The following is a 69,973-nucleotide window of genomic DNA, read 5'->3' on the forward strand; positions in this document are numbered from 1 at the left end:
TGGGAGGTCACTGAATCATGGCGTGGATACCCCCATACTGTTCTTGTGATAGTGAGTTTCCACGAGATCTGATGGTTTTACAAGGGGCTTTTTCCCCTTTGCTCTGCACTTCTCCTTCCTGCTGCCATACGAAGAAGGACAGGTTTGCTTCCCCTTCTGCCATGATTGTAAGTTTCCTGAGGCCTCCCCAGCCATGTGGAACTGGGAGTCAATTAAACCTCTTTCCTTTATAAATTATCAGTCTCGGGTATTTCTTCATAGCAGCATGAGAACAGAAGACTAATACACAGCCCAGCATATGTTAGACCCTCCCTGAGTCAATTCTCTTTTCCCCGTCTCTGATTTCCATAATGCTCTGTGGTACCTATTTACTGGTTTATAGCCCCATTGCTTCCTCCTTCAAACTCTATACCATGGTTCACAAAATCCTGCATTCCATTATTCCCAAATTAATCCATATTATTCTTTGCCTCTTCAAAGAACATTCCTTTACCAACTCTTAACAGCTGAAACTAGATTTTCCCCAAGCCCTGGGCTTTCCTGTAGCCTTGTCGGTGATGGTTCCTTACAGCACTCACCCACTGCCTGGGGCAGATACTGCGTTCTTCAGGACTGCATTTTTGCCAGAGAGGAGTGAAAAAAGAAAAAAAGAGCTTAGGGTTTTGACAAGGACATCACTGCAACAATACATGATGTACTCTGAGTGATGAAGTATGGAGGTGAAGAGCAGGAGAGCAATAGGTGAAAGTAGCTGGTAAAGTGAATGGAGATCCCAGCGTGTTAGTGACTACAGTGAAAGTGTCACCTGGAGGATGGGATGTGGCCAGAAAATAAGAGGGCTGATATTGGAAAGCAATTTATCATATTAAAAACTCTGATTGTCAAATAAAATGTATCTGTGGATGACATCCTGCGAGCTACGTGCTTCTGGGGCCTCAGATCAATTCTTGTTTTAACACCTGTGAAGCATTTACTATGTGCCAGTTACCTACAATTCCTCAAAAGCCTTTCACGACCCCTCAGTGGGGCAGATGCCATTATTAAAATTAGTCTCGTCTTATCAATGAGGCACAGAGATATTAAGTAGGCCAGGTCTGAGACAATAACAAGCCCCAAGTCACTCTTGGGAGTGAATGGCCAAGCAGGGTGGAGGAGCTCCTTGGATATGAGGGCCCAGGTGTGGGGCTTGTGGCTGTGTGAGCATGGAATTCGCTCAGGACGATGGTAGGGCTTGGGGTGGAGGGGAAGGCCAGGAGCCAGGTGCCCAAGTTTGCAGTGAATGACGGGACTCCAATGGGGTGAAAAGAGATTGGAGGATGACAGAGGTGAGAAGAGGGAGAGGGCAGTCAGATGACCAGGGAGTGCTCCCAAGGAGCACCATTTTGGACAAGAGGGAGGAGAAGTAGAGTGTGGACATGGCCTGGGAGAACACTGCCCCCAAATTCTGATTGACACACGAGGGACATATAGAAATGAGTGGCTTTTCCCTCACAGGCCTGAGGATGAAATAGCACTATTCTCAGGGGTAAGGTCGGGGGAGGGCAGAGCTCCTCCAAGACGTCAGGCACATGCTGGAGGCCCAGGAACAGGTTTGGGGGTGAAGAGGAGTGGAGAACATCACTGGAAACTTGTCCTAGGCTGAGTTCTCCTTGGTTCATCAATGGGAGAAACAGCAGTGACAGGCTAGTAAGTTTAGTCCTGAATTTAGTCTCTTTGAGGGAGGACAGGCATGGCCTTAGTGTGATCGCTATGGAGGCAAAGATGTGGCAGTTGGAGACTGTCACTCAACTGTGCTTCCTGCGTAGCTTCTATGAATGAGCTTGGAGAGGCACCACTGCTGGTCATTTGGGGCCTCACAGGAAAGGGGTTCTGCATCCCAAACCCAAAGAGTTACGGGAGATGGCTCCAAAAGAAGCCATCTTACAGGGAAATGAGACTGAGGCCCCAGACCTTTCTCAAGCATCTTCAGTAAAGGTCCTTCCTCAGAAAGTGAGTGCCAGTCACGTGGGCAAACACCAGCTGATGACTGTCACCTTCCTGTCAAGGCCACTGGCTCCACAGGGACACCACTGGGAAAGCAGGGGAAGGACAGAGTGCAGTGAGGAAAATGCCGGCATCTTCACAAGATTTGGGCTGTGGCTGCCTGCACATTGGGGCTGGCTGACAGCAAACAGGCAGGAAGCATCTGAGCGGGTCTTGTTTGTGGTGTTTTTTTTTTTTTTTGAGATGGAGTCTCGCATTGTCGCCCAGGCTGGAGTGCAGTGGCATGATCTCGGCTCACTGCAAGCTCTGCCTCCTGGGTTCACACCGTTCTCCTGCCTCAGCCTCCCGAGTAGCTGGGACTACAGGCAGCCGCCACCACGCCCAGCTAATTTTTTGTATTTTTAGTAGAGAAGGGGTTTCACCATGTTAGCCAAGATGGTCTTGATCTCCTGACCTCGTGATCCGCCTGCCTCGGCCTCCCAAAGTGCTGGGATTACAGGCGTGAACCACCACGCCCAGCCCCCTTGTTTGTCTTTTTATTTCTTGTTTTCCTTTTGTTTTTTTGAGACATGGGGTCTTGCTTTGCCCAGGCTGGAGTGCAGTGGTCTGATCACAGCTCACTGCAGCCTTAACCACCCAGGCTCAAGCGATCCTCCTGCCTCAGCCTCTCCAGTAGCTGGGACCACAGGCATGTACCACCTCACCTGGCTAATTTTTTTATTTTTATTTTTTAGAGAGATACAGTTTCCCTACGTTGCCCAGGCTGGTCTCAGACTTCTGGGCTCAAGCAATCCTCCTGCCTCAGTCTCCCAAAGTCATCCAAAGGTTTTGAAGGAAATATATGGCCAAAGAAATTCCAAGGTGAGTCTGCTAAAACTTGGGGTTGTTCAGCCCCTGAAGGAAGTGCTGAGCCCCAGCACCTGCACCAGCATGAAGAAGGCTTCAGAAACTGCAAAGCCCCTGGAGGGGGCAACCTCTGAGGCACATTTCATAAAAGGCCTGAGAAGATAATAGATAATAAAGTCTCCCTGAGGCAAAAGCCAGGGACCTAGAGGGAAGGAGGCAAAATAGTTTCTGCTAGAGAGCAAGACCTTTGATGATCCCCAAAGGCCAAAGGCACCATGTATTTCCCGTTCCTCCCTTTTCCTCCCTATTCTGTGTGTTAGAAGCAAGCCAGCCCATACTCCAGGAGAGAAGAATTATGCTCCACCTACTGAAGAGATGAGTAGCAAGAAGACTGTGGACATATTTTTTTAATCTTTTCAAATTCCTTTTTATCATGTGGACGTATTTTTAAAACCACCACAACTACTGTCGTTATGAGGTAGGGGGTGGGACTCGACTCTAGAGGCGGGGTTTAGACTCCAGACCAGACTGAGACTAGCTGAAACAAGGAAGAGTTGGAAGCACCTCTCCATGAGACACGCCCACCAGTGCCATCAGTTTACCATTGCCATGGCAACCCCCAGAAGTTACAGCCCCTTTCCATGGCGATGACCCAATGACACAGAAGTTACCACCCCTTTTCTAGAACTTTCTGCATAATCTACCCCTTAGTTTTTTTATTGTATTAATTTATTTATTTTTTCTTTTTATTGAGACAGAGTCTTGCACTGTCGCCCAGGCTAGCGTGCAGTGACGCGATCTCGGCTCACTGCAACCTCCGCCAACCAGGTTCGAGCAATTCTCCTGCCTCAGCCTCCCGAGTAACTAGGATTATAGGCGCCTGCCACCATGTCCAGCTAATTTTTTTGTATTTTTAGTAGAAACGGGGTTTCACTATGTTGGCCAGGCTGGTCTCGAACTCTGACCTCATGATCTGCCCACCTCAGCCTCCCAAAGCGCTGGGATTTCAGGAGTGAGCCACCGCACCCAGACTTTTTTTTTATTTTTTGAGACAGAGTCTCCCTCTGTCACCCAAGCTGGAGTGCAGTGGCACGATCTCAGTTCACTGCAACCTCCACTTCCTGGGTTCAAGCAATTCTCCTGCCTCAGCCTCCCTAGTAGCTGGGATTATAGGCATGAGCCACCTCACACCCAGCTAATTTTTGTATTTCAGTAGAGACAGGGTTTCACCATGTTGGCCAGGATGGTCTCAAACTCCTGATCTCAAGCAATCCACCCACCTCAGCCTCCCAAAATGCTGGGATTACAAGCATGAGCCACCACACCTGGCATCTACCCCTTAATTTGCATGTAATTAAAAGTGGGCATAAATATGACTGCAGAACTGCCCTGAGCAGCTCCTCTGGGCTCACTGCCTATGAGCACACCACCTGTGCTGCTACTGTGCACTGCTGCATCAATAACTCTTGCTGTCTACCACCACTGGCTCACCCTTGAATTCCTTCCTGGAGGAAGCCAAGAACCCTCCCAGGCTAAGCCCCAATTTGTCCTGCATCAGTTATATTCCAATGATATGATGTCTCTGAGACATCATAGATTCAAAAGAATCTAAACTGCCAACATTAATAATAGTTTCTAGAGTTTCAAGGTTTCTAGACACAAAAATCAATAAAAATCAGTAGTGTTTCTCTTTACCGGGAACAAAGAGGAAATATATTTTCTGAAAGGTACCACTGATAATAGAACCCAAAAACTTTTTTTTAATGGTGTGTTTCCTAGGGATACCATAACAAACTGCCACAAATTAAGTGGCTTAAAACAGAAATTTGTTTTTTCATAGTTCTGGAGTCTAAAATTAAGGTGTTGGCAGGGCCATGGGCTCTCTGAACCATCTGGGCAAGAATCTTTCCTTGCTTCTCTCTGGCTTCTGGTAATTGTCAGCAATTCTTGGCATTCCTTGGCTTGTGGCTGCGTCAGTCCAATCTGCCTCCATTATCCCATGGCCTTCTTCCCTTTGTCTTCACGTAAGGACACCAGTCATTGCATTTAGAGCCCACTCTCATCCAGTCTAACCTCATCTTAACTAGGTCTGCAAAGAACGTATTTTCAATAAAGTCACATTCTAAGGTTCTGGGCAGAAAAATTTTGCAGGGACATTATTCAACCCAGTACAAATGGTTGGAAAATATATATTCGTATATATTAAATTTTTAATATGTGAAAAACCATTATGCATAAAATTATGTTGAAATACATTAAATAATGACAAAATAGATTAAGAAAATTAGTATCATAATTATTCTCCAAACTGCTCCCACGAATCAAGGCAGTCCCAATAAAAATCTCTTCAGATGGGTCTGTTTTGATTGTTTGGGTTGAATTTACAAAAAAATTAATTCGAGGGCTGAGTACAGTGGCTCATGCCTGTAATCCCAGCATGTTGGGAGGCCAAGGCAGGAAGATCACTTGAGGCCAAAAATTCAAACCCAGCCTAGGCTACATAGTAAGACCCCATCTCTACCAAAAAAAAAAAAAAATTAGCTGTGTGTGGTGGTGCATGCCTGTAGTCCCAACTACTCAGGAGGCTGAGGCAGGAGGATTGCTTAAGCCTGGGAGTTCCAGGCTGGAGTGAGCTATGATTGCACTACCGCACTCCAGCCTGGGCAACAGAGCAAGGCCCTGTCTCTAAAACTAAAATAAAAATAAAAACCATGAATTTGGCTGGGCATAATGGCTCACACTTGTAATCCCAGCACTTTGGGAGGTGGAGGCAGGCATATCACTTGAGCCCAGGAGTTCAAGATCAGCCTGGGCAACATGGCAAAACCTAGTCTCTACAAAAAATTTAAAAATTAGCTGCATGTGGTGGCAAATACCTGTAATTCCAGCTACTCTGGAGGCTGAGGCAGGAGATCTCTTGAGTCTGGTGGGTGTGGGGAGGAGCGCAGGGAACTCACAAATTTGAAATTTAGATGGACAAGCAGAAAGCCAGGATATTCCTGCAGTAGCACCAGATGGGAGGCCTTGCTATACTTTACCAAATATTAATATTTATTATAAAGCTAACAGTAATTAAGTCAATGGAGTAATGGCCCAGAGATAGGTAAAGACCAGTGGAACGGAGTATACAGCCCAGATACAGATATGAGCAAATATGGACATACGATACCCGACACACGTTACACAGCAACCCAGAAAGAATGGATAAAGCAGTTAGCATGGGCCCACCGCGGTAGCTCACGCCTGTAATCCCAGCACTTTGGGAGGCCGAGGCGGGCGGATCACGAGGTCAGGAGATCAAGACCATCCTGGCCAACGTGGTGAAACTCCGTCTCTACTAAGATACAAAAAATTAGCTGGGCATGGTGGCACATGCCTGTAGTCCCAGCTACTTGGGAGGCTGAGGCAGGGGAATCGCTTGAACCCGGGAGGTGGAAATTGCAGTGAGCCAAGATCTCACCAGGCTGGTGACACAGCAAGACTAAAAAAAAAAAAAAAAAAAAAACCACCAACAACAAAAACAGTCACCATGTAGGGCTAGGACAAATGGCTATACATGTGGGGGAAACTGCAATTAGATCCCTGCCACAAACATCACAAAAAAATTATTTTCAGATGGAGTAACCCACAGATATAAAAAACTAATTATCTAACTAAATACTTTAGAGAACTTAAAGGAAAATTTGTATGGCTTCAGAGCATGAAAGGCTTTCTTTACAAGACAAAAAGCAAAAAGCAGAAAAGACTGATATTTTGTCTTCACCAAAACTAAAATCTTAACTTATACATGAATGCTGATGGCAGCATATACTAGTCAAAAGGCAGAAACAACCCAAATGGCCACCAACAGAATCAACTGATGAATGAATAAACATTCATTCATAAACTGCGGAATAGCCATACAAAGAAATATTATTCAGCCATAAAAATTAACAAAGTATAGCCAGGCACAGTGGCTCACGCCTGTAATCCCAGCACTTTGGGAGGCTGAGGCAGCGGATCACCTGATGTCAGGAGTTCAAGACCATCCTGGCCAACATGGTGAAACCCCGTCTCTACTTAAAATACAAAAATTAGCTGGTGTGGTGGGGCATGCCTGTAGTCCCAGGTACTCAGGAGGCTGAGGCACGAGAATCGCTTGAACCTGGGAGGCGGAGGTTGCAGTGAGCCAAGATCATACCACTGCACTCCAGCCTGGGTGACACAGTCAGACTTTGTCTAAAAAAAAAAAAAAAAAAGAAACAAAGAAAGAAAAAGAAAAGGCCATCTTCAAGCCAGGGAGAGAGGCCTCAGGAGAAGCCAACCTTGCTGGCACCATGATCTTGAACTTTCAGGCTCCAGAATCATGAGAAAGTAGATTTTTGTTGTTTTAAACACCCAGTCTGTGGTATTCTGTTACGGCAGCCCTAGCAGACTAACACATATGATATGTACAGACAGGTAAATCCACAGAGACAGAAAGGAGATGAGTACTGGCCATTGGGTAAGGGGAGGCAGGATGTGGAGTGATTATTATATGAGTACTGGGTTTTGTTTTGTTTTGTTTTTTTGAGACGGAGTCTCACTCTGTCGCGCAGGCTGGAGTGCAATGATGCAATCTTGGCTCCCTGCAACCTCCGCCTCCCAGGTTCAAGCGATTCTCCTGCCTCAGCCTCCCAAGCAGCCGGAATTATAGGCGCCCGCCACCATGCCTGGCTGATTTTTGTATTTTAAGTAGAGACGGGGTTTCACCACGTTGGCCAGTTTGGTCCTGAACTCCTGACCTTGTGATCGGCCCACCTCGGCCTCTAAAAGTGCTGGGATTACAGGCGTGAGCCACCGCACCTGGCCTTGAGTACTGGGTATTTTTATAGAAAGATGAGAAAATTTTGAAACTAGAGAGAGCTAGTGGTTACACAATATTGTGAATACACTAAATACCACTTAATTGTACACTTTAAAGTGGGTAATTATGTTACATTAATTTCACCTCAATTTTTAAAGAAGCCAGAACAGTCCAATTCATGGGACAGAAAGTAGAATGGTGGATGCCAGGGGCTGGGGGAGGGAGGATTGGGGAATTAATGTTTAATGGGGACAAAGTTTCAGTTTGGGAGGATGAAAAAGTTCTTGAGGCAGATGGTGGTGATGGTTGCACAATTTGAATGGACTTACTGCCACTGAACTGTACCCTTAAATGGTTAAATGGTAAATCTACTATGCATATTTTACTATAATAAATTTATTTTACTTTTTTGCAGTCAATTTTTAAGCTAAAATATGGTGCTAATCAAAGGAACCATCATCAAAGTGAAAAGTTGAGCTGCATTCTGTGCTATCTTCTTGATTTTTCTATAAACCTAAAACTGTTCTAAAAAATAAAGTCCACTTAAAAGAAAATAGTCAAGCTTCAATTGGGAGAAGATATTTGCAACACACACTCTAAAGGAAATATTAAAGAGAATCCACCAAAATGTATAAAAAGATAGGGTTAGAAAAAAAGCCCACATTGCCAAGTCAATCCTAAGCCAAAAGAACAAAGCTGGAGGCATCACGCTACCTGACTTCAAACTATACTACAAAGCTACAGTAACCAAAACAGCATGGTACTGGTACCAAAACAGAGATACAGACCAATGGAACAGAACAGAGCCCTCAGAAATAACACCACACATCTACAACCATCTGATCTTTGACAAACCTGACAAAAACAAGAAATGGGGAAAGGATTCCCTATTTAATAAATGGTGCTGGGAAAACTGGCTAGCCATATGGAGAAAGCTGAAACTGGATCCCTCCCTTACACCTTATACAAAAATTAATTCAAGATGTATTAAAGACTTAAATGTTAGACCTAAAACCATAAAAACCCTAGAAGAAAACCTAGGCAATACCATTCAGGACATAGGCATAGGCAAGGGCTTCATGTCTAAAACACCAAAAGCAATGGCAACAAAAGCCAAAATTGACAAATGGGATCAATTAAACTAAAGAGCTTCTGCACAGCAAAAGAAACTACCATCAGAGTGGACAGGCAACCTACAGGATGGGAAAAAATTTTTGCGATCTACTCATCTGACAAAGAGCTAATATCCAGAATCTACAAAGAAATCAAACAAATTTACAAGAAAAAAACAAACAACCCCATAAAAAAGTGGGAGAAGGATATGAACAGACACTTCTCAAAAGAAGACATTTATGCAGCCAACAGACACATGAAAAAATGCTCATCATCACTGGCCATCAGATAAATGCAAATCAAAACCACAATGAGATACCATCTTCACACCGGTTAGAATGGCGATCATTAAAAAGTCAGGAAACAACAGGTGCTGGAGAGGATGTGGAGAAATAGGAACACTTTTACACTGTTGGTGGGTCTATAAACTAGTTCAACCACTGTGGAAGACAGTGTGGCTATTTCTCAAGGATCTAGAACTAGAAATATCATTTGACCCAGCAATCCCATTACTGGGTATACAGCCAAAGGATTATAAATCATGCTGCTATAAAGACATATGCACACATACGTTTATTGCAGCACTATTCACAATAGCAAAGACTTGGAATCAACCCAAATGTCCATCAATGATAGACTGGATTAAGAAAATGTGGCACATAGACACCACGGAATACTATGCAGCCATAAAAAAGGATGAGTTCAAGTCCTTTGTAGGGACATGGATGAAACTGGAAACCATCATTCTCAACAAACTATCACAAGGACAAAAAACCAAACACCACATGTTCTCACTCATAGGTGGGAATTGAACAATGAGAACACTTGGACACAGGAAGGGGAATATCACACACTGGGGCCTATTGTGGGGTTGGTGGGGGGAGGGGGGAGGGATAGCATTAGGAGATATACCTAATGTAAATGACGAGTTAATGGGTGCAGCACACCAACATCGCACATGTATACATATGTAACAAACCTGCAAGTTGTGATCACATACCCTAGAACTTAAAGTATAAAAAAAAAAAAAGAAGATAGGGTTAGAATTAGGGTTAGGAGAACCCAGAGGAGAATAATAAGGTGGGGGCACGGCTTTGAGGGTCTTCATTCATTTTTATCCATCCTTAGACTTTCTGCAGACTAAGCTTCAAGTTTTCAACTGCTGCTACAACAAATTATCACAAATTAACAGCTCAAAATAACACACATTTATCATCATAGTCCTGAAGGTCAGAAGTCACGAATGGCTTAGAAGGTTTCTCTGCTGTAGGTCTCACAAGGCCAAAATCAAGGTGTTGGCTGGCTGGGCTCCTATCAGGAGGCTCCAGAGAGAAACCGCTTCTAAGTGCATTCAGGTTGCTGGCAGAATCCAGTTCCTTGTGGTTGCGGGCTGGGCTTCAGCTGGGGGCCACATTTAGCTCCTGGAGGCCTCCCTCTTGACCTTTCATGTGGCCACCTGTGTCTCAAAACCAGCAGTGGTTTGTCAAATCCTCCTCATTGTCCAACCCCCCCGCCCCGCCCTGCCCCAGCCACAAAGCTGTGAAGCTAGGGTCCAAACCCCCCACATCTCAGAGTCAGCACAGGCAGGACCAGTCATCTCCTGCTTGGAATAGCACGGATTTCTTCTGCCAAATCTCTCTTCCGCCTTCGTTTTCTCTCTCTGACGCCAGCCTAGGAGCGTTTTTCACTTTAAGGGCTCAGGATTAGGCTGGGCCTACCTGGATAATCCAGGCTATTCATTCTCCTTAAGACCCTTAACTTTAATTACATGAGCAAAATCCATTTTGCCATGTAATATGATATATTCGTAATTACAAAATATGTCATATAATTTATAACACAATCACAGGTTCCAGGGATTAGGATGTGGACTTCTATGGGGGTCACTCTGCCTGCCACACCTCCCTAGAGGTGATGGTACCCAACTCCACTAAGTTCAGGTGGTGGCACAGGCCAAGAGAGCTACCCTCAGGCTGATTGGTCCTCAGTCCCCCAGCCAGCAGGTTGTGAAGCCAGGGCCCGAATATTGGATGTAGTTCCCACACGACTCTGAATGCACTGTGTAGTCTAATGACTGTCATAGTAGCGATGCCACCTGCCTCTGCCTGGTGTTTTGGCAACTGTACAATGCACTGTCATGCCTTTTTTTCTCACTTCTCTCACAGTCACAGGGGCCTACCAGCTCCATTTCACCCCTAGAGAACTGAGTTTCCAATCTGGGGCACTTGTGCAAGCAGGGTCTCCCCAGTCTTTACCATTAGCCCGTTTGTGGGCCACAGACCAGGAATATAAACGTATCTTTTTTTTTTTTTCCAGACAAAGTCTCAGGCTAGTCACCCAGGCTGGAGTGCAATGGCTGGATCTCAGCTCACTGCAACCTCCGCCTCCCGGGTTCAAGCGATTCTCCTGCCTCAGCCTCCCGAGTAGCTGGGACTACAGGCATGCGCCACCACCCCCAGCTAATTTTTGTACGTTTAGTAGAGACGGGGTTTCACCATGCTGGCCAGGCTAGTCTCAAACTCCTGACTTCAGGTGATCCGCCCACCTCGGCGTCCCAAAGTGCTGGGATTACAGGCCTGAGCCACCGTGCCTGGCCTTAACATATCTTCTAACCCCCCTCCAGACAGCATTCTTTAGGGTAAACAAAATGTACCGAGCCCCTGCTGGGCAGCCAACCCTGGCGGAGACGTGCGGACGGATTCTACCCTCAAAGAGCTGTCCTGGGAAATGCCACTGTTTGGTAACAATTTTGTTTCCAAAAACCTCGCCTGGCCTGTGTCGGGCCGGCGGAGACAAGCCAGCGGTTCCCTGGCGAGGCGGGGACGGTTTGAGGTGCAGCCGTGGGTTTCGTGGCCCTGGGTCACGGTATTCGGTGCAACCTTCCGTTTCTGGTGCAAAAATCACTCGCAACTGAGTGTTAAAACCCCAACCCTGGAATCCCTCTCAGACTCCACCCCAGAGCACGCGCAGGCGAGGGCGCGTGGGGGAAGGGGGACGAGAGCGCGCCATGGCGCCTGCACGATACGGGACCCCGCCCGAGACCCCCGTGGGCGCGTGGCAACCTGGAGCTGCCGTGAAAGGAGCTTCGAGGAGGCCCCGCGGCGGCTGGCAGCGGGAAGGCCATTTGGGTGTGGCCTTCGCTGTTTTAGGGCTGAAAGTTTTAGAGTAAATTTTATTAAAACTAAAAAGGAACTTCAAGAACTTGTCGCGGATGACAGCGAGGTGTCCGCGCACGGCTGGTGGGTGCCGGGCTGGCCCGGGGCGGGAAGGGGCGGCGGCGCTGTGGCCTTGCGTTACCGTGAGGAGGGCCTTGAGTGGGTTGTCCTGGTCCTTGGCCTTTTGAACAAAGCATTGAACAAAACGCACAAACAAAGTAACAAAGGAATGAAACGCAGGAACAGAAGCAGGGAAAGCAGCAATTTCTTAAAGCGAGAAAGCACCCACAGGGTGGGAGCGGGCCCGAGCAAGCAGCTCAAGGGCCAGTTAGAAAGTTTTCTGGGCTTTAAGTGCTTCATTTGAGGTTCTTATCAGCTACCTCTTATGTGGATGAAGGTTTTGGTTTGTGGCTAAAGGCTGGGGTGAACTGGCGCCCTATGCGGATGAAGGGACGGTCCGTGCATGGCTCTTGGCCACTCCAAGGCACGCTCCCTTTCCATCTGGGAGGAGGCTTGTAGGGAGAGTAGCCTTTGATGCTTTACTACTCGCAATGGGGAGATGGTGCTTTTCCTTTTGGTTTGGGAAGTTTGAGTTAATCAGCCTCAGATTCTCTGCCCCAGACCTTGGTGTTTTCCCTTGATTCAGCTTTAGGAAGTCAGCAGGAATCGGCCTTAAGTTCCCTACCTCCAGACCCTATTCTCCTGCCTGACGTGGACACGGACCAGGCGAGAGCCCCGCAAAGACCCAGGTGGCCCCGCGCCCCGCGTGGGCGGCGAGGACCTGGCCTCCCTGGAGTGCGAGCGTGCCCGGGCGCACTAGCGGGCCCACAGGGAGCTGCTGGAGATCCAGAGCCTGCTCGACGCCATCAAGAGCGAGATGGAGGCGGAGGAGCAGGGCGCCCGGGCCCCAGCACCCAGCCCGCGCGCGGAGGCGGAGGATCTGGTGGCCAGGCTGTGCGCCGAGGCGGAGAGGAAGGCCGCGGAGGCAGCGCGGATGGGCAGGCGGATAGTGGAGCTGCACCAACGGATCGCCGGCTGCGAGTGCTGCCAAGCTGGCGGGGCAGCGCGGGGTGGAGCTGAGACCGGCGGGGAGTTTCCCACGTGGAAGGCGCTGGGCAGGCAGGGAGGGGTGCGTAGAGCCGTGCCACGCTCTCCGCCAAGGTTTACTCTTTTTACGTAGGTAAAAGAAAATAATTTCATTTCTTAAAAAGAAAAAAAAAAGGAGAAACAGAAACCCAAAGACCTTTAGCAGTAGAACAATAAAGGGCATAGAGCTGCCATGTCGTAAGGGGGTTAAACCATTTCTTCTATGCCGTAAAGCTAAATATCAGGCGGAGAACAAAATTTAAAAGTGTGTGAGTCGGGCGCTGTGTCTCATGCCTGTAATCCCAGCACTTTGGGAGGCTGAGGCAGGAGGATCACTTGAGCTCAGGAGTTCGACATCAGCCTTGACAACATAGTGAGACCTCTCTCTACCAAATATAAAAAACAATTAGCCAGATGTGGTGGCACACACCTGTGGTCCCAGCTCCTTGGGAGGCTGAGGCAGGAGAATTGCTTGAACCCGGGAAGTCAAGGCTTCAGTGAGCTGTGTTCAGGTCACCGCACTCCAGCCTGGGCAGATTGAGTCACCGTCTGTAATTTAAAAAAAACAAAATACAGGCCGGGCAGGGTGGCTCATGCCTGTAATCCCAACACTTTGGAAGGCTGAGGCTGGTGGATCATCTGAGGCGAGGAGTTCGAGACCAGCTTGGCCAACATGGCGAAACCCCATCTCTACTAAAAATATAAAAATTAGCTGGGTGCGGTGGCGGGCGCCTGTAATCCCAACTACTTAGGAGGCTGAGGCAGGAGAATCACTTGAACCCGGGAGACGGAGGTTGCAGTGAGCTGAGATCGTACCCGTGCACTCTGGCCTAGGTGACAGAGTGAGACTCTATCTCAAAAAAAAAAAAAAAAAAAAAAAATGTGTGAAACGTAAGGCCATTATTGAACATTTCTAAATTTTGCTGGGAATTTGGAGTGTTTTGCTTGCCCTTTTCTGCCAGAGGTGGCATTCTGCTGGCAGAATTGCAGTTTTCACCCCAGGACAGTGAATTCTGACTCACAGCGTCAAAGATAAGGAAAGTCAGGAGACTAGTCAAAATGGTAAGGACAGATTTTATTCAGTAATGACTTGCAACAGGGAAGAGAGTCCAGCGTGAACTAAACTGAGCTTTGCCAAAGCAAAAGGCAGGAGACTTTTTCAAGGTTGGAGTGTGCTAGGGGAAAAGCACTGAAGGGTGAAAAAACAGGTTTGATCCACCTCTCTAGGCCATCTGGGTTTGCTAGTTAGTGCTTATCCAGAGGAGAAACCAAGTTCTCCTTTCTTTACGATGGGAAAAGTGGTGTGTTGGAGCAAAGCTTCCACTGAAGATAGGTCCTCATCCTCCCACTGGGACTGGGAGGAAGAAGGAGGTTATCTCCTTACATGTTTGAGTTTCAAGGAGCCAAGGGAGAAAAGAAGAAGGAGGAGGCGGAGGAGGAGGAGGAGAAAGAAGAAGGAGGAGGAGAAAGAAGAAGAAGGAGGAGGAGGTGGAGGAGGTGGAGGAGGAGGAGGAGGAGGAGGAGAAGGAGGAGGCGGAGGAGGAGTAGGCAGAGGAGGAGGCAGAGGAGGAGGAGGAGAAGGAGGAGGCGGAGGAGGAGTAGGCAGAGGAGGAGGAGCAGAAAGAAGAAGAAGGAGGAGAAGGAGGAGGAGAAAGAAGAAGGAGGAGGAGGAGAAGGAAGAGAAGGAGAAGGAGGAGAAGGAGGAGGAGGAGAAGGAAGAGAAGGAGAAGGAGGAGGAGGAGAAGGAAGAGAAGGAGAAGGAAGAGAAGGAGAAGGAGGAGAAGGAGGAGGAGGAGAAGGAGGAGGAGGAGATAGAAGAAGAAGGAGGAGGAGGAGGAGAAAGAATTTTTTTTTTTTTGAGACGGAGTCTCACTCTGTCGCTAGGCTAGAGTGCAGTGGCGCAATCTCTGCTCATTGCAACCTCCTCCTCCCGGGTTCAAGCGATTCTCCTGCCTCAGTCTCCCGAGTAGGTGGCACCACAGGCATGCACCATCACGCCCAGCTAATTTTTGCCTTTTTTCACCATGTTAGCCAGCATGGTCTTGATCTCTTGACCTCATGATCCACCCACCTCGGCCTCCCAAAGTGCTGGGACTACAGGTGTGAGCCACCGCACCCAGCCGAAGAAGAAGAAATTTTCATCACGATTGTCTATTGATGAGATGGTTGGTCTTATTTTTTGTTTTTGGAATTTCTCAATAGTTTTAATTTTTCCTGCTTCTGTGCATTTTGCTATGTCACATGGGACCTAATCACTGTTGGACACTTTGGGACAAGCAGGAAACTTGTGTCAGTCCTCAAACCACAGAGTTGTTGAAGGAGCTCCACCTGTTCCATTGGAAGATGCCCCTGGGAAATGAGGTGGAAGACAGTTTTGTATGCAGCTTAGAACTTTCTCTGTGAGAACAGATGAGATTTTTCCTCTTAAGTTAAATCATGTCATTTGGTGCACATTGTGTGACTTCGCAGGTCAGTTTGGACAACTAGCTACGTCTAATTTGACTTGAAACCTACACATGATGGAGTGCTTTCTTGTGTTTTGTCTGTGGTTTGATTTAGGGTCAGCTTCCTTGACGGATCTCCCTAGTGCATTTCAGGCCCTGTGGGGCATAGAAGAAGAGAAGTCTGAAAAGGGCCTTGAAGATCTCTGGGAAGCAATCGTGGTGCTGGCGCTTTGGTCTTCCTTCACGGGGTCATAACCTACCTGGTTAGGCCCATTTGAATAGACCCCACAGGGATTTGAGGTTAAAATACCATATGTGGCTGGGTGTGGTGGCTCATGCCTGTAATCCCAGCACTTTGGGAGACCAAGGTGGGAGAATTCCTTGAGTCTAGGAGTTTGAGACCAGCTGGGGAAACATGGTGAGACCCCCCGCTCTACAAAAAAAAAAAAAAAATTAGCCAGGCATGGTGGCACTCACCTGTATCCCAGCTACTCAGGAGGCTGAGGCAGGAGGATCGCTTGCGCCTGGGAGGCTGAAGCTGCCATGAGCTGAGATCATGTCACTGCACTCCAGCCTGTGGGTGACAGAGCAAGACCTTGTCTCAGAAAACAAAACAACAAAACAAAAACAGCACACCCACATGTAATAATGGTTGTTGCTTGTAAAAATGTAAAACCTAAAAACCTATTTTTATCCAAATGAACCAAAGCCCTTAAACTTCACCAGGAAAAAGAAAATAAAACATGTTTCTGAAGATCACAGTGTCTGTCTCATTGTCCTCAAATGCAGTAAACTGCGGGTTATAATGCATTCAGTGAAGCTGCAATTGGAAGAACAGATAATCCCCAGGCATGGAAATGAGGTTGGAGTAAGAGAGAAACCAGCACACTTCAGGCCCTAGGTACCTGTGTTCAAAAGCACTGGCTACACGATGCGCCCCAGACCCTGGAGGAGGAATACAGACATGAGACCTGGTGGTAAAGACAACAAAATAATTCAAAGACAGCGTGCCAGGTGTCACACATGCAGGCAGTAACTCTATTGAGGGGCATCTTATATGCCAGCTATTGTTCTAAAATAGAACAGTGTTACCGCCCTGATGAAGCTTACATTTTAGAGCAGGGAACCTTCAGAAAACATATAAATATGTCCTGTGGTGACATGTTTGGTGGGTAACAAAAGGCACTGTACTGCTGGTAGACATGTAAGATGTAGGAGGAAGGTGGAGTAAGGATGAGGTGGCCCAGACTGCAGCTGAATCTCCGGTCCACTGCCGACTGACTCACTTTGTAATGTTTCGCAAGTCTCTTCACCTCACTTTACCCCTTCTATAAAATGGATATACTCAAGAGTAGCTACCTCATGGGGATATCAGGAAAATTAAATGAGTTGATATTATGTCAGTGGGCCACAGTTGGCTGATCCCTGGGGAGATTTCTGTTGCAGCAAAGCATTCTCTGAAATGTCATTTAGTTAGGAAGGTTATTAGTGAGTGCTCTTAGGATCCACCCCTGTGGGAGGGAAGGAAAATAACCAGGATGGGGCGAAGGAGAAGTCTAGCTATGATGAAGGTTCAGCAGACGCCTCAGCCAACTCTCTAGGGAGTTCTGAAGATGGTGTGACAGGCAGCCTCTAAGATGGGCCTCAGCAATCCCTGCCACCTGGCATTCAGGTCTTTGTAGAATCTCTGTTTTGAGAGTGGGCCAGAGTTATTGACTTGCTTCTAGTGGACAGAATTCTGCAGAAGCGGTGGTATGTCCTGGCTTCCACTGTGTACGCCCTCTCTCCCTCTCAGCATTGCTCAGCCCGGGTATAGCAGACACCGTGCTGTGAAGCAACCCACTGTAAAGGCTGTACGGTTTGGGACCGAGGACTGGCAACAATCACAAGCTTGATTTTCGAAAAGGTCGCCCCTCACCATCCCAGTTGAGCTTTCAAACTACAGTAGCCCAGCCAACATCTTGACTGCAACCTCCAGAGACCTTGAGCCAGAGGCACCCAGCTAAGCCCTGCGCAGCTCCCTGACCCATGGAAACTGTAAGGTAATAAATGTTTGTTTTAAGCTTTTAAGTTTTGCGAAAATGTGTTATGCAGCAATGGGTAACTAGGACGGTTTGATGGCTCTTCAGAGCCCTCCCCACGTTGGGGTGAGAGGACTGGGCTTTCTACCTCTGCAGAGATCAATCATCCAATGCAGCTGCCCCAGGAAGGATGGGGTGACAATCTCTGAAGATGGCTGCTGGCTTGGGGCTGTCTCAGCAGCTGGAATAAGACCTTCATTCCTAAAGGGCAATCTGAGCCATGTGTCCTCCATAGCTGCCAACGTTCTGAGGCTCTAGACTGTCCCCTGATCAAGTTCACCAAGGTTTGTAGACACCGTTAGAGCCAAGGCTGGCTTGAACGCTCCTATGCTTGGGTTACCTGCTTATTCTTTTTCCTGTTTGGCCTCTAAGGAGTCCGTATTTTTTTCTTCCAGCTCAAGTCCCGGAAAGCAGCCGCGCGTGGGACAGTCGCCCTGGCCGCTGGCCGCCGGGCCCCACGGCACCGTCCGTCCCCGGCCCCACGCCTCCCTGAGCCTGCGGCCGGGGTTCCCTCCTGGCCGACCCTGGGCCTGGAGCGAGGGGGCGCGGACATGCGGAAGGGGACCGCGAGGCGGGTGCGCCCGGGACCCTGGGTTCCGGGTCCTGCATGCCGTGCTTGTCCAGAGCCGGGAATGTTCGCCTCCAGGTGGGGGCCCTGAAGCCATAGCGGGGGTCGCCCCCCTGTCACCTCCTGAGGGCGCGCGCCTCGTGACAGGGGCCTTGACCTGGTAAAGCCAGAGCTCGGGGAGCTTCGCCGTCTCCTGGCACCCAGGTCTCCTCGCCAAGCCTCCGCGGGCCTCCTCCCTGCCCTTCTCCCGGGCCGATCCTACTTTCTTTAAAATTCTTGCCGGGCGCGGTGGCTCACGCCTGTAATCCCAACACTTTGGGAGGCGGAGGCGGGCGGATCACGAGGTCAGGATATCGCGACCATCCTGGCTAACATGGTGAAACCCCGTCTCTACTAAAAATACAAAAAATTAGCCGGGCGTGGTGGCGGGCACCTGTAGTCCCAGCTCCTCAGGAGGCTGAGGCAGGAGAATGGCGTGAACCTGGGTGGCGGAGCTTGCAGTGAGCCGAGATCGCGCCACCGCACTCCAGCCTGGGTGACAGAGCGAGACTCCGTCTCAAAAAAAAAAAAAAAAAAAATTCTTTGTGGGTGATGCAGGTTTAGGAACCGCTGCACACCGAGCGCTTCCCGCGCCGCCTAGAGGTGATGGGAACAGCTCCTGAGGAAGGTGGCTCAGCCTCGGCCTGCAGCTCCTCCCAAGCCTCCCGCTCCCTGCCCCCAGCGGCTCTGGCCCGGCCGCGCACGCTCACACGAGCATTCACACGCACATTCATCATGCCCACTCACACACACTCATGCTCACACTCACGCTCATGCTCGCACGCACACATTTACACACTCATGCTCACACACATACACATGTTCACACATGCTCACATACATCTGCTCACATTCATGCTCACATGTACACTCATGCGCTCACACGCTCACTCATACACGCTCACATACAGTCATGCTCACTCTCATACTCATACACTCACCCACTCTCATGCTCACACACACCCGCTCACACTGATGCTCACACGCATATGCACTCACATGTGCACTCACATGCTGTCATACACACTTACACACATGCTCACACAATGTCACACACATACACACATATTTACACTCGCTCACACTTATGCTCACACATGTATGCACTCATGCACACTCACACTCATCCGCACCCACAATACATGCTCACACCCATTCTTACTCATGTTCACACACACCCACTTACATTTATGCTCACACCCACACTCACATGTGCACTCATGCTCACACTCATACAGGCTCACAATACACATGCTCACACTCATGCTCACGATCCCACACATACATATGCTCACACTCGCTCACACATGCTTACATGCGCATTCACATTCATGCTCTGAGCCACTTGCTCACACCACTCACACATGCTCACACTCACACGTGCACTCATGCTCACTCATACATGCATTCGCATACACACACTCGCTCACACACCACTCATGCTCACACACACGCATACTCACACTCACTGGGTGATTGCGCAGTCTCCTCCCAGGCCTCCTTCCCGCTCTCCGCGGTGCTTTTTTTTTTTTTTTTTTTTTTTTTCTGAGACGGAGTCTCGCTCTGTCGCCCAGGCTGGAGTGCAGTGGCGCGATCTCGGCTCACTGCAAGCTCCGCCTCCTGGGTTCACGCCATTCTCCTGCCTCAGCCTCCTGAGTAGCTGGGACTACAGGCGCCCGCCACCACGCCTGGCTAATTTTTTGTATTTTTTAGTAGAGACGGGGTTTCACCATGTTAGCCAAGATGGTCTCGATCCCCTGACCTCGTGATCCACCCGCCTCGGCCTCCCAAAGTGCTGGGATTACAGGCGTGAGCCACCACGCCTGGCCCGCGGTGCTTTTATCACAGTTCAGAGCCTCAGCCACTTGACTGCAGCTCAGCCCCACAGTCCCAGGCTGTTCCCCTTGCCGGGAGCCGCTGCTGGCGCCCCTGAGGGTTCAGCGTGGGTAGGTAGGTGCAGCCCACCCCCAGGGTGTGCCCTGAGGGTTCACCGTGGGTGGGTAGGAGCAGCCCATTACCACAGTGCAGCCTCACTCTGTGCGACCTTCACAGGCCAGGGATGCTGCAAATTTGGTCTTCTGAGTCCACCCCAGAGGGCATTCTGAGTCCCCCCTCTCCGCTGCCCACCCCAGTTTGTCGCCATGTTGGCTCCTTGCCTCTCCTGCACCTCGGCTCTTCCTTTAGGTTCTGGCCCCTCTCGTCACCTCAGGCCCGAAACCTTTGGAAGCCTTAGTTCCTCCACAACGTCTTAACAAACTCACCCTCCTTCACCAAAGGGGAAAACGGGATGGATGAGGGGATAAGAAAACCCTGTCTCATGGCAAGAACTTTTAAATATACCGAACGTGAAGCGGAAGCAGCCAGCCTGGGTGAAGACAGGGGATTTGTGGTCATACCTTTGGTCTCTTTTTTTTTTTTTTTTTTTTAAGACGGAGTCTAGCTCTTTCGCCCAGACCGGAGTGCAGTGGCGCTATCTCGGCTCACTGCAAGCTCCGCCTCCCGGGTTCATGCCATTCTCCTGCCTCAGCCTCCCGAGTAGCTGGGACCACAAGCGCCCACCACCGCGCCCGGCTCATTTTTTGTATTTTTAGTAGAGACGGGGTTTCACCGTGTTAGCCAGGATGGTCTCGATCTCCTGACCTCGTGATCCGCCCGCCTCGGCCTTCCAAAGTGCTGGGATTACAGGCGTGAGCCACGTTTTCCTGATAGCACCACCCTAGGCTTACCTCTGTCCAGAAACCATTTCTTTTTTTTTTTTTTTTTTTGCGATGGAGTTTCGCTCTTGTTGCCCAGGCTGGAGTGCAATGGCGCAATCTCGGCTCACCACAACCTCTGCCTCCCGGCTTCAAGCGATTCTCCTGCCTCAGTCTCCCGAGTAGCTGGGATTACAGGCATGTGCCACCACGCCCGGCTAATTTTGTATTTTTAGTAGAGACGGGGTTTCTCCATGTTGATCAGGCTGGTCTCGAACTCCCGACCTCAGGTGATCCTCCCGCCTCGGCCTCCCAAAGTGCTGGGATTACGGCGTGAGCCACCGCGCCCAGCCTGAGAAACCATTTCTTAACGTTAGCATTCCTTGCCATCCTGAGAGGCTGGGAGGGAGAAACAGTGGTGATTACAAACCCACAAGCCCCGGATCCTTCAGAGTTAAGAGTTCCGCTTGCATTTTACTCTAAGCAACCAGAGGTCAGGCAACTCTTCAGCAGTGCCTGGAATCCGTTTCATAAGCACGTGCTGTCTCTTCCACGTTTCTGCAGAGTTTAGGTATTGCTAAACTCTGCTTCTGTGTAACAGGGACCCCTTTCCTCCTGTTACTGTGTCCCCTCAAAATCCATGTTGAAATCCTACCCTCAATGTGATGGGGTTAGGAAGAAGCTTTTGGGGTGGTAAGGTCATGAGGGTGGAGCCCTCATGCATGGGATTAGTACCCTTATCAAAGGGACCCCAGAGAGCTCCCTCGCCCCTCCTGCCATGTGAAAACACAGCGAAAGGGCTCTCCCTCCCCAAACACTGAATCTGCCAGCGCCTTCATCTTGGACTTTTAGCCTCCAGTGCTGTGAGGAACCTTTGTTTCTAAGCCCCCCAGGCTATGACATTCTGTTACAGCAGCCTGGTGGGCTGCAGCACCTCCAGATGCCTCGCTCTTCTTTAGGTCTCCACTGAGAGCCTTCTCAAGGCCAACAGGCTTCCTTTGTCTCTTCAGCATCCTTCGGCAGCACTCCATTTCCAGATACGGATATCGCTTTCAGTGATTTTTTTTTTGTGTGAGACGGAGTTTGGCTCTTGTTACCCAGGCTGGAGTGCAATGGCACGATCTCAGCTCACTGCAACCTCTGCCTCCCAGGTTCAAGCGATTCTTCTGCCTCAGCCTCCCGAGTAGCTGGGATTACAGGCGCCCCACACCACGCCCGGCTAATTTTTGTATTTTTAGTAGAGACGGGGTTTCTCCAGGTTGGCCAGGCTGGTCTTGAACTCCTGACCTCAAGTGATCCACCTGCCTCAGCCCCCCAAAGTGCTGGGGCGCCCGACCAGGGATCTTTTTACATAGTCTCCACAGCATGGCAATTTCAGGGGAGCCAGACTTCGTATATGGTGGCTTTGGCGTCCAAATGTACAAAACCCAGGAGAGTAAGCATCGGAAGTCCCATAGCATCTCTTTGCCATATCTCCTTCACAAAGTCCTGCCAGGCTCAAAGGGAGGAGACACAGACTCCACCTCTTGATGGGCATGGCAAGGTTCTGGAAGAGCAGGTGCAACTGTTAGCAATTGCATTGTGGCCGTTTCTTGAAAATACAACGTGCAAGACACCACGTTTTACTGCCCCACCCGGCTAGCAGTGCACATGGAGACAGCTTTGTTGTTGTGGCTGTGATGCGTCCCACACTCCAGTGGCTCGCTCTTCCTGTACCAGACACTCCATTATGGCAGCTGCCTTTGGTGGAAGAATTTAGCATGACTCAGAATTGTGTCGAGCCCAGAATCTTACCAAACCCAGAATCAACATTTTTTCAGATAAATAAATAGTAAATTATTTTATTCTTCCTAGACTATTCATGTAATGTGGGTTAAGTAATACACAATGTGGTCTGACCAGTTATTATGTGTAATGAGTGTTAAATGGAGTGTGGAACTTACCCAGATTTTCTGAATTAATTCTGATAGAAATAAATTCCACTTTCTATGTCTTTGCACAGTCGTTTGTGTAAAAGAGACCATCCTGTGCCATAATTAAGTACTTGAGGGAAGACTTCTCCCAAACGGGCTGAAAGTTCACAGATGTGAATTACAGATGATCGACATGAACTAAATGGCATCAGAAAAGGTGAAATTAAGGACTTTTTTTTTCCTTTTGTCCTGGTTACCTCTGTCCACATCCCCTCTTCTCAGAGCCTGATGTGGCCTACAGCTGTCAGTAGTCTTGTAATCTTGATTGTAAAACGTACAAGCTGGCCAGGCGCAGTGGCTCCCACCTGTAATCCCAGCAGTTTGGGAGGCCGAGGCAGGCAGATTGCTTGAGCTCAGTTCAAGACCAACCTGGGCAACACGGTGAAACCACACCTCTACAAAAAAATACAAAAAAATTAGCCAGGTATTGTGGTATGTGCCTGTAGTCCCAGCTACTCAAGAGGCTGAGTTGCGAGGATCACCTGAGCCAGGGAGGTCGAGGCTGCAGTGAGCCGTGATCGCACCACTGCATTCCAGCCTGGGCAGCAGAGCAAGACTCTGCCTCAAAAGAAGAAAAATAGGACACAGAAGACACTTGGGTTTGGGTTGCAAAAGGGGTGAGGAGGGGTTTTGGAGATACAAAAGGAGTAAATATTGTTTCCTGAAGAGGATGCTTCAAGCCACAGTTTCTAAAGAGAAAATCCAGAACGTCTGGGCCTCTGAGCAAGATCCCTTCACCTGAGAGTGAGCAAATGAAGACATGGGGAAAAGAAGAGATTGGCATTTTAATGTATCCGGGATTATAATCCCACCTACGGGCATCAACTGGCTTTTGCTGCATGAGCCACCCGAAATCTCCGTGACAACAATAAACATTCCTCATGGTCTGCAGTTTGGCTGGGAGTTGGATGATCCAGGCTGGGCTCAGTAATGGTCTGCGGGCCACCTGGTCTAGGCTAGGCCTGTCTAGAGCAGCTTGGTTCTGTGTTTCTCTCACCATCTTCCCAAGACCGGTGCCTGTTCTTCTCATAGCGAAGGCAGAGACGCAGACGAAAGCGAGTCCAACCGCGAAAGCCTCTTTCAAACCTGTGCTTGTGTCCTCTCTGTGAACCTCTCATTGGCCAAAGCAAGACATGAGGCAAAGAACATGGATGCAGGAAGGGGTGGGGAATTGGGGTCATTTATACTACCTACCATCATCTGTGCCCACTGCCCCCATTATTCATGTAAAATTTGCCCACCCCCATCTAAGGACCCCCTTCCTACTTTCTTCCAATCATGGCATCAAGCAAGAAGTCTAGCATCTTGTGAGCCACATCAGGTCCTAATATGGCTTTTATTGGTCTAGAAGCTTATGCACTTTTTGAAAAGACAAGTTATTGTCCACTTAGACCCAACATACAGTGATGAGACAGGGACAGGATAAGGCCCATTGGTAAGGGAAGAATGAAGGGGTGAAATAGCAGTCGCATAGCTATTTTGAAACTCGGTGGAGTAAACATTGCCAGGTCCTCTACTTTAAAGCTAGGGAATGTAAGGCTTTGGTTCTGCAACCTGGAAGTGGCTCAGCAGCACAGGAGTTGGCAAACATTTTCTGTAAAGATCTAAACAGTAAATATGTTAGGCTTTGTGGGCCACATACAGTCTCTATCACATATTCCTATTTCTCCTTTTCTTTTTTAAACATATGAAAGTCTTTCTTAGTTCAGGAGCTGCAGTTTGCCATTGGTCCCCACACACTGGCCTGCACTGACACATCCTTCTTTCTCCATCACACTTCTGAAAAGGGCATTTTAAAATGCACCAGTTTGGGCTACTGACCCTGCTTTCTGCTAGTGGAAAGATTGGGAGTCTAGAAGTCCTTTGACACTTTGAACTGTCGCTTGGATAAGCTAGAGCATTTTTGCTAATATGTTCACCTCGAAACTTTTGTGGGTTTCCATGTATTTTATTCCATTCCACTCATACCAAGAGACAATTCTTTTTGAGGTGTGTTTAGCTCTCTAGACTTAACTACTGCTGTGTTTGTCACATTGGCTGCAGTGAGATCGTGACATTAGGATTCCTGGGAGCCTGCGCTGGGCGGAATTTAAGATGGCTCCTCCATGATCTTCACTCTCTGGGTGAAAACTGTTGGTCAGCCCATGCCCAGGATTGTTGATCAGTGCTGAAGGTCCTGAGGCTGTTTTTAGCATAGTCTAAAACTTAAGCAAAGCAATAATTATAATTGAGCAAGCAAAATTGTTCTTTAACATGGAATCAATGCTGTTACACAACCACATGAGCACTATTTTAGTCCGTTCACGCTGCTCTAACAAAATACCAGAAACTGGGTGTCTTCTAAACAACAGAAATGTATTTTCTGAGTTCTGAAGGCTGAGCAGTACAAGATCACGGTGCCAGCAGGTTTGGTGCCTGGTGAGGGCCCACTTCTGGTTCATAGCAGCCCATCTTTTTGCTATAACCTCCCATGGCAGAAGGGGTAAGGCGGCCCTGTGGAGTTGTTTTATGAGGGTGCTAATCTCATTCATGAAAGCTAAGCCTTCATGACCACATCACCTCCCAAATACCCCACCTCCTAATATCATCACATTGGGGATTGCTTTGCAACATATGAATTTTGGGGGGACTCACATATTTGGACCATGGCAAGCCCCTTAAAAGCAGAGTTTTCTCCAGCTGGGAGCAGAAGGGGATGACAGAGAGGCTGGAAGGATAAGAAGGATCCGACATGCTCTTACTGGCTTTGAAGATGGAGAGGGCCACGTTTAAGGACCAGAGAGTGACCTGTAGGAGCTGAGAGTGACCTCTGGCCATCAAGCCTGGAGGGTCCCCTTAACTTTCTGCTAGAGGTACACAGTGAATAAGCCTAGACACAATGACATGCAGTGGGTGCTTAATAAAGATCTCTTGGGAAATGAGCATTAAAGCAACATTTATTGTGCTCCTGCTGTATGCCAAGCCCATTTCAAGCTGAGGAAACAGATGACTAAACTGACTAAGTACCTGCCCCTAGGGCCTGTTTTCTCGCAGAGGCACTTATATAGTCCAGTGAAGAAAGAAATCTTCCAGAATGATTCCTAAAGGCATATTCAGAGCCTGGCAGGGCTGAGGAAACAGTGGTGAATCAGACCCACCTTGGCCTTGGGTGCCCACAGTGGGTAAAGCCAGACTCCAACTTACAGCCAAAGCCCCAGGCAGAGTGAAGCTTATACCCTTAGGAAAAAAGTAGGGGGAGGCTGGGTCACAGCACTCAGCATCAGCACCGAGGCCGCAGCTCTGTGTTCCAGGAGCATCTGCCCGAGGCAAGAGGGAGCGGAGGCCCTGGCTGGGGGCAAATCCCGACGCTGTGAGCACCTGGCTTCTCGGAGCCTGGAATATTCTAACGGGACCACTGAATTCGGTTGTTTATTGTTTTTATTTATTTATTTTGAGACAGGGTCTCGCCCTGTCACTGGGCTGGGGTGCAGTGGTGCAATCAGGCGTTCAGAGCTCACCTCGGTCTCGACCTGCTGGGCTCAAGCAATCTTCCCGGCTCAGCCTCTCAAGTAGCTGGGACTATCGGCACGCGCCACCACGCCCAGCTAATTTCTTGTGTTTTTTGTAGGGTTTTTTCCCTTGTTGCCCAGGCTGGTATGGAACTCCTGAGCTCACGCGATCCTCTCACCTCAGCCTCCCAAAGTGCTGGGATTATAGGCGTGAGCCACACGCCCGGCCTGGGTGTTTATGATTTAGAATGTTGGTGAGAGGTGACAGTGTGCTGGCAGTCCTCACAGCCCTCGCTCACTCTCGGTGCCTCCTCTGCCTGGGCTCCCACTTTGGCAGCACTTGAGGAGCCCTTCAGCCCCACTGCTGCACTGTGGAAGCCCCTTTCTGGGCTGGCCAAGGCCAGAGCCGGCTCTCTCAGCTTGCAGGGAGGTGTGGAGGGAGAGGCGCGAGCGGGCACCGGGGCTGCGCGCGGCGCTTGCGGGCCAGCTGGAGTTCAGGGTGGGCGTGGGCTTGGTGGGCCCCGCACTCGGAGCAGCCGGCCGGCCCTGCCAGCCCCGGGCAATGAGGGGCTTAGCACCCGGGCCAGCGGCTGCGGAGGGTGTACTGGGTACCCCAGCAGTGCCAGCCCACCGGCACTGTGCTCGATTTCTCACCGGGCCTTAGCTGCCTTTCCGCGGGGCAGGGCTCGGGACCTGCAGCCCGCCATGCCTGAGCCTCCCACCCCCTCCATGGGCTCCTGTGCTGCCCGAGCCTCCTCGACGAGCACCACCCCCTGCTCCACGGGGCCCAGTCCCATCACCACCCAAGGGCTGAGGAGTGCGGGCGCACGGTGCCATTCTGGCAGGCAGCTCCACCTGCAGCCCCGGTGCGGGATCCACTGGGTGAAGCCAGCTGGGTTCCTGAGTCTGGTGGGGATGTGGAGAACCTTTATGTCTAGCTCAGGGATTGTAAATACACCAATCGGCACTCTGTATCTAGCTCAAGGTTTGTAAACACACCAATCAGCACCGTGTGTCTAGCTCAGGGTTTGTGAATATACCAATCGACTCTGCTGGGGCCTTGGAGAACCTTTGTGTCGACACTCTGTATCTAGCTAATCTAGTGGGGACCTGGAGAACCTTTGTGTCTAGCTCAGGGATTGTAAACGCACCAATCAGCACCCTGTCAAAACAGACCACTGGGCTCTACCAATCAGCAGGATGTGGGTGGGGCCAGATAAGACAATAAAAGCAGGCTGCCAGAGCCAGCAGTGGCAACCCGCTCAGGTCCCCTTCTACTGTGGGAGTTTTGTTCTTTCTCTCTTTGCAATAAATCCTGCTGCTGCTCACTCTTTGGGTCCACACTGCCTTTATGAGCCGTAACAGGTCTGCAGTTTCACTCCTGAGCCGGCGAGACCACGAACCCACCAGAAGGAAGAAACTCCGAACACATCCGAACATCAGAAGGAACAAACTCCAGACGCGCCACTTTAAGAGCTGTAACACTCACCGCGAGGGTCCGTGGCTTCATTCTTGAAGTCAGTGAGACCAAGAACCCACCAATTCCGGACACATTGGGAACTTAGAGCAGTGCTTGGGACATGGTTATCAGCGTCAGATATTTCCTTAAACTAGCGTGAAGTCGACTTTAACCTTCCAGCAGTGTGAGGGCCCTGGCCCTAGAATCAACGCCCAAAGAGCTGTGGCGTTAGAGCGGGCGGGGACATGGGGTGCGCATGCGTGCGGGGGTACGCGTGCGTGCAAGTGCGCGTGCGCGCGCAGGACCGCTGAGGCGGGAGCCCCGAATGCGGTTCTCGCTTGCTGCGTGGCGGTAAAGGACCGCAGGTGTCGTAAAAGGGCCGCAGTGGCAGCGCCCTGGCCGACGGCTAGTAGCCCATTTTGGATACCGTCCTCGCTGCGGAAAGTTGGGGCAACCTGTTGCCAGTCTGGTCGTTGGTGACAGCGAGGCTTCCGCGCTCGCTGCTGGTGAGCAGCCCCGGCGTGCCCCGCGGACTGGAAGAGGCGGCGGCGTGATGCGGCCCGTGGACGCGGACGAGGCGCGGGAGCCCCGCGAGGACCCGGGCAGCCCGCTGAGCCCCGCGCCCCGCGCCGGCCGCGAGAACCTGGCCTCCCTGGAGCGCGAGCGCGCCCGGGCGCACTGGCGGGCCCGCAGGAAGCTGCTGGAGATCCAGAGCCTGCTCGACGCCATCAAGAGCGAGGTGGAGGCAGAGGAGCGGGGCGCCCGGGCCCCAGCACCCCGCCCGCGTGCGGAGGCTGAGGAGCGGGTGGCCAGGCTGTGCGCCGAGGCAGAGAGGAAGGCCGCGGAGGCGGCGCGGATGGGCAGGCGGATCGTGGAGCTGCACCAGCGGATCGCCGGCTGCGAGTGCTGCTGAGCCGGCGGGACCGCGCGGGTCTGGAGCGGAGCGCGGCGGGGAGTGTCCCGCGTGGAAGGCGCTGGGTAGGCAGGGAGGGGAGCGCAGAGCCGTGCCACGCTCTCCGCCGAGTTGGTTTCATTCTTTTTTCATAGGTAATTAGAGAAAATAATTTGATATGTTGTTGTAAAGAGTCATGACCACTGAAAGTATTTTCAGGACGTAGACCTGCTGGGTCACTAGGTGGGGGGAGAGAGGTGTGAAGCGGAGGTACATGCTGGAAACGTGTGAATGTTGTTACGAGATTGGAGCGTTTGCGATGACCTTCTTGCAGGTGGAAGCATTGTGCACAGGTGGTTGGGTTTGTTTGACTCCCGGATATGAGAATATCAAGCTCAAAATTTATGTTGTGATGATGAATTTCTCCCACTTGTACTTTAGGTGGCCAACTGACGAACTGTGTTCACCTGATAAGGAGTCCTGGCTGCTTGGACAGGCTCAAACCAAGAGAGCCTTTCGTTTTGTCTCCCCTGTTTTTCTGCCTGCGTTTTCTCCACATTAGCCACTCAATTTCCAGTACCATCCTGGCGGATGACTTCAGCATTAGATGGTCAGGTGTATTTTTTTATTAATAGGCGCATTCAGTTTGGAAAAGACAGCTTTTCATTAATGTCCCACGTAAAGGAATATGGCCTATACAGTACGTACGCTGCTGCGTGGTCATATTTGTTCCTGTGATCTTATTGTATTTTCAAAGTTTGGAAGTATACTCGTGTGCTTTGCTATTTTTTTATGCTTCCTGGAATTTGGGGACCCATGAGAGACTTGAGGTTAGAGTTCTGCAAGTGAGAAGACACTACATGGTTGCAGCTGCCACATGAAGAACCCAAGCTCCTGTCAAAGTTGTGAATGCGACTTTGGATGAGATTAAGAAGGCCCAGTGGACGGTTGGTCTTGAAGAGTGGCAGTGTGTGGATTTGAGGACCTCTGCAGACCATCAGATCAAAGGAGGGAGAGCTGTTTTGGGTGTTTTGTTTTTTTTGTTTTTATAGCATTTTGCTTTTTCCTGGAATGTAATTTTCCTGTGGCATGTTAACTGGTGCACATCGTGTGTAACCTGTCTGGTGAGCAACCTACAATTGGGATGAGTTCTAGGTACATGTGTTTGCTGACTTTGGGGTAAACAACTTTGTTATAATACAGTCTCTGCCACAGATGCATGTGACCCCTTCAGGGGCCCAGAGTGGCTGAGGAAGGAAAGCTTCAAGCTGGCCATGGGGGTCCCAAACAGTCATTCCAGGCTTAGATGATGACTAGCCTAGGTCATCAGAGCCCAGACTCCACAGAGACTAAAATCAGAGCTCTGTCTTGTTATGATAAATTTCATTTGCTTGGAAAAACAAATGCTGAAAGCCAGTTTTTAGAATCTTTGTGCAGATGACCAAAGCAATTGACTTGGCCAAGAAAAGGTAAGGTAAATAAACATTTTTCAAAATGAGTTTCTCCTTGATAGTGGTCACTGTCAAATGGAGGAGAATTGCTTCTGACTCACGAGTTGTTCAAAGCCTGTAGCCCAGGGTGGGGTTTGAGCTGCAGAAGAAGAAGAAGGCAGACCTAGAGTAGGAAAGGGGTGCCTCATGAAGCCATGTGGTCTGGCCCCAGCCTTTGGAGAGGTGAAGTCCATTCAGGCAGCTAGTGTTCACTGTGACCACAGAGCTCCACACTATGCCAGGCACTAGGAATTTCTTGGAGAGACGATCTAGTGGGTTGAGACAGGTCTGAAAACACAATTACAGTACAGTGTCCGCAGTGCTGGTCTTTGATTCAACGCATAAATTGAGCACCTACAGATGCTGAGACTACCTGAGTGAACAAAGTGCTTGTAAAATTGGATCTGAGGGCCAGGCATGGTAGCTCATGCCTGTAATCCCATTTCTTTAGGAGGCCTGAGCAGGAGGATTGCTTGAGGCCAGGAGTTTGAGATCAGCCTGGGCAACATGGTGAGACCCTGTCTCTAATAGAAAAAAAAAGTTGGATTTGTTATTCATAAGATGCTTAGAATTGTGTCTGGCTGTAGTAAGTGTTTCCTAAGTATTTGTTAGATAACCCCTAAATAAGGGAAGCAAGAAAAAAATGATATGTACCCATATTAGATAGTGTAAGTTCTGTGGGGGAAAAAAATGGCATTGGGGGATAGGGTGTGGGATTTCTAGTTGATTTGCATGGTCAGGTAACATGTCTGATATGACATTTGAGTGAAGGCTGATGTGTGGAATATGCATGGGTGTCTGGGGAAAGAGTCTTCTAGGCATGGGGAAGAAGCAGGGTAAAAAGGTGAGGAACAGCATGAAACCCCAGTGGGAAGGGAGGAAGTGGTGGGCACCGAGGTCAGAGGGAGAAGTGGGTGGATGTGAAGCTGGTGGGGGGTTGCCAGCAGAGGAGCGATGGGAGCTGACCATCTGAGGTGGTGGCTGCTGTGCTCAGGCCTGACAGTGGGGGACCAGGACAAGAGTGGGAGGCAGCGTGGAGAGTGGAGCACGCGCTGTGTGGATGGGGACGGGTGTGGACTGCGTTGGGAAGGTGCTGAGGGCCTGCCTGTGGACATGAGAGGATTCAGCAATCGCTCTGAGGCTCGGGACCTGAGCACCTATTTAGTACCATTTGTCAAACAAACTGGCCACTTTTGAAAGTGAAGCGTGGCTCTGTTAATAGAAATTCATCTGGGACTGCAGATGTAAACAAGGACTTTCACAGGCAAAGAGGTGCTTACGCTGTGTCTGGTGGGAGGACTTAGGGAGGAGTCCCCTCAGACCCACTGACTTGCTCTGAGCGGAAGCATGGGCACAGCTACACAAACAGCACCTCAAGCATGGGGAACACGAAACAGGCCAGGGGCCCAGCGTGGGCTGCAGAGGCCGCCCGTGGATGGAAATGGGGCGGGGGGAATGGGGGATCCTTCGGGAGACCTGTCTTTGAGTCTTGTGTCTCGGGTAAGGCAAGCGCGCTTACAGTTAAATACATTTCCTTTTTTAAAAAAATTTTCCCTGGGATTGTTAAATTTGCTTTAGCAAACTCATAAAGAGGAACATCATTCTATAGGATGTCAGTGGGATGGCAGGAGTAGGTAGAAGTCTAAAACCACACAAAGGGGCCAAAAGGGAAACATTTTGCACTGGCCTGTCTCGTCTGTTACCTCCCAGCCCAATTCCCTAAGCTCCCGCCAGTGTTAGGACACTGAGGATGTGAAAATGAGAAAACAAAAGCCTGTATTACAAGAATCCACTTGGGATTAGGCACTTAACATATCTAATTTTCACAAATATCAGAGGTCATTTTATTATCCCCATTGTTCAGGTGGGGAAATTTCAGCCAAAAACAAAACAGAAAACAACCCTAGAACCTTGCCGGGAAGAATTCAACTGATGCCAAAGCTCTTTCACAACATCAGTAGCTCCTGATGTGTCATCTGCTTCCTCTAACTGTCGTGATGGTTTTTGAAACAATGGTTCAGAATGCTGACCACTCTGGAGAGGGCTGCAGCAGCAAGCCTGGGACTGAGTTTCTGGCCTCATAGAATGTTCCATGACAGACCCTCTCTGACTGACGAGAGGTGTAAGTTGTCTCTCAGGCTAAGTGAGATTTGGAGGGCTGAATGCAGGCATCCCCCCTCTGCTCATGTCCCATGTTCCAGATGTCTTCTGGACACCAGCCAGTGGATGTCATAGGATGGATTCACTTCTTTGTGGATGTATTCATCCAGTGTGTTATGCTGGCAATGTACTAGGTCCAACTAAGAAGCAGTTGGCTCCTTGGCGATGGAGTCATTGATTCATTTGTTCAAGTATTCTTTGAATAGATACCAAAGACTTAACACGTGCCAGGCCCGGAGTAGACATGACAGCCACCCTTTTGCACAGCTGCTGCCTTCAGAGGGTTTGCACTCTAGTGGGTGAGATGGACACTTAGCAGCCCCTGCCTGTGGGTGAGAAATGCTGAGCATGAGCAGAGCCCAGGGTGGGTGGTATCTACCCAGCCAGGGAATAGGCAAGGCTCCTTCCCTGAGGGGTCACAGATATGTGTTACATGATTGAAGCCGTGTGGGGATGTGGGCAGGGGAAAGGAGGGTGTGTAGAAGGTTCCAATCTGGCTGGGTGCGGTGGCTCACACCTGTAATCCCAGCACTTTGGGAGGCTGAGGCAGGCAGATCACGAGGTCAGGTTATCGAGACCATCCTGGCTAACATAGTGAAACCCCATCTATACTAAAAATACAAAAAATTAGCTGGGCGTGGTGGCAGGCACCTGTAGTCCCAGCTACTCAGGAGGCTGAGGCAGGAGAATGGCGTGAACCCGGGAGGCAGAGCTTGCAGTGAGCCGAGATTGTGCCACTGCACACCAGCCTGGGTCACAGAGCGAGACTCCATCTCAAAAAATAAAAATTAAAAAAAGAAGGTTCCAATCTGACTGACCCCATCCTGTCAGCAGAGAACAACTGAGGCCCAGCCCTCTACATCTGCATGTTTCCTCATCCTGCCTGACTCCTTTGATGAAGGCAGTTTGGATCTTGGGTGCCATGATGGTAAAAGCTAAGTTTGTGAACTTTGCGTCTTGGGAGCCAAGGGCAATATCCTGTGTATGAGCCTAGAGGAAGAGAACGCACTTGGGGAGGAAGAGCCCCAACCCCGCTGTACATCGGACAGCGGACAGCACACAAGGCGTGGGCCGGGATCAGGAGGGCAGTTCCATTCCTGGCTGTGCTGATTACTCACCCTGTGGCCATCTCTTTGGGGGCCACCATAAAATGATAGATTTGCACTATGTTGTCTCTGAGTTTCCTTGGAACCTTGACATTTCATTTGACTCAGATTCATATAAAGTAACCAGCCACCTCGTGGACAATTTTAGCCTTGCTCCTTGAGGTAGCACTTTGAAGACAGGTGTCTGAGGCCCTCTCAGAGACTTTTGGAATTTCATTATATGGTCTAGCCACACTAGCACTTCCAAGTAGGTCCTATATTGGGACTAAGAGTCTCATTAGCAGAAGATTCCTGGGTTCCAAGATGCCCTGAGACTTCTCTCCAACTGGAAAAAGGTTGCTGAACAAATGAAATTGATCTTTGATCTTTCTCCCCCTTGATTATGTCATATTACAACATAATTCTTGGGTATTCAGAGGCATCCTGAACTTGGGTCAGGGTGTACCTGTCAGTCTTATTATTTGTTCAGTGTCCTGTAAGTCAGACACATTTTTCTGTGTTTCTTCATTTCCACAGTCCTGGTCGCACATATACTCTGAGACACAGAAGAATGAAGAGTTCCTTAATGTGGTCCCTTGAGTCATTGCTCTCTGACAAACCAGTCCTATTATCTTCCTCAGTTTTGTTTCCTCTCTTTCTTGAAAGATAATTTTTCTGGGTATATAATTTTAGGTTGGCGAGTATTTTCTCTTGGTGTCATTAACATGTTATTTCACTAACTTTGGCTTCTATGTTGAGAATTCAGCTGTCACTCCAGTGTTTGGCGCTTAGAATGGAATTGAAGTCTGGGCCACAGACCACAAAGTGCAGAGTGGGCAGGCTTCTGTGGTCCCCCAGTCCAGTTTCTCGGTGCTTCTTCACTCCTTCTGGCCACACTGGCTGCTTTGCTGTTTCCTGGCCATGGCAAGCATGTGGTGTGGCCCCAGGGCCTTTGCCCATGCTGAATCCCCTGACTGGGACACTACTGCAGCTGAACCATGGTAAAGGTGGACAGAGAAAACATGCAGCATTCTTTGGAGAAGTTCTGCTGTAACGTGGCAGAGAAATGGGGTGACTGCAGAGGTAGCTGAAGGGAGGGTGTCTTTCTGTGTGTGACCATGTGTGATGTGGACAGCTGTACCGCCTGACGGGACTGACCTGGTGCAGCAGGACAGATGGGATGCAGGTGGCGCAGCTGCAGGCAGCAGGTGGGGTGGCCCCTGCAGCTCCCCCTGTAGGTCCCTGCCTTCCTCTGCATCTTGCAGAGTCCCTCCTCTGGCGGTCAGCCAGTTCGCATAATCCCATCCCCAACTTAATTAGATGAAGCCAGCAGCCAGAAGTGCACCTGCACTGACACTTCATTTCTAGAACATTTCCTTTGGGAACATTCCAACCACGACCCAAATGCCGCCCCTCCAAGCCCCCAGCCCTCTCCCTGCTTTCCCCCAGAGTCCTGAACTTCAAGTTCTAGGGCACCCCAGCCAGCTTAGGCTCCCCTCACACAGCTTGTTCCACACTTCAGCCCACCAAGTCTTCTGTGGCCTCTCGGGGCCCTCTCCCTCCTGAGCAGTCCAATTTGTTCTAAAGTTATATGTTGGATGATTATGGTTTATGAGCCCTGACCCACGAGCCCTTTCCCCCAGGGTCTCTGGGGGAGGTGGCCTGAAAAGCTTCCACAAAAAGCAGGAGGCCATGTTCTGTCCTCCCTGAGTGGCGTCAGTGCCCTGGGCACAAGGGCTCCCCCTGCCGGCTGCCCCCAGCTCCTGGGCAGCCCTCTGCTGACAGTGGAGAGGCCTCCCCACCATTCAGCAGGCTGCCCCCAGTGCATTCAGCAGGTGCGCCTGCAGCGTGGAGGTGTGCAGGCAGGTGCAGTTCATGACCAAAGGATGGTCGTGCTGTTTCTTAGTCAAGCTCACAGAAGCCCAGGCTCACTGTGGATCCATTCTCGCCCCACTCGGATCGCAGGCAGCAGTCCTCTCAAGGCTCTGCCTGAGCACAGATGACTTCAGAACCCTTATCCGTGTGCAGTCTGGGGGACACCTGGTGGACAGCCTTTTGGGAGGATGTTTGATGTGCTACTTAGACTCCACGAAGGTCCCTTTGGAGGACTCATGCTGCAGGTCCACTTTACTGGAGAAGGCACCGGTCTCATCAATGGCCAATCCATGGAGCATCATTTCCCAGCTTTTTCATTATTCTCAGGATGCTACCAGCCCAGCCCTCCTGAGAGGTTCAACGACTGTGGATGGAAGAGGGGAGCCCTCATTAAAAGGACGTTCCCAGCTGCCATCCAGAGCTCATCACACCAAGTCTTTGGGGGCTGTGGGGCAGCTGGGCAGCGTTCTTTGCATTTCTTTGCTCCAGCCTTGGTGCAGGTGGAGGGAGGTGAGCAGAAGATACTTTCCCATTGTGCCTTCTGCATCTGTGAGCTGTGCAGCCCTGGGGAAGGCACCAGGCCTTTCTGAATATCTCTCCCCACCCGTAAGATGGGCATGATACTCCCTGCCTGTATCCCTGTCAGAACTGCTGGGAGGACTGATTGGAGAAAACTTTGCCCTAGATGAGCAATTAAATTTTTGCTAAGGAGCCAGATAGTAAATGCCATAAGAAGGCCGGGCGCAGTGGCTCACGCCTGTAATCCCAGCAATTTGGGAGGCCAGGGCGGGTGGATCACCTGAGGCCAGGAGTTCAAGGCCAGCCTGGCCAACGTGGTGAAACGCCTACTAAAAAATACAAAAATTAGTTGGGCATGGTGGCATGCACCTGTAACCCCAGCTACTTGGGAGGCTGAGGCAGGAGAATCGCTTGAACCCGGGAGGCAGAGGTTGCAGTGAGTCAAGATGGCGCCATTGCACTCTAACCTGGGCAACAGAGTGAGACTCTGTAAAAAAAAAAAAAAAAGAAAGAAAGAAAAAAAAAAAAGGAAATTCCATAAGGTCTTTGTCAAGGCTGCTGAGCCTGAATAAGTCCAGTAAGGTAATGCACCCCACTGGCAGATTAGTGGAGAAAGAAAAACACACTAAGGTCTCATTAGACACAGAAAAGGCATTTCACGCAATCCAGTACATGAACATTCATTTCAAAACTTCTCACACGCTAGTACTAGGTGGATAAAATTGTCCACTTACAACCTGCGGGAAACATTCTCCTTAAGCCAGGGGACAATGAAGCCATGCCATGTAACATGATGGCAGCAGGGTGCTCGTGGCTGGAGCGGGAGCGCTGGGGCGGGGAGCAGTGGGGCAGAGATTTGGTTGGTTGCTTGGTTGGTTTTAAATAAACCTTTACCACCCATGCACCTGGGAAACACTTAATCGTGGCTCGCACCAGCCAGCTCTCCTCACCTAGTTGCAGACAGCACCCCAGGTCTGCTGTGGGCAGCAGAGTTTGGCAGGATGCTGACCCTCACCTTGACCCTGACCCCTCCAGTCCTCCACCCTCTGTCTCTCCTCTCCCAGCCCTGCCTCCATACCACCCACAGCTCCAGGAAAGGGGCCCCTGTCCTGAGCTGGGCTCCAGGCATTCAGAGGTGGGTTGGACCCACCCTTGGCCTTTGCAGAGCTCCCAGGCCACTGGCAGGGCTAGTGCTGGTAGAGAGGGAGGCCCTAACCAAAGGGACCAGAACAAGAAGGACGAGACCGCCTTGCTGGACTGAAGTGGAAAGCGTGCTGGGAGGGCTCAGGTGGAAAGGCAAGCTGTGCCAGAGCAGGACAGTGGCCATGGTGCCTGTGAAGGAAGATGTGCGCCTTCTCACTGCTGCACACACCAGCGCTGACTCCTACAAGCTGGGGTGTGTGGCAACATTCTTCTGGAAGAAACCACAGCAACTGTTAGTAGTTGCCCCAGACTGAGGGCTGAGGCTGGGTCGAGTGAGGGTTTTCCGTTTCATCAGGTGCCCTTCTAATCTCGCTTAAATTTTCTAAACCTGCTTGAGACTCTCTTTATTTAGTTGCTAATATCAACAAAATATATCTGAGTAGCAAGATTAAGCTCCGTTTTTTTGTTATTTATACTTCATAGTGTTTAAAAAACTAATAAAAGTAATATTAAGCCAGGTGTGGTGGTTCATGCCTGTAATCCCAGTGATTTGGGAGGCTTGCTTGAGCCCAGGAGTCCAAGACCAGCCTGGGTAACATAGCAAGGCCCCGTCTCTACAAAAAGAATTTTTAAAAAATTAGTCCCCACTACTCAGGAGGCTGAAGCAAGAGGATGGCTTGAGCCCAGGAGTTCGAGGCTGCAGTGAGCTATCATGCCACTGCACTCCAGCCTGGGCAGCAGAATGAGACTCTGTCTCTAAAAAATTTAAAAAGTAGTATTATACAAATTTTTTTTTTTTTTTGAGACAGAGTCTCGCTCTGTTACCCAGGCTGGAGTGCAGTGGCACAATCTCTGCTCACTGCAACCTCCAACTCCCGGGCTCAAGTGATTCTCCTGCCTCAGCCTCCCGAGTAGCTGGGATTACAGGCGCCTGCCACCACGCCTGGCTAATTTTTGTATTTTTAGAAGAGACGGGGTCTCACCATGTTCGAGGAGGTCACCTCGAACTCCTGACCCCAGGTGATCCGCCCACCTCGACCTCCCAAAATGCTAGGATTACAGGCGTGAGCCACTGTGCCTGGCCACAAATTTTTTAAAATAAAAGTTAAAGGTAAAACATGTAAGCATTCAGGTGCTTCAACTTTAGTCTCATTTCCAGGAGTCCGTCTAAAGAAAGAGGGGCCGGGCCAGAGTGCTCAGCAGCAGTCCCCATCCGCACACCTCCAGGACAAGCGCCACAGTGTCGTGATCACAGTCGCTGGACGAGGGAAAATGTCTCATGCACTTTATTCAGGGTCTTCACAGCTCCCCAGGAGGCAGATGCCAGCGTCGCTCTCTGCGGGCTCCCCTTAAGGCCCCCAGTTCCAGAACAAACCGCTGCTCTCCTCACAAGGACAAGAGACTCCCCTGCTCTCCCGCCACTTCAGGAGACAGTGGGCACCTGAGGGGGCTGAGATTTGGAGAAACGGCCCCCCTTTCCTGAGCTGGCAGGGCTGGGAGTGGCTGCACCTCATAGACCAATTCCAGGAGTAGGACCCATGAGTCCTCTTCTGGTCCCAGACCCAAGCTAGCTTCTCCAACCCAGCTTTCCCGTGAACAGGATGGCCAGGCTGTGGCTCTGCGGTCTTCCCAAGGGAAGGAGGAGGCAGGGGGCTTGCACACCCCCAGGCTTCGCCCTACTCCTCCCCGCCTGACCTCTCTTGCCTGCACCGTGGGCTGGCGGGTTGGTCCCCACCAGGATGCCACAGCACCTCCTCCAGGGCAGGGACCACACTCTCCCCGGTATCCCCAGCACCTAGCGAGAGTGTTTCCAACCAAGCGTTTGCTAAACTGAACCCAGAGCCAGAAGGGAGCTTGGAAAAACTCACATGCCTGGGGCAGCCCAACCTCAGGTGAGGGGAGCGGGGGGCTTGACTGTCCCGCTCTGGCAGGAACGGATGCCCAGTGTGGTCACATCATCTGATTTCCATGTTAGGAATCCTCTTTTGTGTGTGTGTGTGAAACCTTATTTTTGAACATTGGTAACTTATTTTAACACTGATTGATTGATTGAGTTTTAAGTGATTGGCTTGTGTGATTGTGGGGACTGGTAAGTCCAAACTCTTAGGGCAGGCTGGCAGGCCTGAGACTCAGGGAATAGCTGATATCTCAGGCTTGAGTCCACACGGTGCAGGCTGGAAACTGAGTCAGGCTTTCTGTATTGTGCTCTCGAGGCGGAATTCCTTCTGGAAACCTCAGTTTCAACGGACTGGATGGGGCCTACCCACACTATGGAAGGTCATCTGTTTTATTCAAAGTCCACTAGTTAAATACTAATGACACCCACAAATATCTTCACAGCGGCATCTAGATGAGAGTTTGAACAAACAACAGGGCCAATAGCCTATCCAAGTGGACAGATAACATTCACCATTCAGCTGCCAATGAGCAACTGCCGGATGGGCACTGCCCATCCTCACAACAATCCTTGGGGTAGGAGCATCTGCACCCCATCCATTTTACAGATGAGAAAACTGGGCTCAGAGAGGTCCCCAGCCAGCACATGGCTGAGCCAGACTTGGACCCCATCCTCTGCTCCAGGCCTCAGCCTGCACCCCCACCCCAGGGTGTTGACCTTGGCAGCACTGGGAGACTCGCTGCGAGGGCAGAAGCGGCAAATGTGGGGTGTGCCGACTGCAGACTTCACAGGACTTCCACAGGCCGCAGTGCCCAGCCTCTCTCCCTCCTCCTCTCAACTCCTCCTCCTCCAGGTTCTCCAACAGGCCTTCCCTTTGTGGGCACCCAAGACCCAGACAGGGGAGCTGACTGTGGAGACTGCCTCGCCCGGGCCAGGACCCCCAGTGCACATGGCCACTCAGGGGTGGGAAGAACTGTCTCTCCAGGAACTGGCTGGATGGGTCTGGGAGATGGAGACCCCATGTTTTCACAGGGCTCCTGATTTCTCCCCATGTGAGTTTCTTAGTCTAAATAGAAATGTTTTAAAACCCCTGGTGTTCTAATGTACCCAGCATGCACTGTGCACGCCTAGGAATCTGGGCACCTTGGTGTGAGAATGTGGGCTCTGTGGGTTCAGAGTCCTGGAGGTGATCTCATCTGAATCCCTTGTTTTACAGATGAAGAAAGTGGCCCTAGAGGAAGGAACGGGCCCCAGAGTCACTCAGGAAGTCAGTGACCCAGGGGCTGGGCAGGCTGCTCACCTGAGGCCAGTACCCTGCACCAGCCAGCCCTGTGCTCACAGGCAGGGGGCCTCGTTCCTGCCACCACCGGGACACTTGAGATGTCCCTGTGCTTCTACTTAAAATGAAGGTCACAGGGAGGAATTCATGTCCATGCCAGAGGGATCTGATGAGGAAAGACATTTGAAGCATTTTTGTTTTTACTTTTTTTGTAGAGATTGGGTCTTGCTATGTTGCCCAGGCTGGTCTTGATCTCCTGGGCTCAAGCCATCCTCCTGCCTCAGCCTCCCAGAGTGTTGGGATTACAGGCACGAGCCACTGCATTGGCCTGAAGGACATTAGCATGTTAGATGGGCATCTGCCAGGCCTGGGTCAGCACATGCAGGAAGGTGCTCTGAGTCCCCTATGCTTCAAAGCAGAGTGCTCTCCACCATGGGCAGTCCTGGACTTGGACCCAGTCTCCCCAGATTGTCAGGGGTTTTCTGGTACTCTGTCACCTGGAAGTCTTGACTCACAAAAGAAATCAACTCAACAGAGATGATGGTGTGGCCTTGAGGAGGGCCTTGAGTGAGGAGAAGGCAGGAGTAGTGGGGACCCACAGATCTGGGGGGCTGTGGAACATGGAACCCTGGCCCAAAAAAGGTGGTTGGAAGACACTATGCAACCTGCTGCATCTCCTTTGAGAAGGTGGGCTTTTTCTTTCTGTTCAGGCACTTTGCCAACGTTTAATATTTCATGTCCATCACCAAAGCCACTCTACAGCAGCTCACAGGGGTGCAGAATCACAGACTTCCAGCTTTAGGAAATATCTAAATTCCTCATCCCGCTCTCTGTCCCCCACCAGCCACATCCCCCTGACTCCCGCCACATGGAGCTGCTTCCCTATCCCACAGCTTCTGCCCCTGCTGCAATCTCTCCAGATGTGCCACACTCTGTCCCAGCTCCAGTCCCTGTCGCCCCTGTGAGAATGTCCTGAGACCGGAGCACACATCAGAATCCCCTGACAGCTTTCTCTGGCCCCTCTCCCAGCCTTCCCTGCAGTGGATGCCCTGCCTCAGGGTTGTTCTAGCTCAGGGGATGCCGGCCCTGCTGTTCTGGTGTAGCAGGAGGAGCCACAGACAAAACTCCTCAGACACTGGATTAAAGAAGGAAGAGGTTTATTCAGCCGGGAGCATCAGCAGACTTGCATCTTAAGAGCCGAGCTCCCTGAAAAAGAAATTCTTGGCCCTTTTAAGGGCTTACACCTCTAAGGGGCCCACGTGAAAGGGTCATGATAAATCCAACAAGTATGGGGAACGTGACCGGGGGCTACATGCATCAGCTAGCAGAACAGAAAATTTTGCAATGCTTTTTCCTACAATGTCTGGAATTTACAGATAATACAAGTAGTTTAAGTCAGGGGTCGATATTATTATTATTACTTTTTTTAACTACCAGGGCCAGGTGGTGGTGCCAAGGTCTTCTGGCTATTTATCTTACTTCTGTTTTTTTTTTTTCTAACTTTTTGCTTTCTCTCTTTCCTCCTGTCTTGTAAACTAGGCAAGGTCGGAGGAGGAGGGCAGCAAGAGTAGTAGTGGTCTCCTTCCTTACTGGGACCACGCTCTGAAGACCATTCATCCAAGCAAGCCCCTTTGTCTAGCAAACACCTTCTGCTCCTTCAAGTCTCATCTGAAGCACCACCTCCTCCAGGAAGCCTCCCTGACGTTCCTGCCTGGGTAGCTGCTCCATGGGGCTCCCACAGCACACCACTGTCACACTGCACTGTCACCATCTGCTGCTTCTCAATGTCCTTGACTGAACTGGTAGCTCCTCAAGGGACAGGATGAACCAGTCACACAGCTCCTCTCCAAAGAGCGCCCGGCAGAGAAGGCAGCTGGGAGCGACGAAGGAGGGAGCAGCAGGTGCTTCGAGCGCCACTGGGTGGCCGACACCTGCCAGGCACCTCACACGCTCCGCTGCAGTTCATCCTGCACTTTACTTACCCTTGAGTCCCCCTATCTCTGATCATTGTCACTGGTTCCTAGGAAACTGACACTCGGGTCACAAAACTCATCCAAGGTGTCACAGAACAAATAAAGGACAAAGCCAGGGACCAAACTAAAGTCAACCTCTGCCTTTCTACAATGCCAGGCTGCTCACCGTCAAGCAACTTGGCGGTGTCACCGAACTCTGCACCGGTGTACTGAGGTGAACAGCATCCCCCAAAATTCATGTCCTTCCCAGGACCTCAGAATCCAGCCTTCTTTGCAAATCAGATCATTGTGAAAGTTCTAAGTTAAAACGGGGTCATGCTGGGGTAGGGAGGGTCCTTAATTCAATATGACTTGTGTCCTTCTGAGACACAGAGGCACATGGGGGGCCAAGTGACAACAGAGGCAGCGATTGGAGTGCAGGGCCACAGGCCGAGGAAGGCCGCCAACCACCGGAGCTGGGGACGGGCAGGGAACAGAGTCCTGCTCTGAGGCCCCAGAAGGAACAACCCTGACGACGCCTTGATTTCTGCCTTCTCGGCTCCAGAACCAAGAGGGAGCCCATTGCTGGTGTTTTCGGCCCTCCAGTTTGTGGTGATTTGTTCCACAGCCCCTAAAAAACAAATACAACCAGTTGGGAATACTCAGTCACGAGCAACAAGAATCCCCACAGCGTCTCCACGTGGCTGCACGTATTGGATGGAGATCACGCCCAGGATTCCTGCAGGAAGAAAGCAGACGGCTGAGAGCCTCCTCTTTGTATTCGGCAAGACCAGGCTCCGTAGCCCTCAGGGAAACATTTGACCAGAACTGCGGTGTGTGGGCCCCACTGTTTGCTAGAGAGCCTGAGAGATGAGTCATTGGTTTCTAGCCTGGAGAAAGACGCCTGCGAGGCGAGACTGTCAGGGTCTCTGCCGCCCTCCCCAGGAGCTGTGTCCCTGAGGTGAGACGCCACCCCTGCCCTCACAGCTACCCGGTGCATGACCCCTGTGTCCAGCCTGTCCCTGAGAAACTGATTTCCTCACCTCTCTCAGCCTCCTCCCTCATCAAATATTTGTCGGAGGCATTATCAAGGATCAAACCGGTTTGATCCAGTGCAGTGCAGGAAACGCGGGCAGGGTGGAGGGGCCTGGTCTTGCTGACCAAGTTCCTCGCTGTGAGCCTCGGTTTCCCCTTCTGCAAAGTGTGGAGATCTCATCAGGTGATGAGTGAGGCCCCTCCTCCTCCTTCAGTTTCCTGCTCCTGCCCAGGCCTCCGCCAGCTCCCAGTGTCCTTGGGCGAGTGCTGCGGGGACCCTGAACCGCACATGGCTGGGGCTCCTCACCCTGCAGCCCCTCACTGCCTCACCGTGCACATCCGCGTCTCACACCAGCGGCCATGTGGGCCTCAAAAGGGCAAACCTGACGGTGCCTCTTGCGGCTGATAACTCTCCAGACCATTGACCTGGCGCAACAGGATCACCTGGGAGGTGCTGGGCCAGCCCAGCCACTGAACGGGCAGCTCTGCCTGGGTGCGGCCCAGCAAGAGCTAGTTCTTAAAATCACCTAGGAGCTCGGACGTGTGGCTGGCTCTGCGAGGCCCAGAACTACAGGATCAAGCCCCTGAGGGGCCTTCCCTGGTTGGTGCCCTCCTCCCCCTCCAGCCCATCTCCACCCTGGACCCCTGCTGCCCATCCCAACTTCTTGATTCCCCAGAGCACTGACTGGTTGTTTGTGCCTTGTTCCTCACTGTCCCACATCCCAAGGCACCGACTCCTCCAAGCCTGCCTCCCACTCCACTCCCACTTCACTCCCCGCCCATGCCCTTACCGGGCATGAGTTCCTCCACCCCCCAGCGCAGGCCCCGGCCTCCTCCTGGCCTCTCTGCTTCTCCCCTTCCCAGTCACCTCTTCCTTGCCACCTCCTCCATGCACATGGCGCCCTCCGTGGCTGGTGACTCCCTGACACCAGGATCCCAGTCTCGCTCATCGTGCATCCCTCAGCCCAGCGCAGGGACTGGAGAGCTCGGATCAACTTACAGCTCCCACCTGCTTGGGCCGGTGCTGGATCTGGGGCTACACTCGAGGGGCCGTCTGTCGCATCTGCTGAGCACAGATGTCTGGAGAAGCCCCCATCTGGTCCAGATTCCAGAGGACAGAGGAGTCACTTCCAGAGCTGTTCCCATGACACTCAGGACAGGCTGAGCCTCACCTGCCCCACTGCATAACTTGTGTTTTCCTGAAACCTCCTGATCCCCACCTGGGCCCGACTTACTGGGGATGTCTCCTGCCTGCCCATCTCCGTGGCGATAGGGCGGCCTTGCCGAAACAAGGCCACATCCTGGCCTTCCCGGGGGTTGACTGCTGGGCCCCTTCCTGTCAGCGGTTGCTCTTTACCCTGGTTAACATGTAGAAGCTCGTGGTTCGAGCTCTTCATCTGGCCTCTTTTTTTGTTTGTTTTTGAGACAGAGTCTGGCTGTCGCCCAGGATGGAGTGCAGTGGTGCGATCTCAGCTCACTGCAACCTCCACCTCCCAGGCTCAAACGATTCTCCTGCCTCAGCCTCCCAAGTAGCTGAGATTACAGGCGCGCGCCACCATGCCTGGCTAATTTTTGTACTTTTAGTAGAGACAGGGTTTTGCATGTTGGCCAGGCTGGTCTCGAACTCCTGATCTCAAGTGATCCACCTGCCTTGGCCTCCCAAAGTGAGGCCACTTTGGGATTACAGGCGTGAGCCACTCCCAGCTGCCTCAAGGGCAACTCCCCCGCATGGCAATAATCACGACCCCTACAGCAACATTCCTGAATAAAGTCAGAATAATTTTCTCTTTAACTGGTCCTCTGACTCAGAGGTCTGTGTTGAACCCTTTCTTGGAAAATGCCACCTCCCTCCTGAGAAGAGTCTCCAAGGGTGCTTGTCCTCAGAGTTACCCAGGTGAGCTACTCCAGCAGGGGCAGCCCTGGTGGTTTGGTGACACTCCAGTGGCCTGAACGGGTGGGGGAGTGCAGCAGTTTCCACCCGATGGATGTCCTGATCCTTCCTCCCACAGCGGTGAAAGATTAAAGTGAATGGTCGGGCGTGGTGGAGCACCCCTGTAGTCCCAGCTACTGGAGAGGCTGAGGTGAGAGGATCACTTAAGCCCAGGAGTTGGAGGCTACGGTGAGCTGTGATTGAGCCACTGCACTCCACCCTGGGTGAGAAAGCAAGACACTGTCTCTAAAAGTAAATAAATGGGGCCAGGCACGGTGGCTCATGCCTGTAATTCCAGCACTTTGGGAGGCCGAGGTGGGCAGATCACTTGAGGTTAGGAGTTCAAGACCAGCCTGGCCAACATGGTAAAGCCCCATCTTTACTAAAAATACAAAAATTAGCTAGACAAGGTGGTGCATGCCTGTAATCCCAGCTACTCAGGAGGCTGAAGCAGGAGAATCACTTGAACCAGGAGGCAGGGGTTGCAGTGAGCCAAGATCGTGCCACTGCACTCCAGCCTGGGTGATAGAGCGAGACTCCATCTCAAAAAATAAATAAAAATAAATAAATAAATAAAAATTTTAAAACAAAGTGATGACCAGACGGGCCCACATGGTGAAACCCCCAAAAAATTAGCCTGGTGCAGTGGTACACGCCTGTAGTCCCAGCTACTCGGGAGGCTGAGGCTGGAGAATCGCTTGAACCTGGGAAGTGGAAGTTGCAGTGAACTGAGATCACACCACTGCACTCCAGCCTGGGCAACAGAGTGAGACTCCATCTCAAAAAAAAAAAAAAAAAAAAAAAATATATATATATATATATATATAAAATGCAGTGAATGCCCTTCCTGTGGAGCACTGCCTCTGGGGTAGGGAGCCTCCTTCTCTCTCCCACTCCTCTGGCTGGGGTGGTAGGATGGTGGCCTGTGCTGTGCGACCTTATCCCAAGAGGGAACTGCCCAGCTCAGGAGTGAGCAGAATGGACCTGTCCCTGCTCCCCAAGGGGTCACCAGTGGGGCCAGTCTGAGCCTCCACTGCAGGACACCTGGGCAGAGGCAGTGTGTTCTGAGAAAGCCGGCTCTTGTGAGACCTGCTGCTGCCATCGTGCACCAAGGTTTTTCTATGTTGAGCCACAGCCCCATGGGGAGAGTCTCGGCCCATGTGCTGGTGGAGGCTGTGTTGGGAGAGGTTAGGGAACTTGCTGGAGGCTGACACTCTGGAAGATCTCTGCTGAGAGAGAGGCCTTTGAGTGTGGGCCTACTTTGACTGGGACAGCATGTGAACACAGGCCCCTACCTCCATGCTCCTTACCTCCATGCTCTCCAGGACTCGCTCAGCCTCCCAAGCACAGACCCTCTGAGTACCTCCGCTATAGAGACGGGGAGAGGTGTGACTGTGCCTGAGGCCAGAGTCCCTGACTCTGCCCAGAGTCCCAGGAGCCTTTGTGCCGTCTAAGCCCTGTGGGTGCTCTGGGTTTGGTAAGTGCCGGGGCTCAAAAAACAACACCCCAACGTGGAAGCCTCAGAAACAAAAGTTTCTCTGTCCTGCTCCCACCCTCCTGTCTCCAGCTCCTCCTCCTCTGAGAGGCTTCCCCAAACCCTGCCATAAAACCCAGAAATATGACTCCAGTTCTCCACTCCCTCCCCTTTCTGTGTAGAAGCCAGCCTAAAGAAACCCTCTGGCCTGCTTTATTTGACTGTAGGTCATAAGAGCTCCATTCCAGAAAGGGTCCTACCCCACACCTAGAAGGAAGGAGAGCTGCTCAGAGAGGCCCCAGGGAATCTGACTCAACAGGCCCTACCAGGTTCTCCTCTTGGTCTGTGAGCATCCGGCCTTACTTTTGTATCCAATCATATTTCCATACTTTGCTGAACTGTGTTTATGGACAGTTTCCACCAGATCTTTGGATCTTCATCTTGAAGGCTGCCGTGCCACATAAGCTATGATCAAATACATCTGTTATGCTCTTCTCCTATTCATCTGCCTTCTGCCCGTTGATTTTCAGCAGACTCCCAGAGGATGAAGGGGAGTTTTCTGTTTGGCCCCACAGGGGAGGAGCGAGCGAGATTGACGTGGAAGCTGGGCCTCTGAAGGACACAGAGTGCTCTAAGAAAGGGACGATGGGGCAGATCCATGTTCACAAACACGCCCATGTGAGTTCACTCTCAGATGTCTCCTCGTGTCAGCACGCTGGGTGCCAGCACGCTCTGATATTGACACAAAGGGCCACGGAGTCACCACTCACTCCACACACACTCACCCCGTGCCCACTTACCCAGGGAGGGCCAGGAATGAGGATGCCACTGTGGCTCAGTGATGGCGCCGAGACACAGGTGAACACTGTAAAATGTGGATGCCTGGAGGCAGCCCACACCCTGGGCCTTGGCTGGGGGAAAGGTTCCAGAAACGTCATCACAACGATGCATTTCATCAGAACTGAGCACATGAATGGGGAGGGGCAGGACTTCCTGAATGTCCCAACCCCACTGTCCCACCCTCTGTGTCAATATGAGGCTGCCTTATAAAGCACCAAGAGGCTGCCAGTGGGACATTTTCTCGGCCCTGCCAGCCCCCAGGAGGAAGGTGGGTCTGAATCCAGCACCATGACAGAACTAGAGACAGCCATGGGCATGATCATAGACGTCTTTTCCCGATATTCGGGCAGTGAGGGCAGCACGCAGACCCTGACCAAGGGGGAGCTCAAGGTGCTGATGGAGAAGGAGCTACCAGGCTTCCTGCAGGTGAGCCAGGCCGGCAGTGCTGGACTCAGCGGGGGCTGGGGAAGAAGGGGAAGGCGTGGCAGGCAGAGGGCTGAGAGCTGCGGTGGGGTCGGCGGTCAAGGGGCTCAGATGCAAGAGGGACAGATCCTGAAATGCCCTGGAAGCCCAGCCAAGGAAAGGACCCACCCTGGCATCAAGGCAGGGGACGCCGGAGCATCTGAGCAGGGAGAGGGTGTGGTCAGCTTGATCCTTGAAACATGGAGTTGACCCCAGTGTATTTGTGACAGGCCTGGTGGGAGAGTGGGACTCAAACCTGTGCAGTGGGGGCAGGGGCGGAATGCAATCCAGGGCTGCCATTTGCAAGTTTGCCAAGCTTGCCAAGCCCTTGAGCCCTCGGGGCTGTCCTCCAAGGCTGCCGGCCATAAACGCCCCAGCTCTGCCTCCCACTTGCCTGCCTTCCCTGCTCCCATTCCCAGGCCCCTTGTTGCCTGGTATTAGTGGGTCTGGCAGGAAGGACAGGAGGAGGCTCCATCCTGGCACCTGTCTGCGCAGAGCTGCGGACCTCCCTTGGGCTCCCTGCCAGGGAGGAGCCACCGGCCTGAGCCTCACAGAAGGCCCCTCAGGGCGGCCAGGACCAGCTTCCTTCCGCCCGGGGCAGCCTCCGGCTGGGCTGAACAGAAGCCGTCCCCTCTCCGTTTCCCCTTCCCTTTGACCCCTGTCCTCTCCTTCTTTCTCACTGCCCCACTTTCTTCCTTCCTTCCCCTCCCCTTCGGGCCCCACCAGACTCTGCCTACCTGCTAAGGGGCTAACCCACATAGATGCTGATAATCAAAAATGAAAGCCTGACATTTTCAGCCCTAGAATCACTTCAAAGACATGAAACACTTCAGAATATTGCTTCTATTTTCTTTTCTTTTCTTTTTTTTTTTTTTTGAGACAAGATGTCACTCTGTCACCCAGGCTGGAGTGCAGTGGCAGGATCACGGCTCACTGCAGCCTCGACCTCCCTGGGCTCAGGTGATCCTCCCACCTCAGCCTCCCGAGTAGCTGGGACTACAGGTGCATGTCACCATACCCGGTTAATTTTTGTATTTTTTTTAGAGACAAGGTCTCACCATGTTGCCCAAGCTGGTCTCAAACTCCTGTGCTCAGGCAATGCATCAGCCTCGACATCTCAAAGTGCTGTGATTACAGGCGTGAGCCCCGACACCTGGCCTAGTTCTATTTTCTAAATGTGAATTCTGTAAAGATATCTTTTAAAAATAAAGTTCTGTTTTTGGTAGAAAATGTAAAAATAGATAAATATGGAGGGAAGAAATCCCCCCTGGAATACAGACGCTTCCTCTCCCTTCCAGCCTTTTCCCCATATGAACATTGCTGTGAGTGAGATTTATATGCAATGTAATTTCTTTTTGAGCTTAACATTACAACATAAATTCTCAAACTCTGATGTTCATGAAACACCCCAGCCCCACCCTGGGAACTTGGGCTTGGGGCTCGGGGTGTTCTGATAATGATCAAAGTATGAGAATTGAACCCATGAGGACTTTGATCCAAGAAACTGGGGTGTGGGGAGGGGCAGGCGCAGGTGTCCTGGGAACACACTTTGAGAAGCAATGGCAAAGCTGGGGGTCCAGCTAGTGTGTTACATTAGAATCACCTCGGGGAGGTCCCGGGTGCCCTTCTCAGCCCTCCCTCCGGAGGCTGCTGAAGCCCAGCAAAGCCGGAGTCAGAGAACAATGTCCGCCTGAGGGCAGGGCTGGGCTGGCCTTGTGGCCCTATCTGCTCCGTGCCCAACCCAGCACCCCGCACAGTCGGAGCTTTGTAAATACGAGGTGACTGTCTGCCTACAAACTTTGTAAACATCACTTGAAATGGCCGCAGGGTATTGTGACGTGGCCATATCACTATTTGTTTGCTATTGAATTTGTACTTCCCTGCCTTACTTTTGCTACCGCAAACCATGCTGTCACTAAGGTCTTCATGCACACAGTTGTGTCTTGGTCAGATGATCTGTTTCTACCAATTTTAATTGTGTTTTTTTCCACCTGGACACACAGTTCTCTGGCCCAGGGCTGGGTCATCAGCACACCCTGCTGCTGCTGTTCAGATCTGCATCCTGGTCCCGCTTGGTCCCATAGTGAGAACGCTTTGCTATCACATGGGCAGGCTCTGAGAGCCCTGCCGGCCTGGCCTTCTCAAAGAAGACCTGAGAGCTTGGGACCCAAGCAGAGAGGAAGAACAGGGCTCAGGGTGCTTGCTCCATGCTCGCTCCACACCTGGGGCTCAACCCTGGCTTTCCCCAGCTCCCTGTGTGACTTCAGGGCAGGTCCCTTGGGCCCTCTGGGCCTTATCATCTTCATCTGTAACAGGGCGATGCCTCTGCCGTGTCTGGTGGTGTTGAGGAGTTCCTGTTTGTGTAAGCAGCTAGTTCAGTGCCAGCACGAGATGGGAGGCCCATGAAGTTAGCAGTGCACAAAAAATAGAGCAAAGACTGGATGCATTTCCTGAGAACAACCATCACTGTAAAGCACTTTACAAATCCAAAGACAACCCCCGGCAAAAACTCAAAATGAAACTCCCTCTCGCAGAGCACAATTCCAATTCGCTCTAAAAACATTACAAGTTAGTTCATGTCATGCCAGATAGCTGAAGGCAGCTCACAAGTTCTTAAGGCCAGGAATGCCATGTGTCTGCTATGCACAGCTGGCCCTGGCCCTGAGCCTGAATGACAGCAAAGGTGACGCTGGTGTGGGTGCCCTGCTCCTGCCCAGCAGTGGTGCTTGGTGGAGGCTGAGGCCCTGCACAGGCATCCTCACTGCTGACCTTTGGCCTCTCTCTCCTCTAGAGTGGAAAGGACAAGGATGCCGTGGATAAATTGCTCAAGGACCTGGACGCCAATGGAGATGCCCAGGTGGACTTCAGTGAGTTCATCGTGTTCGTGGCTGCAATCACGTCTGCCTGTCACAAGCACTTTGAGAAGGCAGGACTCAAATGATGCCCTGGAGATGTCATAGATTCCTGGCAGAGCCATGGTCCCAGGCTTCCCAAAAGTGTTTGTTGGCAATTATTCCCCTAGGCTGAGCCTGCTCATGTACCTCTGATTAATAAATGCTTATGAAATGATCCTGGTCTCAGAGAAACTGGTTATTTCCTTAAAACCTCAGTGTCCTCTCCCCACAAAACAGAATTCACTAATTAAACTTGTCATTTCATTACTCATTGCCTGCCTGCAGTGGTGAGACAGATGAAGAAGACAAGGCAGTCGATAAAAATCCATTGGTTGGCCATCTTCTGAGTGCCCACTGAGACACAGTCCCACCTTTGGCCGTGTGAATGCCACCATGTCCTGGACCCAAGGGAGGCTCGGGTACACACATCCATGTATTTATTCATCTACTTCGTAATTCATTTAGTCGGTCATGTAGCCACTCATTGAACCTGGGCCCCTCCATCTCTCCAAACAGCATGTTTTTTTCAAGTAACATACTTTTAATATTTATTTATTTATTTTTGAGACGGAGTCTCGCTCTTGTCACCCAGGCTGGAATGCAATGGCGCCATCTCAGCTCACTGCAACCTCCGCCTCTTGGGTTCAAGTGATTCTCCTGCCTCAGCCTCCCGAGTACCTGGGATTGCAGGCGCCCGCAAAACCACACCCGGCTACTTTTTGTATTTTTAGTAGAGACGGGGTGTCACCATGTTGGCCAGGCTGGTCTCGAACTCCTGATTTCAGGTGATCTGCCCACCTCAACCTCCCAAAGTGCTGGGATTACAGGTGTGAGCCACTGCGCCTCACAAAGTAACATATCTTTTTTTCTTTTTTTTTTTTTTGAGATGGAGTCTCACTGTATTGCCCAGGCTGGAGTGCAATGGTGCGATCTTGGCTTACTGCCAGCTCCGCCTCCCAGGTTCACTCCATTCTCCTGCCTCAACCTCCTGAGTAGCTGGGACTACAGGTGCCCACCACCACGCCCGGCTAATTTTTTGTATTTTTAGTAGAGACAGGGTTTCACCGTGTTAGCCAGGATGGTCTCGATCTCCTGAGCTCGTGATCCACCCACCTCGGCCTCCCAAAGTGCTGGGATTACAGGCTTCAGCCACCACGCCCAGACAGTAACATAGTTTTAATGATGCAATGCTATTTTTGCCACAAAGACTATGAAACACCATAACAGAGAAACAATGAATTCCAAGAGAGCATTAGAATCATCAGTGAACAACTGCTCACATCACCTGTATTTAGTTTTACGACACTAATGTTGGGAGCACCCAAAAGGACTCAAGCGAGGTCTTGGATGATAGGTAGGTAACTGGATCTGGTTTTAGGACTCCTATCATTTTTTGGATACCCGGTATTTAAAGCCTCTTGCTATGTTTGAAGACATTTTCACTAGAGAAGATCTATCACCAAAAGATCCTGAACTTGGAGGTGGACACAACAATACGAGGCTTTGGTGGATCCCTCTTTGGAGAAGGGACTGCAGATTGCAAATATTTTTGCTAGAGAGAGAGTCATGTTAGGTTAGATGGGAGCAGATACACACATTTAAATAAAGTAAAAACTAATAATGAGGGAGAAGTAAAGTTAATAATGGGGGAAACAAAAGGGGTGGACTGCCAGAATGGAAATCTTTGTTTCTTTTTTTCTTTGAGAGACGGTCTTGCCCTGTCACCCAGTCTGGAATGCAGTGGTGCTATCGTGGCTCACTGCAATCTTTTTTTTTTTTTTTTTTTTTTTGAGACGGAGTCTTGCTCTGTCGCCCAGGCTGGAGTGCAGTGGTGCGATCTCAGCTCATTGCAAGCTCCACCTCCCGGGTTCACGCCATTCTCCTGCCTCAGCCTCCCGAGTAGCTGGGACTACAGGTGCCTGCCACCAAGCCTGGCTAATTTTTTGTAATTTTTAGTAGAGAAAGGGTTTCACCATGTTAGCCAGGATGGTCTCGAGGCTCACTGCAATCTTAAACTCCTGGGCTGAAGCAATCTTCCTGCCTCAGCCTCCAAAGTAGCTGGGACCACAAGAACGCACCACCGCGGCTGGCTAATTTTTTGTAGAGACGGGGTTTTGCTATATTGCCCAGGTTGGTCTTGAACTCCTGGGCTCAAATGATCCTCCCAACTCAGCTTCCCATAGTGTAGATGTTACAGGCGTGAGCCACATGCTCAGCCTGTTTTTCTTTTTTCTTGCTGTTTAACAAATTAGTTACCGTCCTGTAAATGACAAACCACCCAGCTTATCAGTTCTGGGGGGAGGCAGAGCCCTCACTCCCCAGCCTCTGTCATAGCTGGGATGCAGGCACCTGACCTGGACTCTCCCAGACTTTATTCTCACCCCAGACTTGGAATCAGACAATTGACACAAACAGGCAGAGACCTGAAAAACCTCTTATGGGTTTTGCAGCAGCGCCATATGAGAGGTTTCTGGCTATGTAGCTATGAACCTCGTCCTCCAGGACTCTTAAAGGAGACAAGTCTTTTGTAAATCAATCACCTAGGCTGAATTTCTATGCTTTGTGACTAAGAACCCAGACTACTGGAGCAGGAAAACAACAGCGTGCCACTTCCTCCAGGTGTCCTTCCTGGGTTATCTCTGACAGGTCTTGGTAATTCCTGACCTTATCTCTATAAGGATATAGAGACAACAGGGCCCATCCCTCCTCAATCTTTCTCTCATCTCTCCTCAATCTTTCATTCATTTCATCCTAGCTTCTTGCCCCGCACCAAATGGGAGATTACGTCTGGTTTGGAATTCAATTCCCTGCCCCAGGAGACCAGCCTCCCATGGTGCTCCATCATTGATTTCTGTTCAGGGTCTTCTGAGCAGGCTGCAGATGCCTCGTTCCTGGAGGTAAAGTCCACAGTCACTTCTCCGGAGTTTATACCAACTCTGCATGAAGCAAAAGCCAGGTCCAAACAGTAGGGTTTGTTGTTGTTGTTGTTGTTGTTTTTGAGACAGGGTCTCACTCTGTAACAGCCCAGGCTCAAGTGCAGTGGCATGATCACAGCTCACTACAGTCTTGATCTCCTGGGCTCAAGTGATCCCCCCACCTTAGCCTCCTGAGTAGCTAGGACTACAGGCATGTGCCACCACACCTGGCTAATTGTTTTTTATTTTTTTGTGGAGACAGGGATCTCACTATGTTGCCCAGGCTGATCTGGTACTCCTGAGCTCAAGCGATCTTCTCACCTCAGCTTCCCCAAATGCTGGGATTACAGGTGTGAATCAATGCACCCAGCCCCTAAACAGTATTTTTTAATACTGCAAGGAATTTATTGGAATGAGGGTACCATCGTTTGCTCATTGTTAAAGATACTGTTCTTCATATTTTTGTAGAATGTATGTTCCTATTTTTGTTTTTAGAAAGTATGCTACAATTAACATTTTCATGTATAAAGCTTTGTCTTTTGGGGTTTTTTTTTTTGTAAGATGGGGTCTTACCATGTTGCCCCGGCTGGTCTCAAACTCCTGGCCTCAAGTAACACTCTTGCCTTAGCCTCAAAAGTGTTGGGATCACAGGCGTGAGCCACTGTGCGTGGCCAAAGCTTTGTCTTAAGCTCAGATAATTTCTCAAAATCAAATTCCATTTTTTACCTGGGATTACTGGATCAAAGGATAATTTTTTATTGTGGCATCAACATAAAATGTACCATCCTAACCATTTCCAAGTGTACAGTTCGGCAGTGTTAGGTATACTCACATTGTGGTGCAGTCAGTCTCCAGAACTCTTTCCATCTTGTAAAACCACAACTCTATCCCCACTAAACCCTCACTCTCCCTCTCCTCCTCTGGCCGCTGGTCCTGACGATTCCACTTTGTTTCTATGAATTTGACTCCAGGAACGTCATATGACTGCAATCACACAGGATTTGTCCTTTTGGGACAGGCTTATTTCACTCAGAATCATGTCCTCAACGTTCATCCGTGTTGTAACATGTGTCAGAATTTCTTCCTTTATAAGGCTGAATAGTCCACTATGTGTATACACCAGACTTGCTAATTGCTAATTCATCTGCTGATGGACAGTTGGGTTGCTGCCAGAATTTTTATTTATTATTATTATTATTATTATTTTGAGACGGAGTCTCGCTCCTTCGCCCAGGCTGCAGTGCAATGGCGGGATCTCGGCTCACTGCAACCTCTGCCTCCCGGGTTGAAGTGATTCTCCTGCCTCAGCCTCCCGAGTAGCTGGGATTACAGGCTCCCGCCACCACACCCGGCTAATTTTAGTATTTTTAGTAGAGACGGAGTTTCACCATATTGGCCAGGCTTGTCTCAAACCCCTGACCTCAGCTGATCCGCCCGCCTCGGCCTCCCAAAGTGCTGGGATTACCGGCGTGAGCCACCGCGCCCGGCCTATAATTCTTTTTTAAACAAAACATTTAACCAACTGTTTCTCCACTGCCCTGCTTGGAAACCAATAGGCAGCCAGTCTCCTTTGTGATGCTTTCCTGTAGAAGCGGCAGCCACCTGAGGCTCTCCTGGCTCTTGGGCTCTCGCCAGCGCCCCCTGCAGCTGCTTTGCAGAATTGCTCCTCAGGCTAAGCTCCCTCGGTTACCTAGCCAGCGCATTTCCACCCCTCCAGAATGTCAGATGTTTGGGTGCTGGGATTGCCATGGCCTACCTAACTGCTCAACAAGCACAATTCTTTTTTTGAGACCGAATCTCACTCTGCAGCCCAAGCTGGTGTGCAGTGGCGCAATCTCGGCTCACTGCAACCTCTACCTCCAGGTTCAAACGATTCTCCTGCCTCAGCCTCCAGAGTAGCTGGGACTACAGGTGCCTGCCACCACACCCTGCTAATTTTTTGTATTTTAGTAGAGACGGGTTTCACCATGTTGCCCAGGGTGGTCTCGAACTCAACTCCTGAGTTCAGGCTATCCACCTGCCTCAGCCTCCCAAACCGCTGGGATTACAGGTGTGGGCCACCACGCCTGGCCAACAATTCTGAATTAAAATTTGAAACGTACAGAAATAACAAACTTATGGAAAAGTTAGAAGTACAGTACAAATAACTATTTTTCTGAATGATTTAAGAATAAGCTGATGCACCACCCCTCAATGCATTAGTGGAGAGAATCCTCCACAGAAGATTCTCCTAATAACCACAATGCCACCATCAAAGTGAGAAAATTAACACTGATACATCACTACCATTGAATCTTAAGCCCTCATTCAAGTTTGCCAATTGTTCTATGTCTTTTTTTTTTTTTTTTTTTTTTTTTGTGATGGAGTCTCACTCTGTTGCCAAACTGGAGTGCATTGGCGTGATCTCAGCTCACTGCAACCTCCGCCTCCCAGGTTCAAGCGATTCTCCTGCCTCAGCCTCCTGAGTAGCTGGGACTACAGGCGTGCACCACGCCAAGCTATTTTTAGTAGAGATGAGGTTTCACCATGTTGGCCAGGATGGTCTCAATCTCTTGACCTCATGATCCACCCACCTCGGCCTCCCAAAGTGCTGGGATTACAGGCGTGAGCCACCACGCCTGGCCATAATGTCTTTTATAAAACAAAAAGGTCACTTTTATAGGAAAAAAGCAACATTTCTGCATTTAGTTGACAAATCTCCTTGGTCTTCTTTAATCAGGTACAGTTCCTCAGTTTTTCCCAGACTTTCATGACCTTGACACTTTTGAAGATCACAGGCTTCCCCCATAAGTAGAATTTCCTTCAGTTTAAATTTGTCTGATGTTTCCCCATGATTCAGCCCAGCTTATGTATCTTTGGCAAGAATATCTTGGAAGTGATGCAGTGTTCTACTCATTGCATCACATCAGATGGCACAAATTTCAAGTTGTCCCATTGCTGATCATGTTTACTTTGTTCACTTAAGATGGTGCTTGAAGAAACAGCCATATTGTCCCAGAACTGGGACAAGGAAAGTACAAGATGTATCTAGAACACCTCTTTGGCTGTGACACAAAGCAAGGGTGTGTTCAAAGAATAACTGGGATATGTCAAAAAGAGGCACCAGCCAGCTTGAATGGGCTCCCACTGGTCAAATCACAGACTTCTCCAATATAGAGTTATTTTTTTCACTTTTTAAGAATGCACTTTTTTTTTTTTTGAAACGTAGTCTCACTGTCTCTCAGGCTGGAGTGCAATGGTGTGATCTCAGCTCACTGCAACTTCCACCTCCCAAGTTCAAGCGATTCTCCTGCCTCAGCCTCCTGGGTAGCTGGGATTACAGGCATCCACCACCATGCCCGGCTAATTTTTGTATTTTTAGTAGAGATGGGGTTTCACTATGTTGGCCAGGCTGGTCTCCAACTCCTGACCTCAAGTGATCTGTCTGCCTCAGCCTCCCACAGTGCTAGGATTACAGGTGTAAGCCACCATGCCTGGCCACTTTTTAGTAAGTATTTTTAGAGAGGAATTTTGAAACTATGTATATATTCTGTTCCTCATCAAGCATTTAATTTATTCATGTATTCATATTTGTGAACTCCTGGTTACCCATATTATTCAGTGGGTTGTAACCTGTTAGTAGCATTATCTGTTCTGATGCTCACATTGTCCCTGATCTGATCAATGGGAGCCCATTTCAGCTGGGGCTTCTATTACCCTCTGACATGTTCTCAACATTCTCTGAACACATCCTTGCCTTCTGTCATCACAAGATGTTCTAGACACATTTTGTACTTTGCTTGCCCTAGCTCTGGAACTGGCCATTTCTCCAAGCAGCCCTAGTTTCTTGTAATGGAAAATGCTATTTAGAAGCCAAGATCTGGGAGCTAGGTGTGCTCATTGTTATTGAAGTGTCACTGCCCCCAGCCTCTCTTAATGGAAATAAGTAGGGAATATTTGTAAGTATAATACATAACTTTAGATGGCTACACATACCTATAGTTCTATATCTTATAGATATCTGAAGTGTGTGTGTGTTTGTATGTTTGTAACTACAAGTTCACACAGAGACTTCCATTCAAGTTCACACAGAGACTTCCATTTTCAACATAATACCACAGGGTCCATTCTAGCTTTCTTTTTACATTTCTTCCCCTCTGCTGGTACCTGGTCTCCTGCAGAAACCTTTTCCCTGCTCAGGTTCTGAACCCCATACCAGTCTGTCCCCTGCACAGACACCCTCCTTGCCTTTCAGGCTGAGTCAGGTGAAGGACTGGCTTCTGTGGATACCCATCTCTCCCTGTTCAAACTGCACCAACTGTCCCCATGTGTGCATGCTCTCTTCATCCCACTGGGCTCATGCCCCAGAACACCCCCTTGGGAACTCCCTCCTCACCCTGCCTGGGCTCTGACCTCCCAGGCTAGATTTCCCTTCCCCCAAACCTACCCACAAATGGATGTCCTGCTCACACTGCTCAAATCTGGTCTGTCCACACTGGAGACCATCCACTGCCAAAATAAATAAATAAATAAATAAATAAAAATAAAATAAAATAAAAGCAAAGCCATACACACACAGATACCCTCTTCACCCTGCTCAGAGGACTCTGACTCCCACACCAGGCTCTGACCCCCTCTACTTCCCACCATGGGGATGCCTTCTCTACCGTTCTTGAGCTCTGAGCCCTGATCTGGGCACCATGGCTTCCCACTCCCCAACCAGGACACCTACATCATTATTGTGTGTGTATCCTGTCAATCTTCATTATTCATTATTTTGTATTTGCAAATTCATCTACTTTCTAAAATCTATACGGAACCCCAAAATCAACACTCTTGGCACTTTGCTAGTCATTTGTAGACACGTGCAGGGCAGCAAAAAATCTGAGTCATCTGACATTCCCAGTTGGGGTCAAACAAGGTGACTCTGCCTTCTTGTTTCAGCTCTCATGCTGTAAACAAGTTCCTTTTCACAGTCTACTCGGTGCCACATTTTTCTCATTTTGGTGCTTTTTGTTGGTTATTTTGCTGTTTAAAATGACCCTCAAGTCTCATGCCGGAGCACTGTCTAGTGTGCCTAAGCATAAGGCGGCTGTGATGTGCCTTACAGAGAAAATATGTGTTAGACAAGCTTTACTGAGGCATGAGTTACAGTGTTGCTGGCTTTGAATTCAAAATTAATGAATCAATAATATATGTTAATTATGATGTCTTTAAACAGAAACACAAGGTTAAACATGGTTACGTATGGATCAGCTGATGAAAAATGCAGCCAGGGGCTAATGGGAACCTAATCCTCTATTTTCCTTAGGGGCAGTGAAGTACTATAGTTATTTGCTAATTCAGTGTTTATGGTGACTTTATATAACTACTGCAAATAATGACAACTGACTGTAAACAAACATAGACATGGCACATTTTAAAGAAATTGCAACTGCCTAACAAATTGCAGCCCTGAACGCACGTCAGTATCCATATTCTCTGTGGCTTCACCCAGAAAGCTGATAGTGTTTAGGGGAGTTGCACATGGAGGCTGTAGAGGTTGGGGTTCAGAGACAGCCAGACCTTGGATGAGGTAGGTATTAGAGGAAATTTGCAAAGAGGTGGAAGACAAGTCATGAGGCAGGAAAGTTGGAACATTCTGAAGATGAAAATTTGGGAGAGGACCAGGGAGGGCGTTTAAATTTAGGGTGACTGAGGAAAACTAGGATGAGACAGCTCTGGAGATGGCAGAAATTCTTGAATATATTCTACTACATATGTTGAATACATGAATAGCTTTAGCACTTATTTATCTTGCTTATTGTGTTTCTCCACCACTAGAATGAATCCCCAGAAGGCAGAATTTTTGGACTATCTGTTCAGTACTGTATCTCTCAGTAGTTAGAACAGTGCCTGGTATATAGTAGGAGCTAAGTTAATACTGATGAATAAATAAAAACATCTGTGGCAAAAAAAAAATTTTTTTAAGAGTTTCAAGCAGGGAATTGACATAACCTAATTCACTCTAGCTAATTTGTGAAGGAGGAGGATTGGAATAAAACTGAAAGCTGGGAGGCCAGTTAGGAGACTGTCACACTAGTGGCTTGGAGTAGGAAGGAAGGTAGATGAATCCAAGGTGTATTCTAGGCAGAACCAACATACTAGTGGTAGAAGGAATGGAGAGGGGATTGCTGAGGAGGGGTGTCAAGAATGACACTGAAGTTTCAGGCTCAGAAAATTCACCTGAGTTATGTGCATTGGTAGCAGACACAACTAAGTTAATTTACATACTTAATTGGCACTTATTCATTCAATGAGTATTAGATACCAACCAGGTGCCAGGCACTGGTCTAAGTGCTAGGAATTCAGCAGTGAATAAAGTCTCTGCCCTCAAGGGGCTGACATTCTACAGAGAAGTCAGAAAATGCACAAATAATCACACACTAAGTAGTGAAAAGAAAAATGTAAGAAGACAGAGAGTAATAGGGGATGGCCGTGCTATTTTAAAAAGAGTGGCATGGGAAGACCTCTCTGGTACTGTAACATCTGAGCAGAGACTGGAAAAGTGGCATAGTGAGCCATATGGATATTGCACATTAAAAACATTTTCGGAAAAAACAAAACTCTGGGATAAAGCAGTCAAACGAAACATTATTGAAGACTCAGCCATCACTAGCCAGCTGATGCAAGTGAAGGTTAAAGAATTTGCCCAGTCTTTCGGAAGAAACCACAGAATTTCAGATTTTAGAGCAAGGGGAGTTTGGGCGTGAATGACTCACACAAGACAGACCAATGACTTTCAGAGCTACTAACAGAAGCCAATCCAAATTTTCTAGATGACTTTGAAGTTGTTAAAATTCCACTGATACGTCATTCAATGAAAAGAAAATGTGTAAGTTAAATAGGAAATAGAGACAAAACTCTCAATGTATCTAAATTATTTTTTCATCACAGCATGGGTTAAGACAATTAGCCTGTCACTACAATGCTCTGCCTAAGAGCCAAGGCTCAAAAATGATTCAGAACACTCTTCAGGCTGTAAATTTGAAGGAGGCTTAGGAAAAAAAAAACAAAAAACCCTAGGATACTGAACAGATGAAATGCAATCCTATGTATGAATATAATCGATGGTCAGTTAATCGAGGGGAAAAACATACATATACATAGTATATATGCACACGTGTATGTATGTAGCACATATATAGTATGTGTGTGTGTCTATGAGTGTGTATGTACAGGACTCAGATTTTTCACCCCCAAAGCATGTTTTTAAATCCGTCAGGTAACTTGTAAATAACAGCTTTCGCAATCAAGATCCACAATATCCCAAAGAGCAGCTGCTCCTTCAGCCAGCTCCTAAAATTAAGAGAATATGGAACAACTCACCTACAATGTATTAATACATCAATATGAATAAGAAAAAAAAATCCTCAGGTGTTGCAAGCCACTAAGGCTTTGGGGTGAACTGTTACAGCAGTTTAGTCTAGTTGACTGATATAGAAGACCCCAAGTCTTGGCTCCAGAAAAGCCTAGCTGGTCCTTCCCACTCATTCTGCCCCAGTTCAGGCCCTCACTTCCCATCTCTACTTCTGCACCTGCCCCTATCTTCTAGCCCACACTCAAACTCACATTAATCCATACCCAGTCTTGGGTAATCTTCCTAAACTACAAATGTGACGGTCATTCTCCTGATTATCAGAAATTATGGCTCCCCAGCCATACTTCTCGTTTTTACTGAAGAACCCAGACAGGCAGGCACATGAGCAAGGATCTTAGATATCATGACAAAGCCAGAAACAGCTTCTGTAATTTTTCTGTGCTCAGGTACTTGATTTTTAAAATGCCTATTTTACACATTAATCCAAAACGTGTATCTGAGCTTATTATGATCATGTATCTATTTTTATGAAATTAGATTTAGTAATTCTGGAAATTGTACCATGCCTACACTATGGCTCTGAGCATCCATTAGCACTCTGTGAAGAAACATTCCAGGGTGAAGAAATCTCACTGAAGTACAGGCTTATGAAGATGAATTAACACCTTAAGGAAGACCTCTTGGCCCTGCCTGCCAATTTCACTCTGTCTCCCACAACCCCCTCCACACTCCTTAACATCCAGCTCAATGGCCATCGCCCCAGTGCTGGAACTCGAAAGGCTTTTGCTCACTTTGATCCCTGTCCCTTATATGCCTTCATTCATTTCTACTTTTCAGGTCCAGGTAACTCACCTGCTCTGAATTCACACACTTCCCTACGAAGAGTTGACTCCCTCCTCAGGGCTCCCACAAGATATCCACGCACTCTATGTCACAATTCCTTGTTTCCATTTCTGTCCCACACATTCGCCCCATCCATGTCTTCACCTTTACGTTCCTAGTGCCTTGGATAGGATATGAAGCAAGTTACATTCCCACTGGTTAACTAAACACACTTCCGCTGCTGAAAAGCAGGGGCTTGGCCCAGAGGATGGCCGAAAGTTTTTCTCTTCAGAACTGAGTGTTCTGTCAGCTCATCTCCATAGCACCTTCCAGAAATAATTCTCCCTCAGTTAAACGCTTACCAAGAGCCTTTAACTACAAGCAGTTCAACCCCATTTGATGACACTCAATGAAGAACATCCATTCCAAAAAAATTTGTTTATGATTCTTTTATTAACACACACAGGAGGGGCTTTGGTCATGTGAACAAAAAATTTATTTCTTAAAAAAGGCTTTTTAGGTCTTTGTTTTTCAAGGCAAATTAACACTTATTATACTTTTGACTTTGACCTCCAATCTGACAGGTCTACTACCCTGATGAACTGGAAGAGACTTTCCAGGCCCTGATAATGTCTTTTCCTTTCTCTGGCCTTTTAAAGCTCTCTGTAGACTGTCTCTTCGATGCCATTCTCTGATGCCCCTATAATGTGTGAGGGTATTACAATAGTCCCTATTCAAACTGCCTTGTCATAAAAGGTCAGCTATGTTGTCTAAGTCAACTCACCTGACAGGTTACACAATATATATCAGACAATGTGCCACAAAACATAGCTCTCCTCTTTCGTCTCACAGAGGAACTAAAGTTCCAAAATATATACAAAACCATCTTCCATCTCCAACTGTCTTCTCTTTCTTCCCAGCTTTATGCAAAGCAGTCTCATTAATACATTCTTCACCAGGCCCAACCAAGTAGCGTAGTGTCTTCCACTGCACCTCTCCAGTTGGAAGATTCTGATCCCACGTCTTGACGTGTTCCAAAAAACAATCAGGTCACAAAGGTAATAGCAAAACACGAGGCCATGCCCAACATTTCAAAAACACAGCGAAGTAACAAGAATAAACGTGACCACAAAAACGACTTAATTAAGCCCCATTTCTCTTCTGAGAGTATTTCTTCGACAAAAGTTATATTTCCAAAACCAAACACATTTGATAATCTAAATCCATATCGAGGTCATCAATCACTGACCATAAGGGAGACTGTCACATGGGGGTAAAAGACATACAAAAACAAAACAGAGAAAATGACAAGCTGTTTCAGTTTCCTCAAGGTGTCAGTTCATCCTTACCAGTTGACTACAGTCCTCAGCTGTGAACCTAAAGCACAATTGGGAGAAATTTACCATGAAGACATTGACTCTCAAAGTTCCATATCCTGATGTTAAAAATAAATGTGAACCACCCAGAAGAATGCCACTTCGTTGAGACACGGTCCTCTGACATGCCTGTCTCATAGAACAATCTGGAAATTTCAGGTAATGGCCTCTGGCTTTACTCTTTATTTCTCTTTCCCTGCGTTCTCAGCCTGCGTTCCACTGCGCTCTATGGCCTAGGTCTTCTTTGGCTTTCCCCAAACTCCCTTAGTGCCTAGACAGGTCTACTTCTGGCGACCGCCCTATTAGAATTGACTTTTATGTTTCACAAAAACAAAACCGAAGTGACTGTTATCTTTCTCTAATTACCAGTGTGGGAGGAAGAGGCCACAAAAAAACGGTATACTAACGCCTAACAAAACCAGCACACATTCTTTCCTCTTGACCCCAACTTTGTTCCCAATGCTCAATTTTTGATGCAATAAAATGGGGGATGCAGGCCTAGAACATAACTTTTTACAGGGCGCGGTTTAACCATGCTTAGGGCGACTACTGAGTTTCATCCAAGCTCCAGCTAGTTTCCGACCTTACCACCGATCTCCTCCTTCAAGAAGACTCGCTTCTCTCTATTCGCCAGACGAGCTCGACCAGCATCTCTGCCATCTTCGCAATCTCCTTGGCTTTCTCCTCAGCCTTCTCGCACAACTCCGACACTCTCTCGTCGGCTTCGCCACTCGGGTGCTGCACGTGATTGAGGGCGCTCTCCTCCGAGGCCTCCACCTGCGTTTTGATCTGGATGAGCATATTGTCCATCTCCCACAGCTTGCTCCTGGTCCGCAGGTACGCCCGCCCGTGCTCGCGTATAAGAGACGCGATGTCCTCGCGCATCTCGTTGATGACCGGGAGCAGGAACTGCTCGAAATCCTCCTCGGGCTCCAGCACCTCCACTTCCTCAGGCGCTTCCACCTCGTCTATGTCCAGGGGCCGCATCTCCTCCCGCCGCTTCTTCAGTACCGCAGTAGGGGCGTTCTTCTCACCGGAACCCTCCAAGAACTGGAGATCAGCAGTTACTGCTGGAGGCTGAGCGACCCACACGCTTTGTCAATTGTACTCCCGAATTATCTTTATTTTTTTTTTCTTCCTTTTAATTGTAAGCCTTTCGCTTCACAACTCTGTGGGAAGAATCGCCGTGGATGCACACAACGAAGCGGCCTACAAAATGGAGTCGCAGCCGTCAACTCGCCCTCGGCCTTTTTGCGGCCCTTTCACGACAGAGCCGGGCCCCTTTACGGTCACGCCTTCGGCAAGACCAGGTAGCGGGCGCGTGCACGTAAAGGGGCCTCGGGCGCGCGCACGTCCATCACCAAATGCTTCCCGGCGCACCTCTTCGCCATCTGATTTAGATCGGTGGCGGCAGGTTTGTTCGCGTCTTCACCTAAAGCTTCCCTTCAGAGGGCTTTTACTTTTATTATTTTTTAAAAGTAAAAGTGACCCACCCTTCCCTATATTTGAATAAGACTGGCTGGCGTTCACAGCGCTTACTAAGCATGCACAAGCTTGAATTAACTTATATGAATTCATTTAGCCCTCACAACGAACCTAGAGGTAAAAACCGTGCTAAAAGTCGTGATTTGAGTCCAGAGCAATGTGGGTCCACAGTCCCTGCTCACTGTTTTAGAATGGAACCCGTCCTTCTGTCCGCCCCACCCCTGGCTCATACTTTTGTCCTGGGGGGAACTTCTCTCGCTGCCTTGGGTGATTCTGGCCCGTGGTTTTTGGTCTCTCTCCGCCAGTCTGTAAGGTCCTCAAGGTAAAGGGCTACTTCTGTTTCAGTTCTGTCCTCCGCCCCTCCTGTCAGCCTGGCGTCAAGCAGGGTCTTAGGGGATGCTTTAGAGAGAGGAATTCTTCTCTAGTGCATAAGTGCTTCTACCAGACTGGAGGCTGTTTGGGGACAGGTTCTGGTCTTGATCACCTTTATGTCCCTCCACACACAGGACCTGAAAATCAGCAGGGACCTAGTAAATGTGGCTTTGATGGTCAGTACATTTTGATCACTAACCTAATGCCATTGTGGAATGGAGGAAGTCTGTTGCTAGGCTTAGCCACCCAGTGCCACACTAGTAGTAATATGAGTGTGTGTAGAGGGGGCATCCTTCTTAACACAAGTGCCACAGATCAGAGCTTCAGTTTTCCAGTCTGATAAAGACCAATGGCCCCAGCCTGAATATCTGTCAGTGGGAAGAGGGATTTGTAAGATGACGTGCGTGAAACAGTTTTGCAAACACCAACATTCTAGCAGATGTTCATCAAAAAAACATTAAGAGGGAAAGAGCAAGACACCGTGAAAAAAAGATATTTTCAATAGTTATACTGACAAAGGACTCATATGCAGAATATATTGAGAACTCCTACAGATCAAGAAGGAAAAGACAAAATTTTTAAATGGGCAAAAGACGTAGGCTGGTACTTAACAAAAGAGAATATTCAAATGGCTAATAAGTATATGAAAAGGTGTTCAACGTCATGATTCAACAGGGAAATGCAGATGAAAACCACAATGAGGAAGCACTGTACATCCACTAGAATGACTAAAATTTCAAATACAATACCAAGTGTTGGGGAAGATGTGGAACAACTGGAACTATTATACATTCTTGATGGATGTCTTAGTCTACTCTGGACACCATAACAAAATTCTATAGACTGGGTGGCTTAAAAACAGACAATTATCTTCTCACAGTTCTGGAGGCCAGAAGTCCACGATTAAGGTGTCAGCAAATTTGGTTTCTGGAGGTGAGGGCTCTCTTCCTCAATTGCAGATGACCACCTTCCTGCTGCAGTCCTCACATGATCTCTTCTTTGTGCATGCAGTGTTGGGGGGTACAGGAAAGAGTGCTCTCTTGTGTCTCTTCTTATAAGAACATGAAGCTATAGGATCATGCCCCCACTTTTATGACCTTATTTAACCTTACTTACTGCTTTACTCCAAGTACAGCCACACTGGGGGTTAGGGCTTCAACATAAAAAAATATTGGGGGACACATATATTCAGCACATAATAATGGGAATGTAAGTTGTTACAATAATTTTGGAAAACTATTTGGCAGTATCAACCAAGATTAAACATATACCAATCCTATGTTCTAGCAAACTGACACCTTGTTATACACTCAAGAGAGTTTGAGTGCAGTTGTTTATAAAAATACATATACGAGAATATTCACAGCAACTTTATTATAATAGCCCCAAAGTTAACCCAAATGTTCATCAGGAGGAGAATAAATAAATAAAATGAATAAATAGTAGCATATTCCTTCAGTGGTTTATTACTGCATAACCAGTTAACCCAAAATTTGGCAGCTTTAAAACATTTATTATCTGTCATAGTGCATTTAGGCTGCTCTAACAAAATGCCATAAGGTGGGCAGCTTATAAAAGAAATTTATTTCTCACAGTTCTGGGGGATGGGAAGTCCAAGATCAAAGTGCTAGTAGATTCTGTCTGGTGAGGGCTAGTATTTTGGTTCATAAACCGTTCCTTCTTGCTGTGTCCTCACAGGATGGAAGGAGCAAGGGGTCTCTCTTATGCATCCTTTTTTTTTTTTTTCTTTTGGAGATTGAGTTTCACTCTTGTCACCCAGGCTGGAGTGCAGTGACACAATCTCTGCTCACTGAAACCTCTGCCTCCCGGGTTCAAGCGATTCTCCTGCCTCAGCCTCCTGAGTAGCTGGGATTACAGGTGCCTGTCATCACGCCTGGCTAATTTTTGTATTATTAGTAGAGATGGGGTTTCACTATGTTGGCCAAGCTGGTCTTGAACTCCTGACCTCAGGTGATCCACCCGCCACAGCCTCCCAAAGTGCTGGGATTACAGGCATGAGCCACCGTGCCCGGCCCTCTTATACATCTTTTGTGTATTTACTTGTAGACAAAGTCTTGCTCTTTTGCACAGGCTAAAGTGCAGTGGAATGAGCGTAGCTCACTGTTTCAAACTCCTGAGCTCAAGTGATCCTCCAGCCTCCACCTCCTGAGTAGCTGGGGCTACAGGCACATGGCACCACACCCAGCTTTAAAAAAAAATTTTTTTTTAGAGACGGGGGTCTTGCTATGTTGCCCAGGCTGGTCTCAAACTCTTAGCCTCAAACAGTTCTCCTGCCTCTTCCTCCCAAAGTGTTGGGATTACAGGCATGAGCCACTGCAGCTGGCCTTATATCCTTTATAAGGGTACTAGTCACACTCATGAGGGCTCTGACCCCATGACCAGATCACTTCCCAAAGGCCCCATCTCCTGATATCATCACTGTGTTAGGCTGTTCTCACATTGCTATAAAGGAATATCTGAGACTGGGTAATTTGTGAAGAAAAAAGGCTTAATTGGCTAAGGGTTCTGCAGGCTATACAGGAAGCAGGGTGCTGGCATCTGCTTGGTTTGTGGGGAGGCCTCAGGAAACTTACAATCATGGCGGAAAGCAAAAGGAGAGCAGGCATGTCACATGACCAAAGCAGGAGCAAGAGGTGAGAGGAGGTGCCACACACTTTAAATGACTAGATCTCACGAGAACTCACTCATCACAGGAACAGCACAAAGGGGGTGGTGCTAAACCATTCATGAGAAATCTGTCCCCATGATCCAGTCACCTCCCACCAGGCTCCAGCTCCAACACTGGAGATTACATTTCAACATGAGATTTGGGCAGGACATCCAAACCCTATCAATGACCTTCTGGGGTAGAATTTAAATATATGAATTTGGATGTGAGGACACAAATATTCAGACCATAGCATTATCTTATGTCATTTCAGTTTAGTATCTTACATGAGGTTGCAGTCAACCTATCAGCTGGGGCTGCAGTCATTTCTGAGTTTGAATGAGGATGGAGCATCCCCTTCCAGGATGACTTACTCATGTAGTTGTTGGAAAGAGGCTGTTTTTCCCTAGCTGTTGGTCTCAGTTCTTTGCTATATGGGCTTCTCCATGGAGCTGCTCACAACAAGGCAGCTGGTTTCCCCAGAGCAAGTGGTTTGTGAACCCCCAATATCTGAGACAGGTCTCAGTTAATTTAGAAAGTTTATTTTGCCAAGGTTGAGGATGTGAGCCCGTGACACAGCCTCAGGAGGTCCTGATGACATGTGTCCAAGGTGGTCAGAGCACAGCTTGGTTTTATACATTTTAGGGAGACATGAGACATCAATCAGCATATTTAAGATGAACGATGGATTGGTCCGGAAAGGTGAGACAACTCAAAGCAAAGGCAGGACAACTCGAAGCAGGGAGGGGGCTTCCAGGTCTTGGGTAGATGAGAGAAAAATGGTTGCATTCTATTGAGTTTCTTTTTTTCTTTCTTTCTTTTAAAATTTTATTTATTTATTTATTTATTTATTTTGAGATGGAGTCTCACCCTGTCGCCCAGGCTGGAGAGCAGTGGCGTGATCTCGGCTCACTGCAACCTGCGCCTCCCAGGTCCAAGCAATTCTTCTGCCTCAGTCTCCCGAGTAGCTGGGATTACAGGTGTGTACGACCACAACCGGCTAATTTTTGTATTTTTAAAAGAGGGTTTCACCATGTTGGCCAGGCTGGTCTTGTACTCGTGATCTCAAATGATCCACCCACCTCAGCCTCCCAAAGTGCTGGGATTACAGGCGTAAGCCACCGCGCCCAGACATTTTGAGTTTCTGATTAGCCTCTCCAAAGGTGGCAATCAGATACGCATTTATCTCAGTGAGCGGAGAAGTGACTGTGAATAGAATGTGAGGCAGGTTTGCCCTAAGCAGTTTCCAACTTGACTTTTCTTTTAGCTTAGTCATTGTAGGACCCCAAGATTTATCTTCCTTTCGCAGGTTGGAAGGAAAGAGATGCCACATTACCTTTCATGAACTAATGTCCAAATCATACATCATCGCTTCTGTGTTTTTCAGTTTATTATGAGCAAATGAAGTCACTAAGTCCAATACGTACTCGACAAGAGGGAATACACAAGAGTGAGAATACCAGGAGGAAGAAATCACTGGGAGTCATCTTGAAGGCTGGCTAGCAATCACAGTTTGCCCTCTGACTACCAATTCTTCATGCCATTTTAACGTGCTAACCACACTCCTCTCTATCCAAGGTCCCCAAAAGTTACATTTTTTTAAATCTCATGTAGTTTTAGGTATTACTATCCTATTGTCACATCAGCTTTAAGTCCAGAATTTTGTCTTCTAAATAAGATCAGATGTAGATGAGGCTTTCTGAGTTTAGTTCCTTAAATTCAGCTCCTAGAGTACAATTCTTCTTGATCTGTAGACTTTTGAAACTAAGGAGACAAGTTCTCTGCCCCCATGCCTCGAATATACAGTTGTGGGGTTGGCACAGGATAATCACTACAGACCTGTTCTGCTCCACTACCACTAGATAGCCACTGCCACTCCTGTTCAAAAAGGGGGAAATTGGAAGTACAAACAAGTTGCCAGCCCACAGTAACTCTGCCATCCAGTCTCAAGGTCTAGGACTCCACGACTCCCAGTTCCACCATCTGGGCTCCTGGTTTCATGCCCTGAGTTATACTTCCTTTTTCATGAAATGTAGCATGTGTTTGCCAATGAGTCTTTTTCTCAGTCTGATTCCTGCTTGTAGAAGTTTGGGGAGAGGGGATCCAAAGGCCTGTTCCTTTCAGTCCAATCTGCAATGTTTGTGTCAATATAATTATCTTTAAAAAACTTTATAGGTCTCATGTGAATCTCATCGGGGTTCACTCCGTTAGACAAAAGCGCTACCTACAAATCCCTTTGAGATAAGTCCATCTCTGTCTTGGGCTTCTGCTAATACTGACGAACAAGGCTTAAGCCTTCTGGAGGCCTTGTGGTTT

The 69,973-nt window shown here is 49.2% G+C and overlaps 4 protein-coding genes and 1 long non-coding RNA gene across 7 annotated transcripts in view; 3 read left to right on the forward strand and 2 right to left on the reverse strand.

The window, feature by feature from the left end:
- Window positions 1-23,567: 23,567 nt before the first annotated feature.
- On the reverse strand, window positions 23,568-28,009 carry LOC101058442 (uncharacterized). The gene is made up of 2 exons (XR_169473.5): window positions 27,784-28,009; window positions 23,568-25,010 (listed from the first exon to the last, which is right to left on the reverse strand). It is a non-coding gene; the product is annotated as an uncharacterized LOC101058442 (long non-coding RNA).
- A 101-nt stretch (window positions 28,010-28,110) lies between these two features.
- Window positions 28,111-30,143, forward strand: MRFAP1L2 (Morf4 family associated protein 1 like 2). 2 transcript variants are annotated; one of them, XM_016951264.4, is made up of 2 exons: window positions 28,111-28,800; window positions 29,087-30,143. In XM_016951264.4, exon 1 carries the CDS (start codon window positions 28,307-28,309, stop codon window positions 28,664-28,666), a length of 360 nt encoding a protein of 119 aa, XP_016806753.2. In that variant the 5' UTR covers window positions 28,111-28,306; the 3' UTR covers window positions 28,667-28,800; window positions 29,087-30,143. The 2 variants fall into 2 exon arrangements, with proteins under 2 accessions (XP_016806753.2, XP_016806754.2); XM_016951265.4 differs by having other exon boundaries at window positions 28,167-28,731.
- A 15,746-nt stretch (window positions 30,144-45,889) lies between these two features.
- S100P (S100 calcium binding protein P) lies at window positions 45,890-50,855 on the forward strand. The gene is made up of 2 exons (XM_003310242.6): window positions 45,890-47,750; window positions 50,578-50,855. Exons 1-2 carry the CDS (start codon window positions 47,613-47,615, stop codon window positions 50,725-50,727), a joined length of 288 nt encoding a protein of 95 aa, XP_003310290.1. The 5' UTR covers window positions 45,890-47,612; the 3' UTR covers window positions 50,728-50,855.
- Window positions 50,856-62,190: 11,335 nt separating this feature from the next.
- Window positions 62,191-66,437, reverse strand: MRFAP1L1 (Morf4 family associated protein 1 like 1). Of its 2 annotated transcripts, none has more exons than XM_526513.7 (2): window positions 63,721-66,437; window positions 62,191-63,133 (listed from the first exon to the last, which is right to left on the reverse strand). In XM_526513.7, the coding sequence occupies exon 1, from the start codon at window positions 64,117-64,119 to the stop codon at window positions 63,736-63,738; it is 384 nt and encodes a 127-aa protein (XP_526513.2). In that variant the 5' UTR covers window positions 64,120-66,437; the 3' UTR covers window positions 62,191-63,133; window positions 63,721-63,735. The 2 variants fall into 2 exon arrangements, with proteins under 2 accessions (XP_526513.2, XP_009445593.1); XM_009447318.5 differs by having other exon boundaries at window positions 63,716-64,376.
- Window positions 66,438-68,518: 2,081 nt separating this feature from the next.
- The window catches only part of BLOC1S4 (biogenesis of lysosomal organelles complex 1 subunit 4), a 3,352-nt gene continuing 1,897 nt past the window's right edge, over window positions 68,519-69,973 (forward strand). Inside the window, exon 1 of the mRNA XM_517096.9 lies at window positions 68,519-69,973. This exon is cut by the window's right edge and continues 1,897 nt beyond it. The gene's annotated coding sequence lies outside the window, so the exon portion shown is untranslated.

This window comes from Pan troglodytes, chromosome 3, assembly GCF_028858775.2.
Source record: "Pan troglodytes isolate AG18354 chromosome 3, NHGRI_mPanTro3-v2.0_pri, whole genome shotgun sequence".
In the NCBI taxonomy this organism is placed as follows: Eukaryota; Metazoa; Chordata; class Mammalia; order Primates; family Hominidae; genus Pan; species Pan troglodytes.

Excerpts from the sequence above, each read along its gene's own strand:
- MRFAP1L1 (XM_526513.7), bottom strand. The coding sequence starts at position 64,119 with ATGCGGCCCCTGGACATAGACGAGGTGGAAGCGCCTGAGGAAGTGGAG.
- S100P (XM_003310242.6), top strand. The coding sequence starts at position 47,613 with ATGACAGAACTAGAGACAGCCATGGGCATGATCATAGACGTCTTTTCC. Across the intron at positions 47,751-50,577 it reads AGCTACCAGGCTTCCTGCAG|AGTGGAAAGGACAAGGATGC; the intron begins GTGAGCCAGGCC and ends TCTCTCCTCTAG.
- MRFAP1L2 (XM_016951264.4), top strand. The coding sequence starts at position 28,307 with ATGCGGCCCGTGGACGCGGACGAGGCGCGGGAGCCCCGCGAGGACCCG.